The 72089-nt window shown below is 44.8% G+C and overlaps 1 pseudogene; it reads left to right on the top strand.

The window, feature by feature from the left end:
- Positions 1 to 12861: 12861 nt before the first annotated feature.
- On the top strand, positions 12862 to 70190 carry LOC132360183 (cyclin-dependent kinase 1-like; annotated as a pseudogene).
- Positions 70191 to 72089: the final 1899 nt, after the last annotated feature.

Raw genomic sequence — 72089 nt, 5'->3', positions numbered from 1 at the left:
GATGGGAAATAAAAACATGCACACAACTTCTATCAGAGAAATAATATTGAATGCCATATCAATTCTGGAGGCAAAGGCAGCATTTTGAGGCAAAGGTCAAGTTGCTTGCTATAGGGGACACCTGTTCCCATTTTGCCTTTCCCAACGTCACCCTGAATTTTCCAACCAAGTGATTTGCCTGAAACTGACCCCACTCCCAGCAAGAGGAATTGAGTCCTGACTGGCCTAAGCCATCCTGTGTTGCCCCTCTATCCTGGCCACAGTGATTGGTTGAGGAAAAGGCACATATTATGGAATGAATGTGTCCCTCCAAAATTCATATGTTGAAATCTAATCCCAATGTAATAGTATTTGGAGGTAGGGCCTTTGGGAGTTAATTGGGTCTTGAGAGTGGAGTCCTCATGAACAGGATTAGCCTTTTTTATAAGAAGAGAGCAGAGATCTACCTAGCTCTTTCTGCCATGTGAGGATACAACCTGGTAGAGAGCACTCACCAAAACCCGATCGTGCCTGATTTCAGACCTCCAGCCCCCAGAACTGTGATAAATAAATTTCTGTGGCTTATAAGCTACCCAATCTATGTACTTTCTTATAGCAGTCTCAACTGACCAAAATAGCACGTGATCAACATCAGGCCAATCAAGGGCCAGTAAGACTCAACTTCTGGTTAAAACCACCAAAGAAGCAAAGTTTCTCTTTCTCATGGATATGAATGAGGACACTGCCAGGGAGACGTTCACAATCATCTTCAGAAACAAGGGACAGCCTGCTTGATAATAGGACCAATGTCAAAGAGTAAGAGGCAAGAAATGGGGAGAGAAGCCACGTTCTGGTCACTTCACTTGAGTCCTAATTCAGGCCTTACCCAAACCATTTAGTTACAAAGCAAATAGATTCCCCCTTTCCGTTTTAGCCAACTTAGGTTGAGTTTTCCATTCTTTGAAACCAAAAACTTCCTAACTAAAGCACTTTGCTGACTGTTGGGATGGGGATATTGAGTCAAATGAGGGTGCATGCCAGAACCAGTCATGATTCAGGAGACAAAATTACCCAAAGCAAATAAGTTAGCAGAAAAGAACTAGCAGAGCAGGCCTCGTAGAAAGGGATCTGACATAATTCCACTACAAGTAGCTGGTTCGCGTCTACATTTAAAAGATCAGGCACACACCATCCTACTGGGGTCACAGGAGGTCTTATGTGGGAGAAGTAAAAGCAGGAGGCTTCTGAGACTCTACATCTGTCAAAATGTGCAGCAACTCCACTGAGGGTCACGTTGAGACTCAGTGTTCTGCTGAGAGAAAATCAGAAAAGGTAAAAAGGAAGGCAGGACTTAGGAGATGAAAATCATAAACCATTGCCCAAAAGGCCTGGAAAAGCACAATATGACTTAAGGCAGCCTCAGTATCTACAGTGTCCAGCACAACGGGGGAAGTGCCTCTAGGCCACAGCAGTACGTGCAGTCAGACAAATGGTTGGATGTGGTTCCAGGTAAGTAACCCCGGGACACGACCCAGGCAAGGTGAGAGGTACAGGCGAAAAGGTCCCACCTCTTGGGGCGGAAGTTGAGATTGGCAAGAAGTAAGCAGGAGATGCTCCCCTTTCATCTCAAGTGTGGTTTCTCCTTATTTACTCCCATCCCTAACACTTCAATAACTTTGTAATTCAATATTGTATTTTATAAAAGAACTAGGCAGAGACACTGGAATATTCTTGAATCTAAGTTCCATAAAGGAGGTAATTTGCATCTTTTTGTTTACTGCTCTATCCCCAGCATCCAGCACAGTGTCTGACACATAAAAGTTGTTCAATAAACACTTGTCCAATGAATGGGGTACTTGGCAGGCTATCAGGTTGCAGGACACAAAAAGGGGCTTCAGCTGCAATGGGAAAAGTGAAGCATCCCACAGGAAAGACTGGGTTACTGCACGTGGAAAGGGAAAGGTTAATGGGCACGTAGGTACAGCCACTTCATCATCTGCAATAGAGTAAACGCTATACCCCATTTTCTGGGGAGGGGATTGATGGGAAAGTCAGAGCTGACATTTGGCCAATACACATTAATTCAGCTATACTGGTTGTTTACAGCTGAATCGTCAGTGCCATTGCTACACCAGTTGTTAAATATTTAGAATACCACCCGAGGGAGAATGGGTACTGTACTTTGGAAAGTACTCTCTGGTCTGGACAGCATGGCTCCTGGGCCTGGGAAGGGCTAAGCATGCAGATGAAATCCATCAGGGCCAAGGGATGAATCAAGATGACAAAGGCTGATAAGGCAGGAGCCAGGTTCTGTAGCTGATGCCAGGATACTTTTTCAGTAGCCGTAATGCTTTGGGGTCCTGGGATTAAATCCAATAAAGGCCAAGAGTAGTCTGAATCTTTTGGAAATTTTATTTATGTCATATAGTTCCCTTTGCACCATGGAGATCAAGATATGCATGCTTGCACCTGCCCCCAAAATAGACATTCTGAAGAAGACGTATATGACAAAAAATACCCTTCCTCCACTTTGCCACTGAGTTCTCCATTCTTACTTTGTGGATGTTTATCCTGGATAGTCCCCTCCTACTTGAATCTCCAGATTCAAGATCATTCACTTATTCATCCATTCATTCAAATGATGCACTTTGAGCTTATCCATTGGAGTTACAATAGTGAACCAAAGATAACACATCCCTTCATTTATAGAGTGTAATGAGAAAGAAAGACAATAAGTAAATAAATAAATAAGGAAGATGAGGTCATTTAGACAGTGATAAGTCCTTTAAAGAAAATAAAACAGGGTAATGGGGTAGAGAGTATCTGTGGGAGAGGGAGATGCATTAGGTAGAGTGGCAGGGAGGTGCATTTTGAGCCTAAACCAGGATGAGAGAAGGCAGCAAGCCCAGCAGATATTTGAGGAAAGAGGGTTTGGGAATTAACGACAAGCAAGTGCAAAGGCCCCAAGGAAGAAACTGAAAGAGGACCAGTGTGGCTGGACCATAGCAAGGAAGGAAGGAGATGAGGTAGCAGAGAAGGTGCTGGATTATGCCTGGATTGGAAGTCAGGCTTAGGAATTAGGACATTAATTAAGGTTTAATGAAGAGCCTGGGGATTTTAAGTAAATGAGTGGAAATATCTGACTTATTTTAAAAGATCAAGCCTGTGTGGCTAACAGACAACAGGGGACAAGTGTGGAACCTGGGAGAACAGTCAGGAGGCTGTTGCAGGACTCTGGGCAAGAGATACTGGTGGCTTAGGTGGTAAGGGTGGCAGTGGACATGAGAGAAGAGGAAAAATTCTCCTCGGGACCCCTTAGCACCTTGTAATAGTTTTAGTCCCTTCCTTATAGCCACATCAAAGAATAACAATAGGGACTTCCCTGTGGTCCAGTGGTTAAGAATCCGCCTGCCGATGCAGGGGACATGGGTTCGAGCCCTGGTCCGGGAAGATCCCACATGCCACGGAGCAACTAAGCCCGTGCGCCACAGCTACTGAGCCTGCGCTCTAGAGCCCATGAGCCACAACTACTGAAGCCTGCATGCTACAACTAATGAAGCCTGCATACCTAGAACCCTTGCTCTGCAACAAGAGAAGCCACCACAATGAGAAGCCCGTGCACCGAAACAAAGAGTAGCCCCCGCTCGCTGCAACTATAGAAAGCCCGCGTGCAGCAACGAAGACCCAACACAGCCAAAAATAAAATTAATTAATTAATTAATTTTTAAAAATAACAATAGCTCTGAGAATTAACTGTATCCTGGGCACTGTTGTTCTAAGTATGTACTTTTCATATGCAAGCTCATTTCATCCTCTCAACAAACTCATGAGGAAGGTTGTTCTGGGCTAAACTGTGTTCTGCAAAATTCACATGTTGAAGCCCTAACCCCCAATGTGTCGCATTTGAAAATAGGGCCTTTAATTAAGGTTACATGAGGTCACAGGATGGGGCCCTAACCCAATAAAACTAGTGTCCTTATAAGAAGAGAGAGAACCAGGGATGCTCACACACAAAGGAAAGACCATGTGAAGACACAGTGAGAAAACGGCCATCCAAGTAGAGAGGCCTCAGGAGAAACCAAACCTGCCAACACCTTGATCTTGGACTTCCAGCCTCCCGAACCAAGAGAAATAAATTTATGCTTTTAAAGCCACCCCATCTGTGGTATTTTGTTATGACAAACTGAGCAGACTAATACAAAGGCACTAGCATAAGGTAGTGTGGCCTCAGAGCTACACTTCCTGGGTTCAAATCCTGGCTTCACACTTACTAACTTACCTGTCTCCTTGGCTTCTTAACCATTATGCTCTACTGCCCACCAGAGAAACAGCAATGACTCCAGTGAATGTAAATTTACATCAAAATTACATAAACCCTACATATCCCCCAGTGGAAAATGAAGATGAAAAATCTTCAGCCTAAAAAGGAGGCAATCTGTCAGTGAGTGGTTCTGTTTAATAGAAATGTAATGGGTGGGTGGGAAGAGAACATTGTTTAATACTGGAGTTCAGTGGGAAAAAAGAAGATGTGCCCCCAATGTTTTGACTCCAGACACCTGGCACCTAAATTAAAAATGCATAAAATCCCTCCCCACTGATTGAAGCTACCCTCAACACATGCAATTGGGTCACAAAATCTCAGGTTAGCCCACAGAAAAACAATGGAGTTTCTATCTTTTCCAGACCCTTATGTTTACAAGTAAGGAGACTGAGGCCCAAAATGGCCAAGTAAGTTGGAGTTTCATACAGTTAGTGGGACCCTGCTGTGGAATTGGCCAACTGTAGCTCTAACGGATCCATTTTTTTAATCTCCCTGAAAGCCTATATATTTTAGCAGAAAAGTATGTCCCATCTCAGACACGGCTGAAGTTCAGACTGATCTAATGACCAAAAGAGCTCAAAGAAAGTCTCCTGTGGCTGCTTCTTGCCATTATTTTAATCCTCTTTTCAAGTACACGCAGCTAAAACCACAGCCAGGTGGGTGGGAGCAACTCATCCACTGGAAGGGATGGGGCACTGTACTCACAGCAGATTTCTTTTTTTTTTCAAATAAATGCTCGTTTCCTTCCACATTTTGCAATAGGACCACTTGATGACACAAATTTTTTTCCCATTCACATTCAGCTGCATGTACTTCATTACTTTCTACAGATGCTTCCAGACTCAGATCACGCCAGCTCTTTGTCACTGATATACTCCTGCCATTGAGCTGAAGTTAGCAGGAGAAGGGAGGTGGCATTTTTCCTTTGAATGGCTGAGAAACTCCCTCGCCCCCACATCTAATCAGCCACCAAAGTCTGTTATTTCTTCCTTCCCAATGTCTCTCACATCTGCTTCTCCCTCTCTACTCCCACTGTCACTACTCTGGTTCAGGACGCAATTGCCTCCTGCCTGGGCTGCTGCTGCTGCAACACCCTCCTCCTGCTTTTCCTACCTCTGGCTTCTTCCTCTTCATTCACCCCAAGTACCACCAGTCTTCTCACTATTTTTATCACTTCCCTGCTCAAAAACCTCTAGGGGCTCCCCATTGCCTAAGGAATAAAGTCCAACCTAAGCTCAGCATTCAAACCCTGGGTGCTGGCCCCAGCCTACCTTCCTAACTAGGTCTCCCACCCTGCCCCCAAATGAGCCCTGTGCTCTAACCAACAGGTTCACCCAAAGTATCCCAAAGATGTCATGCATCAGTTCCCTCCTGTTGTTGCCCTTGTCATTTATGACTTCCTGACTGTCTTCCACCAAAGCCCTACCGATTCTCTAAGAACCAGCTCTTCATTCCTTCATTCTTCCCTCATTCAACAAGGAATTACTGACAAGCACAGTGCCTCTCCCAAGGCATTAGAGAGGCAATGAGTGAACAAGACAGACACAATCATTCCTTTATGGCATTTACAGGCTAGTGGGGAAGAGAGATAAATAAATATATAAATAATATAACTACAGTAATATCCACAAATGTGATAGCCAGTAGGGTTCTTTGAAATAAGGGGAGTGGGAGGTCAGGGAATCCATCTCCGGAGTAGTGAAATCGGAGCTGAGAGCTGAAGAATGCGTTGGCTTGCCGAGACAAAATCATGAAGGCTCCAAGGAGCTGAGAGGAGTGGTGAGGAAAGCTGAGGTAGGTGCACCCTCCTGAGAGATGAGTGTATAAAAAGACAAAGCAGCAGCCACTCCCCAAAGTGAAGATGTCACACACTTGGAGTCCTCATTTACCTGCCCCTTCTGCAAGGATAAGGAGACGTGTTATGTGAAAATGGACTACTTGTCCATCACAGATGTGACTGAGCCAGTGGATGGTGCAGCCATTGGATAAATACCTGGAGCCAATTAGCAGTGACCACAGGGGTGCGTGGCAGCCCTGCCTGTTGATTCTCCCAGACCTGCTGGGAACGCAACCTGAGACACCCCCAAAGTTCCTGAGCATGTTTCCTATGCTGTCCCAACCATGTGTATGTTATATATGCTCACCTGTATATACACATACTTACACACACACATGCACAAATGGGTATTTGTATGAGTATAGATGTAAGGAGATAGAGGTGTGTGTGCTAGTGGGTACTAGGGGATACAAAGATGCTCTGATTAGCCTCTTTTAATCACCAACCATTCTTCATTCTCTGCCCCTGCCTCTTAACCGCAGACTATTCCTAGACTTACTGGCCACCGTGTAAGTGGGGCCAAATGGCACCTGAATCTGACCAACCCTTGAGACACCTCTGATTCCTTAGGGAGAGCTCAGTTGGCCTCTACTTCCCCACCCTTCCCAAGACTGTGCCAGTTTTAAGTGGACTCAATGTCCTCCTTCTCCATCACCACCCCCAAATTCTATGCCCAGGAACAGAAGTGAAAGCCACAAGAATCCCCTGGGACACATCCTTGCAAGGGCTGGAGGACCCATGTCATTGTGCCTTCGGTTACTTTTGAAGGGGCTGGGAATGAGAAGAGGTAGAGGGAACTCAGGGTCATCAGCTTTTTCATAAAACATATCTTATGGGAAAAGGGGTGGGAAGAGGTCTCCAGGCAAAGGAACAGACTTGGGAAGCCCCTTAGGAGGAAAAGCCTTGGCATCTCTAAACAGCCATGTTCTTCAAAGTTTGACTAGAACAAAATGAGTGAGAGAAACAAAGGCTCAAGGGGGATTGTGGATGCTGGCAGGGGCCAGGTAACTCAGACCATTCTAAGTGTGAGGGAAAGCCACTGATGGATTTAAGTCAGACATAGTACCCTCTTCCAACTGGGACCTTCCACACAATTTATCCCAAACCCTGTTCTTTCAGCCTCTTGCCATGAGCTGCATGGTGAGGTCTTCTCCATTGGTGTCCACTGATCTCACGCTCATATTCAACATGCCAGAGTTGAATTTGGCCCCTAGAGACCCCATGAACTTTTTAGGTGGAAACCTCCTAACCTAACTCCACCATGTGACAAGTCAGCTTGCCTGGCTTTCTGCCCTGGCTCTTCCTTTCTACTCTAGTTCACCCATTGGGACTGAAGCCCAGGCCTGAAGTCCAGCGACAACCGACCATCCTGTTGTCCTGTGACCATTGGCACTGACTGCTCCCAATACCAAGAATGAACCTTGCTAGAATATCCCTGTCCCACCTGAGAAGTTCAGCCCCCTAATGTTCTGATGCTTCCATCATCAGAGACTGAGCCACAGGTTCTCAAATTGGTCCATGAACCATCCACATCAGAATCACCAGATATGCTTGTTACATGCAGCTCCCCAGGCTAGTCTCACCCCCAGACCCTTTCAAGGTGGCATCTAGACACCTGCATTTTTAACAAATGTCCCAGATAATGTTTTCTGACATCAAAGTTTGAGAGCCAACTTTCTAAACCTTGGAATCTTGACAATTAAATTCTGTTTGCACCCCTCTTCCCTAAGCCAATCTTGGCTCACACTGGTCTTTCTGCCAAACACACCCAGGATACTGGGGAATCCAGACCATGCAACTCACAACACAGCCCTGAGAAGAGTGGCTTGAACATAGCTGATACTTCACAAATATGTTCCAAATCATTGTAAATGACCTGAATCTAGGCTAGTAGCCTGCCAGGGCCACTCTAAGCATGCTTGCTTCTGTGTACCATTCGACGTGGGTGAGAGCCATCATTCTAGGACATAAAGTCAGGTGGCAACCTAGATTTTCATGCTAGCTACACATCTTCTCTGCCAACACAAGCAGCTCCCTGAAACTTAGCTGATCCCTTGGGCATTAGATCCTGCAAACCACCTCTGTCACAACCAGCCATGGAACACAATGGAGAGTAGGATGCTGATATCCTCCTCACATAAAGCACGGTGTATTTTAGAGTCATTATTATTACTTTTCTCATGGTAAAATTAGCTTGATTCTGCCCATATATGTTTCCATTTGGGCCAGTAAGAACAACAAAATCAGTTGCTTAATTGATTGCTATAACGGAGAGTTACCTGTAGCAACTCTCATTCCTGTCTATAGCACAGGGGCACTGGGGGGCATCTCAGTGTAGCAGAGCAGAAGGGGACCTTGTGGAAAGGGTGTGGCTTTGGCATCAGGCAGATCCAGGTTTAATCCAGCTAGCGCTCACTAGCTGAGTGACCTTGAATAAGATTTCGGGATCTCAGTTGCTTCACCCCCACCTGGAACCTCAGTTTCCTCATCTGTGACGTGGAAATACGGTTCCCAGTTGGCATGGATATAGTAAATCATAGTCCTTCTCTCCCTTCCTGGTGACTCATACGAGGCTGGGAAGAAGGAGCCAGGCCGCCCCGCAGTCCTGCCTCTGCTTGCACTTGAGGCTTATGAAATCGGCATCTGCTGTAGGCCCCTCCAAGGCCCCTGGGCCTCCCCATCCTCACAGACAGACCTGGGTAAATAATGAAACACAAGCCACCCTGGATAAGCATGTGACAGTAAACCAGATTTTCCATAGCTCAGGTCTTCTGCCTGGGTCAGGACACTCATTAGTCTTAAGTCATTTAAAAGTCAGAGTAACTTTATACTTTGTGCAAGAATCACTTGCAAAAAAATTTCGTAACTCTGTATGGTGATGGTTGTTAACTAGACTGATTGAGGTGATCATTTTGAAACATAGACAAATATTGAATCATAATGTTGTACACCTGAAACTAAAATGTCAATTATGCCTCAATTAAAAAAAGAAAAGAATAACTTGAAACAAGAGTAACTTTGCATTTCGCCTGACCTCTGAGAGCAGCAGCACCCCTGCCACCTTCTCCGCTGGGACTGAGCAGAGCGCCAGGTCTGGGGTAAATGCAGCGAGAGCCGGGCCAGAGGTGCCACATTTCCATACAGCAGAGCGACACCCACCGCCTCTCTCTCTCTGCCCCCACCTCCCTGCTCCTCTCTTCAAAAGGAGCGACTTATCAGACCAGTGAAGGTGGGAGAAGGAACTGAATATTCTTCATTCCACCCCTCTCTCCCTCATTTGCAGGGAGCCCTGACCTCTAGACAGTTTCTTCTCTGCTTGTTCACACAGTAAGTTTACCAGGTTCAGCTCCAGTAATAACAACAACAATAATAACAACAACCAATGCCTAGTGAGCACTTACAATATGCCACGCACTGATTCAGTATTTTATAGGCATTAATTCGTCTAATCCTCACAACAATACCCCATAAGGCATATTATTATCTCCATTTTACAGATTAAGAAACCAAGGTTCAGAGAGATTAACTAACTTGCCTAAGGTCACAGAGCTACCAAATGGCAGAGCTGAGATTCAGACTCAGGCAGTCTGATTCCAGTGTCCTTGCTGGGCCCACTCTGCTATACTGCCTCTTGTTATACTACAAGGGGGAGGAGTCAATTTGAGGGGTAACTTCAATTCAGGGGGCATGTTTTAGAGAGCCACATTATGGCTATATGTCAAGCATGTTCTCATATTCAGCCATGACCTCCTGGAGGTTAAGTAATGATTTTCAATAGCCCTCTGAAGCCAGGAGAGACAAGGTGCCAGGTGAAAAAAATCACACAAGTGTGTACCCAAAGCTACCTGCTAGATCCACCTGGGAAGAGAGCCCAGGTGTTTGCCAGACACATTCAGCCAACATCCTAATCCATCCATTCAACACCAGAGCCAGCAGGGTATGGGAAGAACAGCATGGGCAGCTATGAAGAGCACATGCAGTATGACTTGGGAGGGAAGGAAGGAAAATTTTAACGGTAATAGCAAGCGTTTACATACTACCAGATACTGTTCTAAGGTCTTATGTATATTATCTCATTTAATTCACACCACAATCCTAGAGGGAAGGATTGTTATTCAACTTTATAAATGGGAGACTGAGACAGAAGCTAAGTAACATGCCTAAAGCCATGCAGCTGATAATCAGGAGGTTAAGATTTGAAGCCAAGCAGCCTGGCCCAAGGCTATGTTCTTGACCATTACACTCCACGGGAAGGGGGAAAAAAAAAAAAAAAAGTGAAAGCAAGCAAGCGAGCTCAGGCTTTGGAGACAGACAGAACTGAGTTCAAATTCTGGTTCTACCACTCATTAGCAGAGTAAGTAGCAGGTTGTGCAAAATCTCTGAGCCTCAGTTTGCTCCTGTGTAGAAGAGATAGCCCCCCAGCAGGACTATGGGGAGGACAAAGTAACATACCAAGTGCCAAGTGTCCAAGAGCCTGGTAGGAAGTCAACCAGCATGCTTCACCTCCTCCCATCATCACGCTGCCAGGCCCTGTATTGGCCCTGGAGATGCAAACTTGCCTAAGTATCATCCCTGCCCTCAAGTATCTCCCTCCCTTGCACAGCGGGGTGGAGATAGATAGAGAAACAGGATAATAACATAAAGTGACACATACAGTGAGAGAGGCATGAGCCTAGTGCTACAGAGGACAGAGGAGAGAGTGATTTCTTCTGCCCGGGAGGATCAGGCCATTGGATCTGGATTTGTTGGTTAAATGGGAGTTAGCCAGGTGAGGGAAAAGAGTGAATATTTCCACCTAACTTGAAAACCTTTTACTGCCACCATTGTCAAGGTCAACGCAGCATTTAGATTCCATCTTCTCTTCCTGCAACACTACAGGGAGGTTAAGAATATCTGTTTCACTAACTTTCTTCGAAGGACATCACAGGCCAATAGCAAGAGAGCTGACCCCATCCGGAGGGCTGCCTGTGGGTTGCATTTTAAACTGTTATTGTTTTCTCATAACACAACAGGGAACCCAAGGGGCTGTTTTATATTCCGAATACCTAAAGATTATAATCCGTTATAGGGGTGTATTTGTTCCCAGAACTGAGATAATGCTGGGCAAAGCTGCAGAATTAATTGCCCTGAAGCTATAAATCTCCTATTTATTTCTTGATGAGTTTACAATGACAACTTGTAAACTCCCCCTCATATATCTACCTATACACACACACACACACAGACACACACACACACACACACACACACACACACACACACACGCTGCCTGGTAGGGAAGGTCAGCCAGGGAGTTGATTTTATCAGTGACAACAACATAATAATGGCAATAACGACAGAACAATTCAGTGAGTACTTCCTGCATGTGAGGCTCTACACCAAGTGCCAAAGCTACATGAGCTCCCTCAGTCCTCATAGCAACCCTGGGAGGTAGGTTCTATTGCCCTAATTTCCAATAAGGAGGCAGACTGAGGCTTTGAGCAGCTCAAAGAAGTAAGGTAACTTGCTTAAGATACAGAGCTAGTAAGCAAAGTCAGAACTCAAGACACAGAGCTAGTAAGCAAAGTCAGAACTCAAGACACAGAGCTAGTAAGCAAAGTCAGAACTCAAACCCGAAGCCACAGATAGCAGGTGCATGTCCATACCTATAAGCTGTCAAGAGACCCTCGGGACAAGAGTCAGGGTCCCCAGTGAGTGCTAATATCAGTCAGATCTGTTCTTTGCTTTGCCCACAAGGACCAACGCGATCCCAAGCAAAGACATCTAGGGAATCAGTATGTGGATTCCCCAGACCTAGGGAGGAGCTCATCATGCACACTGCCACTGGGGCTGGAAGAGTGCAAACTAGTAGCTTGCAGGGTCAGTAGTTTGAAAACCAAGTAAAACAGGCACCTGTTCCAGTTCCCAGTCCAAGAGGCTGGGTAGTGGATGGGGTGGAGGGACAGCTTGGAGGTGCTCAGAAGATGATAAATGGAGACGTGCAGGAAGAAAAGGGAAAGGGAGGGTGAAAGGAGGAGACTGTCATAATTGAGAGTAAGAGGGAAATAAGGCAAATTAGCAAGTTTTCAGAAAATAGAAGCTCAGGAAGCAGTTGCTAGGGCAATGTAATAAATTCTGCCCAATGACGTATTCCTCACTCAGGGGTCCTTGAGACAAGCCGAGCAAACACAATACCAATTCCTATTTTATGACATCTTAAAGGCGCTGTCTAATTCAGGGTACAATCTGTAGTGTCCCCAAAATAAGCCTGAGCCCTTTGTGCTCGATACCTCTGACCCAAGCCTTATAATAAGATTATATAAGATTATATAACAAGGTTATGTGAAATTCATTCACTCAACAAATATTTACACCACAGTGCCGGGCAGTGTGCTGAGAGCTGATGATATAGTAACGAACAAAACACTCCCAGGCCTTAACACCTAGGAGAGGAGACAAACAAATAGGTAAAATATAAAGTATGCTATAGGGCCATGGGTGCCATGGAGAGAAATAAAGTATGACTTAGGGAGTATCAGGTGGGAGATGGGAACAGGGTGTGACTTTCAATAGAAAGTCAGAGAAGGCCTCACATAAAGGTGAAAATGAGCTGAGATACAGAGGAGGTAAGGGAACAATGGGGGAAAAGGTTTTCAAGCAGTGAGAACAGCAAGTGCAAAAGCCCTGAGGCATAAACATGCCTGGCATAGTCAAAGAGCACCAAGGCCAGCATGTCTGGGTCGTAATGCGCAAGGAGGAAAGAGATAAGGTCAGAGAGGTCAAGGAGTGGGGAGGTCTGAGCCCATTAGGGAACTTCAGCTTTTATATGAGTCAGATGGGGAACCACTGAAGGCTTCTGAGCAGAGGGGTGACAGGAAGAAGCTTATGTCTGTCTGACCAGCATCCTTCTGGATGTTAAGCTGAGAATAGACTTGAGTGGTGTAATGGAGGAAGCAGGGAGACCAGCCAGAAATTCAGGTGAAATACAATGGGGGGACCCAGGTCAGGGTGGTGGCAGCGGAGGTATTGAGTGGCTAAACCACCATCGGCCAAAGCACTGGATATGGAGGGTGAGGGCAAGAGGAGTCGAGGTCAACTCCAAGGTTATTCACACCCAACTCTTGAGCTCTAAGCTCAATTCCCACAAAGCTCTCAAGTCTAAGCTCCCTTGAATAAAATGTGAAGACATTTTATTCTTCATTTTGTTTCATTTCCTTATGGTAAGTATGAATTGGGGTAGTTGTAGGGATTACGATGTACAGGGGAAAATGAATCCCTTCACATTTAAATCCTTCACATTAATTACGCACTCTTCACAGATCTCATTTAATCCTTCCCACACCTCAGGGAGGTAAGCACCACAATCACCACTTCATATACTAAGGTTCAGAGAGATGAAGAGCTTGTCCAGGGTCACACAGCATTTAGTCCTAGAGCCCAGATCTCCTGACTGCATATTTCATGAGCTTTCTATTACCTCAATGGTTTTGATTTTGTCAAAGTTCATTCAACAAATATTTATTGAGCAACTCTAGGGTAAATACCAGGCACTGTGTTTATCTTTGGTATGTAGCAGGAAAGTCATGATCCTGGCACTGAAAGAGCTCTCAGTCCTGGCTCAGGAGGGGGACAGACCCAGCCCCCCTCCGTTGTCCACGCTGGGAAGTGCATTCCTCTGTGCTTGGGGAGAGAAGGGGCGAAGCATCCTCTGTTCTTCCCCCTTCTCCCTCTTCACTTCCTCTCATTCATAAGCAGGCATGAAGGAAAACTACTAGAATTCAGCTCTAGACCCACTGGCTTGGAACTGGCATGCTGACCCGGTGCAAATGAAGTCACTGTTGCCCAGACCCCCGCTGGGTGTGGCAGAATTGGCTGCAAGCACAGAAACAATAAAGAAATCTCTAACATGTGCCAAGGGAGGGATTATCACATGGGCTCTTGCTTTTTATGAAACAGGAAAAGTGGATTTTTCTAGTTGACTGCATTTGATCGTTTTTCCTCCATTTGTTTTAAAGTTGAACATCTGATCTGGCAGGGACTTCTCGCATTCAGCTGAAAAAAGATGTCTTTTGAGCTCCTCTCCCAACCTCCCATCAAAGAGGATGGGGGTGGCAGGGCTTAGAGCATCATTCCACCACCACCCCTAACACATCACAGCCCTCGGCATAAATCTGCTTAAATTCCTTCTAATTTTGTCCGTGCTTACCCACCCAAGCACCTTTTCCTTCCAGGTTTAATAAAAAAATCTCTTTATATTTTCCCCACGGTCTCACTATATTTTCTCTCTGTTACCTCTGAATTCTTTTATAGAGCGCCCTGCTGCAGGTTACTACTGCCACCTGGAAGCGAAAAACAGGACATTCCAATAGGACCAAGAGGCCCAGAAATCTTCCCTATCCAAATCCAAACTTAGCACAATTGCTGTCACTGCCTAGGAAGGCTCTGAAGGAGAGACAGCAGCATGGAGCAGGGCAGGGCATCTCAGTTCTCAGTGTGCACACCCGTCACCTGGATCTTCTTAACAGGCAGATTCTGATTCGGTAGGTCTACAGTGGGCCCGAGATTCTGCATCTCTAAGGAGCTCCCAGGTGATGCCCACGCTGCTGGTCCGTGGGTCACACTTTGAGTAGCAAGGACAAAGTAGAAAGCCCATGGGTTAGGAAACCATGGCTCTACTATTAATTCATAAGTCTTGCAAGTGGACAAGATTAATGTTTCCAGAATGTGGTTTGCAGAATATAAACCCCTTATGATGCTGTTAAGAAAAAAAAATTATGGTCAAGCTCAAGTAGGTTTGGGAAATACTACATACTTTATAGGTACACCACACCAGCTATCAAAGTCTCTGTAAAGTCCTGTTTCAATATTGTTCAATCTGCTTACCCTAGTGGGATGTACCTTCAAGGTCAGGAGACAGTTAACCCCGGGCTTGCTCTAAGCACAGATCCATTTAAGGGAGAGCTCCAAGGTTTCTGAGGTAACCTACTGACAGGAGTCAGGGAACCCTTCAACCTCTAAACACTCATGTTAAAGGTCCTCAACACAAAGAGCCTTGGATAATTTAGCCACTTGTCCTCCAGGGGAAAAAACCCAATGCCTTAGCCCTCCCATAGCCTCTACTCCTTTGCACCCAGAATATCCCCAGAAGCACCCCAGAAATTCATAGGCTGGCATCCCCCACCAATACCAGCCTTCACCAAATATCTGAAGAGGATCCAGGGAGCAGTTATAAACCCAGCAACAAGAAACCCTGTCTGCCTGGCATATCCGTGTGGATGCCTGTCACAGAGACTATACACCAGACTGTTGGGAGTTAATATTCTCTCCTGTTCCCAGCATGATTTGTAAGTTTTCAGCCACTAAAACGCCAGCCATAGGCCATCCTTGTGACAATAATTCTGTTTCTATCCAGGAAGGGACCTATTCCTTGGGACCTGTTATCACTTAGGCATAAATCTTCCTTCTTAAGTACCTCTCTTCCTCCCTCCTTTCCAAGTAAGCAAGGGAGAGGCTGCCAGGGTATTCTCCCCTCAGATCCAAGATCTGGAGGCAGACCAAACAGCAGGGCCTCAGTTCTAGAGTGAGGTCTCAAGGAGGCATAGTTCCAGGAAAAGAATCCTGGTTCCATAGAAACTCGAAAAGCGCTGTCTCCCATGGGACCTAATCCTTGCTTTGCAAATAGAAGGAGATCCGTAAGGTTGGATGATAGTCTGTGGATTTAGGCAGCAAAACCAGGAATTCTGATTGGCTAAGTTGAGGAAATCCTTTCTCTTTCAGAAATCTCTTCCTAATCCTAAACTTGGAAGCTTTCTATACCAACAAGACTTGAGAGAGAGCAGGCAAAACCCAACTTTAGTTCTCCACTTCTCCTGTACAAGTCATATGGTCAAAGAGCTTACAGCTAGTACTGAGAACTGGACCTCACAGCCTCTAAGGGTGAGCTCTCTGGTCAAAGAGAGCTGCAGAAACTCTGTTCTCAAGGCTTCCCAGGAACTCAAGAGCGAATGTACCAATAAAATAGTTATATAGCCCTCTGTTCTGAAAAACACTTTGTAACTTGAAGCTATAGCATCAGCAGTACTAACCTCTGGGACACAAGGTGGGGTAGGGGAAAGAGAGACCAGTGGCCAAGACCCAATAAAATCATTTCATTTTTTAAATAATTTTTGTAAATGTTCAAGCACAAAATACACTAATGGAATTGATTGTCCTATTAAAACTTTCACTACATGTAGCTCAGTGAAATTACAAATTAATAAATGCAATGAACTGCATAAACTCTTCATTTAGTAAATGATTACCTGGTTCCACTGGGGCTGGGCAGAGCTGGGGCAGCAGGGGGGCAGGAGGACAGGGAGGAGGAACAGATGCTGAGACTGATCAAGCTCTCTGGGGTCATCATCAAGGGGCCTTTATTTATGGTTCTATCTATAAAAATGATGTGACCTCTGCCCTCCCTCTTTTAGTTGCACTGAAGTGGCCATTCAGTGTGAAAGTATGCTAGGAATGCAGAGAAAGAAAATGAAGACAAGTCCCAGGGTCAGGCTCAAGGTCAGCTCTGCACAGTCTTTCTCAGCTGTCTCATTGGCAAATAGGAAAGTTCCTTAAGCCATGGAGAAAGGGGACTGAGGATAAAGACAGAATCTGTCCCAGAGGTCCTGGGCCAGTAAGTTCCAAGAGCAGACACCGCCCAAAAAAACTCGGAGAACCCAAAAAGCCAAGTCTGTTAATGGGAGAGGAAGCAGAGAGGAATGCAACTCTATCGCCTCCCAGAAGGCCCCTATATTAGTCTGCCGTAACAAAGTACCATAGACTTGGTGACTTAAACATTTATTTTCTCACAATTCTGGAGGCTGGATGTCTAAGATCAAGGTGTTAGTAGAGTTGGTTTCTTCTAGCCATTCTCCTTGACTTGCGGATGACCATCTTCTCCCTGTGTCTTCATGTGGTCTTCCCTTGGGATGTCTGTGTCCTAATAAGGACACCAGTCATATTGGCTTGTGGCCCACTCATATGACCTAATTTTAATTAAATTCCCTCTGTAAAAATCCTAACTCCAAATACAGTCATATTCTGAGGTACTGAGGGTTAGGACTTCAACATGAATTTAGGGGGAACACAGTTCAGCCCAGAACAATTCATTTTCCCCCTCCTCCTTTTACCCTCTCCCATAAATTTTCAGCTGCTGAAAGATCCAGAATCCCAGCCAGTTCTTATCACCCTCACAGATCAGGTCAGAGGGAAGCAGAGCTGCTCTCATACACACCATCTTCCACTCTGTCCAAAGCCCAAAAAGCCATTTCTCCCTCAATTCATCTAGGGATTCCTAGCCCCTATTACCAGAGGTTTCCATACACGTGGGACCCTATGAGTAGGACCCTGAGCCCCAAGCTGACCTTCCCTCTCCCTTCACATACCAGTTAAGCACTCCTCCCTCCCTCTCCCCTGCCCTGTTCATTTCAGGATTACCACATTCAGAGAGCCTACATGACCTATTTAGGCTCTGACCCACTTACAACAGAAATACCAATCACAAAACTATCCAGAAGGAAAAAAAAAAAAAAATAGATGACCACAAATTTAACTGATTATAAATAAGAGGGAATGATGGAGAAGAAGCCCTCACTGATTTACCTACTGCTGATGCTACTGCAGATGTCCTGAAGGTGAGCTATTAAGGAAATTCGGGCAATACCCAGGTAGCCCCTTTGGCATCAAAGCACTCTGTGGGTTTTCCAGCCTTATAAGTGGCCTGGAAATCAATGAAATAGGTCTGTTTACCTTGTTTGGTTCAAAGATGGGATGAGCATCTCTAAGTGTCTGGAGGAAATTATTTCCTGCCAAGGGATGGGAAAACCCATTACACAAGTGTGAAAATTAGGGAATCAAGATGGATACTGGATCAGCCTTTCCCATCCACCTCGAACCAAGAATGAGTGGGATTATTCTAGCGGCCTTTGAAACAGGTTTTTGTAGTAAAGATATATCGGGGTAGCTGCTTGACTCACAACAGTAGTTTATTTCCTTTTCTCTGGTCCGTTTCGCAAGGGTAGCTGTGTCTTTGCTATGTGACTCTGAACCTCCTGTCACAGCTTATCAGTTCCAGGAAAGACACCTGATCCAAGCCTGAGACAATCAGATTCTCTCACACAGGAATTTGAGACTTCAGGAGTTTTGAGGTTGGAGATCCTTGCTATTCCTCAGGCTTCTGGTAAGGTAGCAACTGGGGACTCTAAGCAGGCTTGGTTCCTGCTCTTCCTGAGGCCTGGCTAGTCTCTTCTGCAGATTCTGACACCATCCCTATATCCTTCGAATTAATTGCCCATTTGGCTTCCATTAGCCAGGGTTGGTTTCTGTTAACTGCAATCAAAAGAATCACAAATGATAAAATTTATTTGTCTTCATCTTTTAGTCCCAGTACCTACCATAAAATTTAACATATGGTAGATTTTCAATAACTTTGTTTTAAATTTATGAAAGCCCAATTTCCCCCTGCCACTCTACATGAGATAAGATTAAGAAGAATGACAGAACGTCCTGTGGTGGACGGGAAAAGATTCTCTGGTGCCAACCTTTCCTGACACAACAAATTATAGAAAGACTCTGCTTCTGATTTTCCCTGAAAGGGGAAGACAGGCTAAAATTTTCTAGTAGAAACAATTACCTGGTGCCAGATGCCCAGGAGGTCAGAGGAGGGAAATACTGGTTCCTAACATCTCTTGTGGAATTCTCAGTGTTGCCAAGAGCAGGCTGAAGTCAACAGACATTTCTCTGTCTTGCTGAGATCTGTTTACCCTAGGTGAAACGTTATGCACGTGTATCCTTACTGGGGCTCCTCACATTTATACATTCTCCCCACGCAACTTCCATCCATTTGCATGGCCTGGTCTAAGACTTGGGATATTCACCCAGACATCGCTCCACCCATATCCATCCACCCACTCACCCAACAACTCACGCTGTGACATTCACTGAGCCCCTGGCTGGGCCTTGGACCCTACATCTAGGTGACTGTGCCAGTCTGAGCAACACGGTGAGTAGGACAACCCTCTAAGTTCACTCCAGGCCCTCCACTGACCCCTAGACTTCTCAAACACCCTTCTAAATAATCTTTCAGGCCCCAAACTCTTCCTTCTCTAGTCCAACTTCACTACACCAATACTAGATTCTCAAGATGCCAACTCAGCTTAACCATGTTACTTTTCTACTCAAAACCTTCAATAAAGCCTAAACCTTTAGCTTCGCATTCAAAAACACCCACAACCTGGACCCAATCTATTTTTTAAATTTTATCTTGAATCTTCCAAATTTAACTCCTGCATGAAACCTCTACTCTCACACAAGCAGCCTGCCCACCCGCCTCACTGCTGGCAGATGGGTGCAAGCCTGGAGTTTCTAGAAGCCATGTTGCCAACATGTGTGGGGAAAGAAGCCAACACAGAGAAAGCAGGACCAAGAGATGGAGAGAAAGATTGCTGATGACATCACTTGAGAACCAAGATCGGCCTCAAGCTATATCTACGTCTGGAGGTTTTGGCTATAACATCTTTTTGTTTGTTTGTTTGTTTTTGCTTGAACTTTTTTTTCCCTCACAACCAAAAGATAATATATCCCCCTACCCCTCATGGCCCATTTTTAGTCCCTGACTCCTTTTCAAAGACCTCCAGGATGTGGCCATGGCTCTTATCTATCATTTCCTATAACATTATGTCTATCACTCATGGGAACCTTTCTGTATACAGCCTAGCGACAGCTATTTCTTGATCCGTTATACAGGTGAAGGGCTCTCACTATCACCAGTCGCCTCCCATGCCCCCCTTCCAGCCCAGCTTGCTAAAACCAACACCTGGTTCAGCAGTCAGGGGCACAGGCTAGGGCAGCCTCAGGAACCCAGGGGGGGCAAATGCTGTTCAGCCTTCCAAAGCTACTTACCCAACTCCCCATTCAGAAGCCACTCCGGCTGAGCCTTGGATTCCAGCAGCCAATACAGTCAAGTTGTCTGCCCACAGTGACCAGCCGGGGGAAGAATGTGAAAGAAGGTTTCAGAGGAGGTGGGGGAAGAGAGAAAGGAGAGGTCAAAGTTAGAGGAAGAGAAAGCCCCAGGCTGAGACTATCTGCTGATGCGCAGGGCCATGAGCTGAAGCCAAGGAAGACGCAGACCCGGAGTGTGAACTGCAGGCCAGCTGGGACCCGGGCCACCTGAGCATGTTCTGTGCCTTCTGCCTGTGCTGCCCCTTTCTCCACTTAACCCTGAATTGCTTCTGAGACCAACCTGCGAGGGAGCTCTCAGAGGGCACACCTTCCTGTAGGGGCGGGTGCAACTGCGGAAGCTACCCGCTGTCAGCACAAGTCTGCTCCATACCCCCTGGGCTTCCCCTCCGCCAGCAAGGCCCAGAGTCTCACTGCCCTTCGAGGTGGTGTGACTTGATGCAGCCACTGAACGGCACATCAGGAGCCCAGAGACGGACTCCTGGGAGGCACAGCATTGCCCACTTTTCTCCCAGGCCTGTGTTTCTCCACCACTACTGCCACTCAGAGCCCATTCAAGGACAGAACAATTTTTCCAACAGTGAGAGAATTTGTAGTGCAAACAAGCTGCCTTGGATGAGAGCCACAGGTAGCTAGGCTCCCTTCCTCAGTTAGCTTGGCAAGGATTTCAACAGTGTTTCCTGACGGCCATCCAAAGAGCCCCAGAGCTGCAGAGAGTTACCTCAGGGCCTCCACAGAGGGTGGAAAGGAGACGGAAAGTCAGAGCTCAGGCACCCTGTCCCACCGCAACCTCAGCAGCTCCACCAACAGCTGTCTCTCTTTGTTTCCAAGTTTTTGGGTTTTTTGTCAATGTTGTTGGGTTGTTTTTGCTTCGTTTGTTACCATTTTATCATTTTTAAGTGTACAGTTCAGTGGAATTAAGTACATTCACATTTGTGCAACCATCACTACCTTCCACCCCCAGAAGTTTTCACCTTGCAAAACTAAAACTCTGTCCTGTTAAACAATAATGACCCATTCCCCTCTCCCCCCAGCTCCTGGCAACCAACATTCTACTTTCTGTCTCTAATAATTTGATGACTCAAGGTACCTCCTATAAGTGGAATCATACCGTATTTGTATTCTTGTGACTGGCTTATTCTACTTAGCATGATGTCCTCAAGGTTCATCCATGTTGCAGCAAGTGTCAGAATTTCCTCCCTTTTTAAGAACGAATAATATTCCATTGTATGTATACACCACATTTTGTTTATCCAGTCATCCATCGATGGTCGCTCGGGTTGCTTCCACCATTTAGCCATTGTGAAGAATGTTGCTATGAACGTGTGTGTACAGGTATTTGTGTCCCTGCTTTCAATTCTTTGGGATATATACCCAGAAGTGGAATTGCTGGATCATATGGTAGTTCTATGTTTAATTTCTTGAGGAACTGACATACCGTTTTTATAGCAGTTATACCATTTTACATTCCCACCAACAGTGTACAAGTGTTCCAATTTCTCCACATCTTTACCAACATGTCATTTTCTTTGTTTTTTTATAGTAGCCACTCTAATGGATGTGCTTTGAAAAAAAACCAGAGCTGATAAAGTTTAGAGATGACTAAAGAACTCAGCCCCCACCTCTGGGGGCTCAGCGTCCCCTCGGAAGTGACTGCGAGTTAAGCTCCCCACCGACACCCTGTCCCCTGGTCTCGCTCCCGCCAGGGCCGCTTTGTGCGGTAGGCCCTTCCTTGTGTTGGGGCCGGGCAGCGGCAGGTCAATGGAGCGGAGTCGGCCTGGGTCTCCAGTGGACTCTTATCTTCCAGAGCCCCTTGTGGTTCCGTTCACCCTCCAGCCACTCTTTGACCCACTAGGCCCAGGCTGAGTGAGCTCTTCTTCCGCAGCGCCCACCCTCCACAGCCTGGGTGTATCATGGCAGGGCCCCAGCTCCACACCAGCCAAACTCTGGGTCCAACCTACCCACCTCATGCTCCAAGGCCCCAGCTGGCAGGCCACTTGGGGAATATACCCTCAAGAAGCTCCATACAGTGGCTTCAGTAGGTCCTACAGCCTTGCTGGGCTAGGGATTCTCTGAGTGGGAAGGTGGTAACCTGGTACAGGAGCCACTCCTCTGAGAGGAAACCTCAGACGTTTGAGGAAGAGGAGTCTTCCTGGCCAGGTGCCTGCAGGGCAGTCGCCAGGTCATCTCAAGAGCCAAGGCAGCAGCAGGACATGAAAAGAGCATTTGCAGCCAGAAATCTCTTGCTCAAAACCAGTCCATGCTGCTAACCAGCTATGTGACCTCGGGACTTGTGGATGGAAGGCTGAATATTGTGTCCCCACCTCCCCCAAAGAGGTCCACACCCTAACTCCCAGAACCTGTGAATGTGTTACCTTGCGTGGTAAAAGGGACTTTGCAAGTAAGTAAAGGATCTTGAGATGGGAGATTTTTCTGCATTATCCAGGTGGGCCTGATGTAATCACAAGATGCCTATGAGAGGGAGGCAGGAGCTCAGAAAGAGAAGACAACGTGACGATAGAAGCAGAGATTGCTGTGGTGCGGTCACAAGCCAAAGAATGTGGATGGCCTCTAGAAACTGAAAGAGGCGAGGAACAGGTCCTCCCCTGGAACCTGTGGACACCTCGATTTTATCTCTGAAAGACTTATTTCGGACTTCTGACATCCAGACCTCTAAGAGGATAAATGTGTGTTATTTTAAGCCACGTGTGTCGTGGTCATTTGTTACAGTGGCAATAGGAAACTAATACAGAATTGTCATCTGTAAAATGAAGGGCTCTGGACTAAATACTTTTTAACTTGCCCTTCCAGCTCTCCTGATGAAAAGAGATACTCAAATGCTTGTTACCTAACAGAACCTGTTCTAAGTCCTTTACACGTATTACTTCTTTAAAACAAAACTGTAAGGTATTGTTGGGGAGGAAAAATTTTCCTCTACCCTTAATGGTTCTTCTGGCTGGTCTAATAATTAAATTCACGTGAGACAGATTAACAGGAGAAAATCAAATCTAATGTCATATGTACAGGGCTCCGTAAGACTATGAGGCCTAAAGGACAGTCAGGCAATTGAGGCTTATATGCTATTCTGAGCTAAGGAGAAGCAGGTAGGGGTCTGGGACTTCAAAGGGGGAGGAAAGCAATTCACAGGAAGATGGGAAGAGCAAATGTTTGGTAAACAAATGTTTGCCTTGCCAATCTGAGAAGTCTTCCTTATGTAAAACAAAGTTATCTTTGGTGATAGCTCTCTTTCTGGTGCAGGCTCCCTATCTAAATTCTTTTAGGCAGTTAAGGGGGAGGTATAAAGAAAAACTTCCTGAGTCTTGTGTTTCTTAAAAATAATCAGCCTAAAATAATCCTCACGCCAGAGGGAAACATTTCAGGGCGGCAAATTTTGCTCCCCTTCAGTGGTAAGATTCTGGTCCCCCGTGACAATGTGTGGGATCTTTCCCCACATCAAGTAAGTAATTGTGAGGGCAGCTGGGTGCCCTCACATTCAACTCAATTCTGACACTATCTACCAGGAGATAGTGTCAGGTCCCACAGGTTAAGTGCTCCATCCTACAAAACTGCTCCCTCCTCCCCCAATTTCAGACACCAGTTGCAAGCCCAGGTGTCACCTGCGTTTCTGACCAACCTGTTATGGATTCGAAGTTCCCACTGCCTCCTCCTTCATTTTGATTAACTTTCTAGAGTGGCTCACAGAACTCAGAGAAACATTTTACTTATTAGGTTATCAGTTTATTATGAAAGGATACAACTCAGGAACAGTCAGACAGAAGAGATGCTTAGGACAAGGTGCGGGGAAAGGGCACAGAGCTCCCATGTGTCTCCAGGCACGCCATGCTCCCAGCCCCTCCATGTGGTCACCAACCCAGAAACTCTCCAAACTCCATACTTTGGAGTTTTTATGGAGGCTTCATTACATAGGCATGGTTAATTAAATCATTGGCCATTGATGATTAACTCGACCTCTAGCCCCTCTCCCCTCCCAGAGGTCAGGAAGTAAGATTGAAAGTTCACACCTCCAATCACGTGGCTGGGTCTCCTGGCAACAGCCCCCATCCTTAGGTTACCTAGGGGCTTTCCAGAAGTCACCCCATTAACATAACAAAAGACACCTTTTTAGCTCTTGTCACATAGGAATTTCCAAGGGTTTTAGGAGTTCTCTGTCAGAAATGGGACAAAGATCAAATACATACTTCTTGTTATAAATCACAGTATCACAGGTCTGTAGTATTAGCATCTTCTCACAGATCAAGGAGGAAACCAGAACCTAGAGAGGTAAAGTAACTTGCCCAGGTCACACAGTTATAAGTGGGAGAGCCAGAGCCAGGATTTAAGTCCCAAAGTCTGGCTCTAGAGAATCTGTGCTCTTAAGCATCAAGCTAGGCGGATATTAATGTCCCATTTACAGATGAGGAAGCCCAAGACCCATGTCACAGTGACATGACTAGATAGCAGCAAATCTAGGTCTTCTAAAGCCAGGCTATTCTCACCATCCCATCTGACTGCCAAAGTCCCAAAGTATATTTGAACAAAAATGAGGACAATGGGGTCCAACTGCTTTCTTATTCCTAGAATCCAACTCTCACTCGTATACCCTATCTCTGCCCTCCACTCTCCAGTCTTAAGTCCTCTGCTCTTTAAACGGAGTGAAATAAATTAACTACAGTGATGGGTTTTTTCCCTCTCCTTCTCCCAGCCTCACCAACTCGGTCTTCAGTCTGCCACCATAAATCACTGGCAATTCAAAAAGTGGTTTCTGAGAAAATGGGCCTTTGTGTCTTGATGGATGTGTAAATTTCCATCTCCTCCATACATGTCTCACATTTCAGAGGGAAAAAAATCTTTATTGGCGTTAGCACATTCATGAGTTTAAATAAAAACAAATACATCTCTATTGACTGTAGTTATTATGCTCGGTTTCATGCAACGTAAGTGCTTCAAATAAAAATAGATTGGTCGGAGTGAGTGTGCATCAGTTCCAATAACGATGCAGCCAGTTTCCGTAGCATATGCGTTTCAGTTAATGTTCCCCCGGCTTGCAGGAGGGGAAGCACATTACTGCATGGAGCTTTTAGGCTCCATTTTCTGTCTAAATGCTCCAGGTAGGTGTGAATGTTTATTAGTGTCATGAAATGCATCTGTCAGGCAAAGCCTGGCCTTTGCAGAAGAGACCAAAGTGCAATTGCCGGAGATGGGCCAGACTGGGCAGAAAGTGCAAATCCTGTGGCATGTGAGCCCAGCATCAACCCATCAAACGTGTATGCAGTACCTACTGCATGCCTGTCACCTGAGCAAGGGCCAACCTAGGACTGAATATTTAGAATTACTTATTTAGGCTCGTCTCCTGAATGGGGTAGTAGCTCATGAAAGGAAGGGCATCTCTCTGTTTTGATCATCACGAATTCTCTAAGTCAGGTTGAAGGCATGGGCCTGGGCATCAGACTACCTGGATTCAAATCCCAGCTCCATCATTTAAACAGTAAGCAAACATTTATGGAGCACCAACTGTATACCAGAACTTTTTCTAGGTGCTGAGGCGACAGCACTGAGCTAAGTCTCTGTTCCTATGAAGCTTACATTCTAGAGCAGGGAAGGTTTAACTCTAAGTAAGAAACATCTCTTGAACTTCAGATTCTCCATCAGTAAGATGGGGATAATAGCAGCTGCTTCATGGTGTTGTTGTGAAATTTAAATAAGAAAATTCCTCTGATGTATTTGGCACAGGGTCTGGCACACAGGAAGGGCTGAATGTCAGCTCCCAGCATATTCATTGTCAGTAAGGACACCTCGTATGCAGCATTTCAAATTCTTTTGGCCTTTCTTCTTATTCTAGCGCCTATTGCAGCCAACAGCTCAGTGCCCGCTGATAGGCTCCTACAGGTACAGCCTGACAGTCCATTCACCTTAGGCCCACGTCTAAGACTTCTCACCTCCCATCCTAAGGCTCCTCTGCTCATGCCAAGCCTTGGACCCCATGTAAATGCAACCTGGAACTACAGTGGAGTTAGCATGTTGGGGAGAACCTCTAGCCAGGGTGTTGTGGGTTGAATTGCATACCACAAAAAGCTATATTGAGGTCCTAACCCCTGTGACCTAAGAAATACATATGCCCTGGTTTCCTGGCACACAGCTCCTAAAACCCTTGGAATCTTCGAAGTCCTAAGTGTCTTCTTATATGTTAATGAGATGACTGGTGGCTGGGGTCTCCTGGATAGCCTCAGGATGGGGGCTGGTTGTCAGGGGAACCAACTGTGTGATTACAGGGTTGGAACTTTCAGCCCCACCCACTCACCCCCAGACCTCCAGGGAGGGAGAGGGGCTAACGGTTGAGTTAATCACTGATGGCCAATGATTTAATCAATCATGCCTAAGTAATGAAGCCTCCATAAAAATCCCAAAAGTACTGGTGAACTCTTGGAGTTTCCTGGAGGGTGGCATGCCTGGAGAGGGCATGGAAACACTGCACCCCCTCCCCCATACCTTGCCTTGTGCATCTCTTCCATCTGGCTATTCCTGAGTAGTATTCTTTTATAGTAAACTGATAATCTAGTAAGTAATCTGTTTTCCTGAGTTCTTTGAGCCATTCTGGTTCATTATTGAGCCCAAGGAAGGAGTTGTAGGAACCTCCAATTTATAGCTGGCCAATCAGAAGTACAGGTGACAACCTGGACTTGTGATTGGCATCTGAAGAGGGAGTAGTCTTGTGGGACTGAACCCTTATGTGGGAGCCAATGCTATCTCCAGGTAGATAGTATGAGAGTTGAGTTAAATTATAGGACACCTAGCTAGTTTCGTACAATTGCTTGGTGTGAGAAAAAACACCCACACATTTGGTGTCAGAAGTGAAGTACTGAGAGTAGTACTGTGCGTCCAGGGAGAAACAGAATTTTTCCCTTTCACCCCAGTACCTATAAGTGTGATCTGATTTGAAATAGGGTCTTTGCAGATGTAATCAAGTTAGGTTAAGGACATACTTAATTAGAGTGGTTCCCATATTCAATGGCTAGTTTCCTTATAAGGAAAGAAGGATTTGGAGATACACAGACATAGAGAGACGGAAGAAGGCCATGTGAAATAGAAGCAGAAATTAGAATGATGCAGCTACAAGCCAAGGAAAGCTAAGGATGCCAGCAACCACTGGAAGCTAAGAAGAAACAAGAAAAGATGCTTCCCTAGAGCCTTCAGATGGAGAATTGCCCTTGCCAACAACTTGATTTCAGACTTTCAGCTTCAAAACTGTGAGAGAATAAATTTCTGTTTTTGTGGTATTTGTCATGGAAGTCCAAGAAAACTAATACACATGGGGTATAGAAGTGAATGGATAGATGCTTCTTCCTTACCCGCCCTGGACAGGTGGTCCTGGGATATGTTTCATATGGCCTCTCAGATGTCCCATGGTGTCTATCACCCAAACACCCATAGCCGTGGCCAACTCAGTAGTACACCCTTGTTGGGGCTCTCCCTCCTTCCTTGTTTTGCTTTTCCTGTTGCTCACTCCTGCCCCCTGGGATCACCCTTCAATAAAGGACTCCCACATACGCTATTTGTCTCAAGTTCTGCTTTCTGGGAAACCCAGGCTAAGACAGCTAGTACCTGGCAGGCACATGGTTGACATTCAATAAATGTGTATTGACTGACTGAATAAATGAATGAAGATATAAATGAACATCCAATCCTGTCCTCAAGAGGCTTTCAATTAAATTATCAAGACAAAACACACACACACACAAAATATATAAAGAAATAAATTGTAGAGGCATTGGGAGGACAAAGAAGAACTTGAAATTCCCAGCTGCCTGACTGAGCACGGGTGGTGGGTAGAGAAGCCATTTCTAACATTTTCTATGGCTTTGATCCCTGGCACCTCCACACACATATTAGTCAGGGTTCTTAATTGCAAACAACAGAATCCACTCTGATTAATTTAAGAAGAAAGATTTGGTAAAGGATACTAGAGAGCTCATAGAATTTCTAAGAGGACCAGTCTCTGAAGAACAGTATCTAATCATATCATAAGTGTTTCTCTGGGGAATAAAAAGCCATGAGAAAAATAACAGTCACAAAGCAGATTCTGCTGGCTGAGCAAACCAGTCCCTGGCTATAATCTGGAAAATCTGGGAAATCCACAGGGTGGCCTTGGCCTTGGGGAGATCACTCTAATCCAGAGGTGAGCCAAGAAGAGGGAAATGAACCACCCAAACCTCACCACCCTGGGGGCCTGTATTAAAACTCCAGGCCCTCAGGGTCAGCTGATTGCAATCTCTTTTCCAGGGCTTTCGATGTTACTAAAATGTTCAAGCTTTCCTATCTGTTAAGTAGCTAAACCAGGATTGCAGGCCAGGGTCCAGGTCCTTGATGCTCAAACCTTCATGTGGTTTGTGAACAAGCAGGGGAAGCACTGCTAAGCTTGTCAGAAATGCAGAATCTGGGACGTCAACCAAGAGTGGCTGAGTCAAAATCCAAGGCTTAGGGCTTCCCTGGTGGTGCAGTGGTTGAGAATCTGCCTGCCAAGGCAGGGGACACGGGTTCGAGCCCTGGTCTGGGAAGATCCCACATGCTGCGGAGCCACAACTAGGCCCGTGAGCCACAACTACTGAGCCTGCGCGTCTGGAGCCTGTGCTCCGCAACAAGAGAGGCCGCGATAGTGAGAGGCCCGCGCACCGTGATGAAGAGTGGCCCCCGCTCGCCGCAACTAGAGAAAGCCCTCGCACAGAAACGAAGACCCAACACAGTCAAAAATAAATAAATAAATTAATTAATTAATTTAAAAAAAAAAAAATCCAGGGCTTAGCAGGATCCCCCAGCCGATCTCTGTGCACATCAAAGTTTGAGATGCACTGGTCTGGTCCCTTTCCTTAATTCCAGTGGTTCCCAAATCTAGCTAATCATTAGGCACCACCCCCTCCCCAGAACTTTTTAAAATGTAGATTCCCAGGCTCCACCCCAGATGAGCCTATCAAATAGGCCTGGAGTGGGCCCAGGTCACTGTGTTTTTTAGTTTTAATTTCCTTGGAGGTTTTTCTGATCACCTAGGTTTGGGAACTGCCACCCTCCAGGACACAGCTCTTGTCGCTCAATAACCATCCTCTCAATCAGCAGGAAGGCCAGGAGACCAACATTCTTGGGAATCACCTGGCAAAGCTGACCAACATGCAGATTCCCGGTCCCACCCCAGAGATTCAGACTTCAAAGAGTCTGGACAGAGCCATCATAAGACTGTAGGAGGCCCCAGGCACTGTTACCATGGCGGCTCCAGCCCGCCTCATAAGACATATTAAAAGCCATTTTCTTCCCACTATAAATATAAATGATATGTAACTATGAGAGAGTGGATTGACTTGTGGTTGATGAGTTGACATAGCTACATTTTCTAGACATTTAATTAACTTTTTATTAATTTTGATTTTGCAATTTTCTTTTTATATATTGTGGTCAGTATTTTTTCCTCCTCAGGGTTCAAATGTTTACAAAGGCCGCTGAAGAGCTTATAAGCTTTTCCACCATGTACCGTGCCTGAAGCACTGAATGGATACCATGATGGTGTGTTTGGGAAGGGCTCAGGACTCCGCATTTTAACAAGAACCCCAAGGTGACCCTAGAGGTGGTCCTCGGACCACACCTTGACCACTGGCCTTCAGAGGAGTGAGGGAGATCTCCAGGGCGAGCCTGCATTACAACTAGCTGGGAAAGAAAAGCCATCTGGGCTGGTGGGGAGGAGGGATGGCAAGAGCTCTGCTGACCAGCGGGAACACCCCATGACTCCAGAGAAGCCCCCCGACCAGGGCATATCCCCATACAGATCACCTAATACAAAGCACATGGCATGCAGGAAATGCTGTAACCACCCATGCTATTCAGCATTGCTCAGACTGTCCCCAGGACCACAGCTAAGCCCCTACAACAAGAAAATCCAGCTGAACTTGAAAGGATCAGAAGAGTATAACAAAGTGCATAAGTGGACAGTTCTGGGAAACAGGATTATCTAGTTGGAAAAGAGGAGGCCAGATGACCCACGATAGTCTCTAAGCAAATGGTGAATGATCATGTGGGCATGAGGCCTCCCCGCCGGAGCCTGAGCATCTGGGCTTGGCATGGAGCCCAGAGGGGCAGGCCTGCCAGAGCCTCTTTGTGAGGTCTGAGGACCTTTCTGGGAGATCTTGCAATCCACAGAAGCCCAGGGTCAGGAAGGAGGGATGAATCTAGACAGGCTCTCAGACCTAGTCCCAGCCAGTCCTCAACGGGACCAGGTCTCAAGTCCGGCGGTGGTGGATGCTGGAAATGAAAAGTGAAGAGAGACATCTCAAGAGAAGGGCTGAGATCAGAGCAGATGCAGAATGGCTTTAGGACACTACCTCCCAGCTCAGTGTGACCCCAAGAGTACATTCAAAGAAATTCTCTGCCCTCACCCTACCCCCACCAAGGCATTCGTCAGCGCAGAATCAGGGACAACCTTGGCATCTCAAAGGCTTCAGAGAAAGGATGGACAGCCCTGCAGAGAGATCTTGGGAAGGGTGTGGTATCCACTGGCAAACAGCTGGGGACCCTGGCGGGGGAAAGAGACTGTGGACTCAGGGGAGCCAGAATAACAGCTGCAGAGCCCTGAGGCTGCAGACCAGCTCTGCCGTGATAGTTCAAGACCCCTGCCCCCAGGCACTCCCACATGTGTCAGGGATGGAGCGACTTTGCAGGGCTGAGGTCCTGGGTAAGCAGGTAAATTCAAGAAGCAGGAAGGGAAACAGGTCATGGCCATCCATGTGACCTGCTAGCCCTCTCATACCCTTAAGGCCTGGGAAATAGGCCGCCGGGGTTAACAGTGAGTGGTAGTGACCAGATGGCCATCACAGGATCAAACGGGGAGCTTAAAGGCACTGACCTTGATCCCTTCCTGAATGGCAGATGCCCTGGGTACCTCGAAGAGTGCAGTCACAGAGTCTATAGATGTGAACAAAACCAAGAGAGAAAGGAAGCAATCAACACTTACCCTACTGGCAGCTACAGTGCTGTAGCTGATGATTAATTGAACTAATCCTTCCCTGACCTCCAAAAACAGGCACTGTCATCCTCATTCTCAGGGATGGAAACAGGCACAGAGAAATTTTATCTCTTGCTCAAGGTCACATAGCCAGCACACACAGGAGCTTGTATTTGAACCCACTTCTGTTTAACTCCAGAGCACAGGTTCTTAACCCCTGTGCTATCTGTGCAGAACGGGTGGCAGAACTAATGAAAAGATGGAAGCAGGTCCTGCTGTGAACACCTGGTCTCTGAGGCTATAAGGAACAGTGTCCATAAAGCCCTCATAATATGGTAACAGGAGAAACCCATCCTCTATTACACTGCTGATGCTGAGTGGCACAGAGATCAGGAGACAAGCACATTCTATGCTCCGCTTTCTACCCACAGCCTATTGAGCTCCCAAAGAACCACTGCCTACATCCTTCTGCCAGACCCTGCCCCAGGGGACTCAGAGCCCCAACGACCAGTGGGTTGGTTGTGCCAGCTGCCCAGAGAGTAACAGGCAGTGCCCCCAATGACACCAGACACCCTGCCCTCCACTCTGCACCATTCTGCACCCCCTCTCCACACCCACGGCACACACTACCAGTGACCCCAAGTTTGGCTTCTGCATTCACTCTGGCTTCAGGACTGCAGGGCCCTGCAACCACGGGAACAGATGTTCCCCTCGGACGTGGCTGGACTTGGATCTCAGCAGTGATGGACAAGCATCATTGACCAGGCTGGATGGGCAGCTGGAGAGAATGAGGAGGCACCAGCTCCCACCCCTACCCCATCTCCATTTGCAGAACAGCTGCCACCTCCCTTCCCAGGCAAGAGAGGGCAAGGACATCTCAGACAGCTGTGCACGCCCGCCCTGCTCCCTCCCTGCCACTGTTCCCATTCTGAGCACCCAGAAAGCAACAGAGGCACAGCTGCCCACCCAGCACCTTGCATGGTCCTGTTGTTTCTCTCCCCTCCCTTCCCCCTCATCAAACATCCCTCAGTGCTTATTCTGCTGTGACGGAATGATCCTTCTATTACTGCACTGTCATTACTGTTGTGTGGATTTATACTTGTGGTTCAAGAAAGACACCGAGTGTGTTACCAAAAGGGCATGGAGAACGACGCAACAGAATGTGCGGTGGTCATCCCTGAATGGAAGGACTACACCTGATTTTTATTTTCTTTCTTTCTAAATGTACCTTATTTTCCTTGTACCACTTATATGTTTTTTTATTCATTTAAAGCTAATTGGCGGGACTTCCCTGCTGGCGCAGTGGTTAAGAATCCGTCTGCCAATGCAGGGGACACGGCTCCGAGCCCTGGTCCGGAAGATCCCACATGCGCGGAGCAACTAAGCCCGGGCGCCACAGCTACTGAGCCTGCGCTCTAGAGCCCGCGAACCACAACTACTGAGCCTGCGCACCTAGATCCCGTGCTCCGCAACAACAGAAGCCACCACAATGAGAAGTCCGTGCACTGCAATGAAGAGTAGCACCCGCTCACTGCAACTAGAGAAAGCCCGCGTGCAGCAACGAAGACCCAACGCAGCCAAAAATAATAATAATAATAATAATAAAAAGCTAATTGGCATGTCATGGCTGTGGGCCCTCCTTTGTATGTTGAGAATGAGGTTCTCCAGGTAGGTCATTCATAATGACAAACCCCACGTGCCACTGATTACCTAGGGATGGGGGTATCCCCGGGCCTGAAGCAAGACTTAATTAGAAAGTACCAGAAGAGAGTATAAAATAGGAGAGACTCTGAGACCCACGGAGACAAGCTGGCTGGGGTAGGATCAGAAATCTGTATGTGGTAAACTGGATGTATTTTTGTGTCATATGTATTTATCCCTTTGGTTTCCTCTGAATGCTCTGAAAAATCTCGAATCTCTGCATCTTTTGGCTGCATTAAAAAGGACTTAGGAAGATGTTTGCCTGCGCTGGGGCCTGACCTTTAAAGGGGGGAATAGCACATCCCTGGAATCACTGTTTCAGTGACCATAGGGAACCCTTCCCCCACCAAAGACAACTGAAACTCAGGGAGCCCTTGAGTCACACCATCCTTCCCTACCTGCAAGGCTCTCCTGACAATGCTGACATTTTTGCTTTTGTTTAAATAAGGATTATGAAACTAGGATAGTTTTAATAAGGAATGTGATTCATTTATACAAGTATACATATACATACTCCTACCCCACCCCTACCCCCAAACCTACACACGCACACACACATGGGCTTCGTTCAACACAGATGACGATTCTCTTCCCCTCAGAAGTACTCGTCAGTCATCGAAAAGCAGAGTTCACTCACTGCACCTCTCCGGGGGGCACCCTCCACCTGGATGTCTGTGAATGTCACCCCTTTGACTGCCACAGACCTGAGGTCAGCAATCTATAACCTGCCACCTGGTTTTGTTACTGGAACACAGCCACGTCCATTCATTTATGAGTGGCAGATTTCACACTACAGCAGCAGAGGTGGGTATTTGCAACAGAGATCATAATGCCTGCAAAGCCAAAAACAGTATCGGGCCTTTTACAAGCTTGTCATCTTTTGCCATGGACCAAGGTGTGGATGATGCTTCCTGGAGTCACGTGATGAGCAACCCTAAGGGAGAGCTAGGCAGGGGCTACCCAGGACAGAGCAGGGCTCAGATGGAGCACACACAGCTCAGGACCCCCAAAACCCCTCCCAGCACGTCTACCCACATGCTCAGCACCCTTATCCAGGGCTACCAGAAGGCCGTGATCTTGGCAGAGAACTTAAAACTCGGGAGTGTGGAGTCAGGCTGACTTGGGAATCACAAAGCAAGTCTTCTGGGATTATATTTCCTCATCTGCAAAATGGTGTTCATAATAGAATTTCTCTAATAGGAACATGGTGAGAATCAAATTAGGAATGGCAAGTTACATGTTTAGCATAGTACCTTCCACATAGCAAGCCTTCAACAAGTGTCAGCTCCTACCTAAGGCAGTGGTGGCAGAATCAGTAATGGTTTTATCATCAGCCTACAGAGTTTCACTCTAGTGAAAGCACCGTCCACTTCCTACCCTGCCAAAAATGTGGCAATGAAAGGCAAGACCCCAGAAGGATTTCGCTCACAGCCCAGCACCTGGAACCCACAGAGGGCTTGGAAGCTTCCTTTGGCTGCTGGTGCCTGCAGCAAGGTGTAAATTCTCTGGAACGATTTCAATAAGAGGTTCTCTCAGGAATATCAGGTCCCCTAATTGCACAGCACACATGTGTGCACACAGGCATACAAAACGAGAAAGGCTTAGGACATCTTCAAATTCTTTATGTGGTAGTTATGAATGGAGGGGCCAGAATTATACCACATTTTGCTATTTCCTAATGTCTTAGGAATTAGGCTCTAAATTGTTTTTTAATTTTGAGTGCATCTGTAGACTGGTCTGTGTGTGGGGAGCCAAGATACCCTGTCACCGATGAGCAAGCACCTCATCCTACAGACTCTGCTAGGGCCCCTAAGGCAGATAACCCCACGGGAGGAGAGGGGCTATTCTAAAGAGGCAGGCAGGGGAGTAGGATGCAACAAGAAACACAGGCTCTGGGGATGCCCAGATCAGAGAAGTCCCTAAGTAGTTTTTTCCATGTGAAGCTTTACACAGTTATCTCCTTTTCTGCAAACTTTCCCCTTTCTTCAATGCCACCTTAATTTTGTTCACTTAGCTGCTAATACACCTTTAACTCCTGCTAATCTCCCTTTTTAAAAAGGGGTTATTGGCCAAACAAATCTGCGTATCATTGCAGTCCCAGCTGAGGGTTGGGAAACAGAACTCTGAGAGCACATTTTTTCAGGTCTGAGAAACTCTTAGTTATAAAAGTCATCACTGATTTAATAACAGCTCTTGGTGGAGGAGAGGAGCAAAACACTATAAAGTGTACATGACTGCAAGACACGACATGACTTCAGATATATTTAAATGGCGGGGGGGGGGTCTTAGAACAGAGGAGAAACTAAGAAAAATTACAATAGCCACAACAGTTACCAATTATTGAGCAGCTACTATGTTCCAAGGACCATGCCAGATTCTTTTCCTGGGTTTTCTCATCGAGTCCCTACCCCTTTGTAAAATAGATATTGTTATCCCATTTTATAGAAAAAGAAACAAACTTAGGGAGCCTCAATTCTTAGACCAGCTGAGCCCCCAAATAACCAAATCTGGAGCAGCACACTTTTTTACCTCTCTCCACTCCAAGAATTGGCTCCAGGGTTCCACCAGAGACCTCAGCCAGAAACCAAATCCCTGAAGTGACACAAGCCCACTCCCTTCCTCCAGAAGGAAGAGGCCACAGAGCGCAGATACGGATACTTGCTGATGTCTCTGCTGTCCCTCCCCCTAAACACTCCAAAGTCCCCAGTTCAAGAAAACATTTTCAAAAATGCACTCGTATGATGATTAGTGAAACTAGGATGGAAAAGGATTGGGAGAAGCAGGTGTCAAAAAGTCACAGTAAGACGGTGGGGAAGGCGGTCATAGCTCCTTCCCTTACGTGTGAAGATGGAGGGGACATACACACACACACACACACACACAAACACACACACACACACACACAATCCCACTCCCAGAGGAGTGCACTCCCCCTTCTCTGCAAGCTCCCTCTCGTCTCTTGCCTTCCTCTAAGGAGACCTCCCCGACAATCCTCAGGAGCTAGGGCAGGTCGAGCTGGAAATTAGCTTCAGTTGGTCTCCTAATTGCAGATATCAAGCAGGAATCGGATCAATCCAGCCACAGGCAGGCAGAGACGGAATCAATTCCAGCCCGGCCAATGTCACTAGCTTTTTCTTTCTGCAGCCCACAGGCAGTGCCGTAAGACCTGTGGCAGCAGGGTAAGGCCAGTGCTTGAAGGAGGCTTATAGTTGCCCCCTGAGTAATTGAAACTTACCCTGTCTTCTTATTGACTGCCTCCTTTCCCCTGACAGCTCCAGGAAGGGAGGCATGACAAGGGGTGGGGCAATCCCACTGGCCCTTGACCCTATTTTTGTGCACATTATTGTCCTGATTTCCCAGATAAGGAGGAAGTCACCCGCTCAGGGTACACAGGAAGTGGCAGAGCTTAGACTCAAATCCAGGTCTGCCAAACACCTAGCCTCTTTCAGTTTAGTTTAAACATCACTTATTAAGCACCGACTTTGCGCTGCTATGCCCCAAGCCCTGGGTGAGGAGACGTGGGAACACAGAAATGGATCAAATATGGTACCTATCACTAAGAAACATCAGTCCACTACTCCACTAGTTCCCACGCCTGTCTGCACAATAGGAATCACTAGGAGAGATTTTTTTTTTCTTTAAACAGGGCAGACTTTTTAAAAATTTATTTATTTTATTTATTTTTATTTTTGGCTGTGTTGGGTCTTCGTTGCCGCGCGCAGGTGCTACTCTTCGTTGCGGTGCGTGGGCGTCTCATTGCAGTGGCTTCTCTTGTTGTGGAGCACGGGCTCTTGGCATCTGGGCTTCAGTAGTTGTGGCACGAGGGCTCAGTCGTTGTGGCTCGCAGGCTCTAGAGTGCAGGATCAGTAGTTGTGGCGCACGGGCTTCGTTGCTCCGCGGCATGCGGGATCTTCCTGGACCAGGGCTCGAACCCCTGTCCCCTGCATTGGCAGGCGGATTCTTAACCACTGCGCCACCACGGAAGTCCCAAGAATATTTTAAAATAAGGACTCCTGGCCCCCATTCCAGAAAATTCCATTTCTGTAGGTTTAGGGAGGGACCCAGGAAATCATTGCTTTTTAAAGACTCCCCAGGTTGGAAGTGGTTAAGTTGAGGGGGAAATTTTTGTTTCTTATTAATATACAGAAAGATATATCTAAATAATGAGATTGTCTGAGTGACATTTACTTTGGGGGGGTCAATAGTTATTAAATTAAAATTTTTCTAATTAAGCAAAAGCATCTCCTGGTGATTCTGAAAGTGCAGCCAGCTTTGGGAATCGACACCACACTGTGCTGCCTCCAGCATTTCTTTGGAATTGCTGCCCACTTTGATAAGACATGGCAGTGGAGCAGGGAGCAAGGTAGCTGACAAGTACATTCACACTAAGATTTTAGAGGCTTAATAAGATGCCACTCTCCCAAGGTACCACCACTGTAAAATAAAACCTTACAGAGAAAGCACTGTTTACCCTCAAAAAATAAATCCCTAATGGTAAAATACAGACACCAGTGGAGCTGTTTTGAGGCAGGAGAGTCTCTCGACTCCTTCAAATAGCACAGCAGCTGTATGCAAGAAATAATCAGGACCTAAATAAGTTCCATGAAGCCTTGTCCAGAGCTGAGGGAGGAGCCAGATGCTTCATCACTGACACAAGATGCTGTTTATGCTTCAGCTTTATCCAGCTGCAGGGAGGGTAAGGCCTAGCAATTTATAGGCCAACCACCTGGTGGCAGCTGGGCTGTCTGAGATTGCTAGCCAGCTCAGGACTGCCTCAACCAAAATACTAATTCATCCTCAAATCATCCAGCCGGCCCAGAGCCCTGCACCAGGAGAAGAGCGCCGCACTGGAAGAGCAAGGGCCCCTCGAGGTTCCCATTTGTCAATGAGGCTGAGCATCCAGGTTGCACCCAACCCAATGCCAGAACCTAGAGGTTGCAAAGAAAAAGCCACCACCCCTACTCTCAGGGGCCCTGTGATCTGGCTGGGAAGAGAAGACAAACCCGTGTGTTGAGGATGAAGGCAAGACAGGGGAGCGTGACCAGGCTGAGTGACTCCTGAAAACCATACCTTTCCAGGGAGAATGGAATAATGTAGCAACAGTTAGCCTAGACACCTACAGTAGCTAACACCTACAAAGATGCTATGTGCCAGGCATTGTTCTAAGCACTTCATATGGGTTGATTCATTTAATCCTCAAAGCAACTGTAGAAAGATGGGCATTGTGCAAAGACACTGAACCGCAGAGATGGTGACTGACTTGCCCAAGTCACATAGCTAGCAAGTGCTGCAGCTGAGATTAAACCCAAGTGGTGCAACTGCAGAGCAGTGGTGTGCTGGTAAGTACTTAACAGGTGGCTTTCCTGGGGGTGGAGCCCTGTTGTATTTGCTGATTTTCATGGTGTAAATACCCCCACCATGGCCAATTTCAAGCTACTAATGTGATGCCATTGAGCACAGAGCTGGGAAGAGATGGGCAGTAGCACACCATCGTATGGTATTTCTACCATACAAGTTCAATAGACGTAACTTCAAGAGCGTAGATAATAGTCAAACGTAGTAAAATAAAGTGATGAGTATTGAGTACTTATTACCTTTGGTTTTAATTTGTAAGTCATAGAATTTAATTTTTAATAATGACTTTTAATAATTGATTCACAAAACTCCTAAATTTTGGAAATTGGCTCTCACAAGCTGGTGCACACCGGCTCAAGCATACTACTGATCCAGAGTTACAACATTATACAAGACTGAGGAATGGAAGATGGCACAACTGCTATTCTGAGAGGATTTTACATGGAATAAGAATGCGTCATTTGTGGAAGACCAGATTTAAGGTTATTATAAGGAAACTTTTTAACAGACAAAACTGTCCAAAGATAGAATTGACTTCCTAGGTAGACACTGAGTTCCCGATCACCAGAGAAATCCCAGCAAAGACTAGACAACTACTTGACAACAGGATAGAGTGTAAGCTCCAGGTTACTGTTAGATTAGTACTTTCCAAACTGCAGTTTGAAACTTCATAGTGAGATACTAAGTCACAAAAATCAATTTAGTGAGTTGTAGGGTCAGCATTTTTAAATGAAATAAAATAGAAACTATAGGCATATTATGGGTAAATTTGGCTTTGTAAAACATTTGTTATACGTTTGTTTATTTAGTATGTATGTGCATATGTACAAATAATGTATATGCATGTATACTGTGTCATGTAAAAAAACATGTAAAATTTTTTATTGTTAGTCATGATCAAAGAAGTTTGAAAAGTATTGGAATAAATGATAAGGTCCCTCCTAACGTTGAGATTCTATGACTCCATACCTTATTAACTACCATTTGATAGGTACTTCCTTGTCCCAAAAGGACAAGAACGGGGGTGGGGACTGATCACCACATACATCTCCAGCCCCTGGCCCTCTACCTGGCCCACCGAATGTCCTTAAAGACACACTCAGTGAAGGGGACAGTGAGGGAAATGAGCATTAAAAACATTTCCCTCCAAGCGTAGGAACTCGGCACAGGCAATTCACCCAGGAAAAATTAAGCCTAAAATGATATTTTTCTCTGGCATCTCTTCCCGGAACTGTCCTTCAGGTGGTAAAAGTGCCCTGCAGAGCCCATCCTGACCAAGGGAAGCTCCCCCAGAATTCATGGGTGGAGACGGGCAGGGGAGTGACTCACAGGAGATTAACAAGAGCAGTGTGTGGAATGTTTGCCTGGAGCTTCTCAGAAAGAGGAATGGGAAGCCTCTGTTGCAGGAAGAAGGGTAAACTCACACCCAGCGCTGAGGAAAGAGGCTGGAGAGTGTAGCCAGATGTGACGAAGTAACATAGAAAGCTGAGGAGAGGATAAAGAAGCAGGAAAGATGACCGTGTTGTTTAGACAAGAAAAGCCACATGGTAACAGAAGACAGCAGTGCCCAGGATATAGGTACTTGCAACGAAATGCTTGCTTTATGTCTGTTTTCCCCTCGAAATTCTGAATTCCATGAGTACCAGACTCACTGGCTGGTCTGTCCCGGTCACCTCTTCAGAAAGCAATAAATATTTGTTCACTCAACAGACAGATGAGTTTATGAAGGTGGGATCTATTATAACAGTGAGTCCTACCACATATTCGGGGACTTCCCTGGTGGTCCAGCAGTTAAGACTCTGTGCTCCCAAGGCAGCGGGTCCGGATTCAATCCCTGGTCAGGGAACTAGATCCCGCATGCCACAGCTAAAAGATCCGTATGCTGCAACTAAAAAAACAAAACAAAACAAAAAAATTCCCACATGCAGCAATGAAGATCTCACACACAGCAACGAAGATCCCGCATGCCGCAACTAAGACCCAGCGCAGCCAAATAAGTAAGTAAATAAAATTTTTTTTTTAAAAAAAAGCAAAAAAAACCTACCACATATTCTAAACTGGACTGCCTCCCATTTTGAAAATCACTAACAGATTTCAGCCCCCAATAACACTGGTGCTGGGCAAGGACTAAAATCCATTCATTCAAAAAATATTTCTGAGACCCAACTATGTCCCAGTTGCGTTTCTAGGTGGCCAAGTATTACTAGCCAAGCCCAGGTCTTGGCAAGATGACCATGGGCTTCTCCTATATTCACAAAACTGAATCCAATAGGTCAGTTTGCCCAAACACAAAGGAGAATGCTCATCTCCCAACCTACTTAAAGAATTGGTTGTAGAACTTTGAGGGCAAGGGGGAGTATGTGTTTCACCTTACCCATTCCCAGCTCTCCCAGCTGTACCTAGGAAAATGCTGAATAAGACAGAAAACGCTGGCTATCAGGGCTAGAGCTGAGTTGAAGATACTTTGCAAAAAGGTGATACAAGGCAGATCTAGGAGCACCATGCACACACACACCCTGCCCTAAGAGAATTTTCAGAGGAGACTCGGGAGGCACCAGCTGCAGGAGGGAGAACAGAGCAGGCCGGCAGAGCACACCTCCCCAACCCAGGGCTCAGGAAGCTATGCAGCTCGGCAGGTAGAAGGCAGACTTGGAAGTCACAGAAGCTAGTTCTCGGCTTTTGACTTTGTCCTTCACTAACTGGGAAAGTTCCCGAACTTCCTTGAGGCTCAATTCCCTTGCCTGTAAAATAGAGATAACATCATCTACCATCCAGAGTCATTTTAAGGAGTCATGAATGAAAGTGCCAAACGCATAGCAGACATGCAATAGTAGTTGATGCAAATATTGAGAACTGGGTTGGCAACAGTGTTCTTTACTCCCAGCCACACCAACACTAAAGAGCCTTTCCCGGGCACGTCGCTGGCACCCCCTCACCTGGGCAACCAGGCTCAGTGACAGATACCCTACGTGCCTTTTTCTGAACACTTGCCTTCATGTCATCCCCCTCACTCTCCTTCTCTCACCTCCTTGGGCTTTTGTTTACACTCCCTCGGGAACTTACTTCATGGTGCTGGGTATTTCCCCTTTCTTGCTCTCTCTCCTTTACTCCTGTTTCTGCTCAAACCGGCTCTTCTAATTCCCTAAGTAAATGGATCCCTTTTCCTTTCTTCCCCAGATACCTGAGATTATTCCCCATCTTGCTCCATATCTCAGACTCAAAGCAAAAGTAAACTAATTTTAAAAAAGGTTGGCGGGGGGGGGGGGGGGATGTCTAGCCTCACCAGGTTTACACGCTTTTCAAATGTTCTGTCTACTTATATTAAAAATGGAAAAAACACTTATGGAGCCAAGCTTGGAGATCAGCAACAAGTAGAATTACGGAGAGAAAAAAAATACTTATCCCATGAAGAATTACCCAGAAGAAATGAGTTCAGCAAGACTGCAGGATACAAAATCAATACACAAAAATCAATTGTATTTCTATACACTTGCAATGAACAATCTAAAAATGAAATTAAGAAACAACTCCATTTACAATAGCAAAGAGAATTAAATACTTAGGAATAAACTTAAGAAGCGTAAGCTTGTATTCTGAAAACTACAAAACATTGCTGATATCAATTAAAGACTTAAAAAGTAGAAAGCCATCCCATGTTCATTGATCAGAAGACTTAATATTGTTAAGATGGCAGTACACCCCAAATGTATGTACAGATTCAATATATCAAAATCCCTACTGCCTTTTTGCAGAAATTGACATGCTGATCCTAAAATTCATATGGAAATTCAAGAGATCCAGAATAGTCAAAATAATCTTGAAAAAGAACAAATTTGCAGGACTTACACTTCCCAATTTCAAAAGTTACTTCAAAGCTACTGTAATCAACACAGGGTGGCACTGGCCTAAGGATAAATATATAGATCAATGAAATAAAACTTAGACTCCCAGAATTCAATTTTTTATGTCTCATATATATAGGTGTGCAATTAATGTTAGCTATTTAGAGGTCCTCTTCCCCATTCTCTTCTCACCATCACCCTTGGGTACTTAGCTCCTTATGTGTGACTATTCCAATGCACTTGGCCAGGACATTTTTTTGATTGAAAATGAAACTGAAACTCCCCCATCAATTCAAAGTGATTTTTTTTCTTCTTATAAAAGAGAAAAGTAGCAAGGAAATCAAATAGAGCAAAACACACAAGGAATAGGCATCCTGAGCCAATGCTATGAGGTGCCACGCTAACTTCACTCACACACAAAAAAAGTAAGGTGCAAGCCAACCCATTGGTCTGAATCATCCAACATTGTTTCTAGGACTCAGTTCAAAAAGTCTGGACCTCCTAAAGCCCAGAATACAGCCCCCAAGTTTATGCTTCTAAATCAGTTAGGATTATTTCAGCTGCAAGGAGTAGAAATATGACCAACAGTGACTTAAACTATAGAGACAGTTATTACTTACTAGACAAGAAGTAGAGGTAGGTGGTCCCAGGGTAAGTACCCCAGCTTGGCCTAGTTCCATCAATCCTCTGCCATCCTCCTTATATGACGTTCCCCTCACAGTCACATCATGGCTGCAATATTCCAACCATCACCATGGCTGCAATATTCCAACCATCATATAATCACACAACAGTATCCAAAACACTATTCAAAAAAGAGAGCAGCAGCATAAATAAACAGCTCACACAACTCAACATCAAAAAAAGAAACAGCCCAATTAAAAAATGGGCAGAAGAACGGAATAGACATTTTTCCAAAGAGGAAATGCAGATGACCAACAGACACATGAAAAGATGCTCAACATCGCTAATCATCAGGGAAATGCAATCAAAACCAAAATGAGATATCACCTCACACCTGTCAGAATGGCTATCATCAAAAAGAACACAAATAACAAATATTAGCAAGGATGAGGAAAAAAGGGAACCCTTGTACATTGTTGGTGGGAAGGTAAATTGGTGCAGTCATTATGGAAAACATTATGGAGGTTTCTCAAAAAACTAAAAATAGAACTACCATATGACCCAGCAATTCCACTCCTGGGTATATATTTTAAAAAAAAACAAAACACTGATTTGAAAAGATACATACACCCCAATGTTCATAGTAGCATTATTTACAGCTCCCAAGATACGGAAGCAACCTAAGTGTCCATCAACAGATGAATGGATAAAGAAGATGTGATTATATATATATATATATAAAATACACATTATATATAAAATACACATTATATATAATACACATTATATATAATACACATTACACACACACACACACACACACACACACACACAGACAATGGAATACTACTCAGCCATAAAAAAGAATGAAATTTTGCCATCTTCAGCAACATGGATGGACCTGGAGGGCATTATGCTAAGTGAAATAAGTCAGAGAAAGACAAATACTGTATGGTATCACTTATACATGGACTCTTAAAAACACAACAATCTAGTGAATATTACAAAAAAGAAGCAGACTCACAGATATAGAGAACAAACTAGTGGTAACCAGTGGGGAGAGGGAAAGGGGGAGGGGCAATATAGGGATAAGGGATTAAGAGGTACAAACTATTACTTATAAAACAAACTACAAGGATATATTGCATAACATAGGGAATATAGCCAATATTTTGAAATAACTATAAATGGACAGTAATCTTTAAAAATGCATAGAAAATAAACTTTTAAAAAAGAGAGAGCAGCAAAATGGCTTTTTCCTTTTATACTTCTTACTTACCAGGAAGGAAACATCTTTTCCAGAAGCCCCCAACAGTCTTATTGTTGCAGCTCATTGGCCAACACTCAGTCACCATAGACTGTCAAACAGAGAAGGAGAACTGGAGTTAACCTACCCTGATCCCATTTTAAGCACCTTCCCAGATTTACCTGGCCTGGCTTGCTCAAGGAAAAGGCTCTAACCACCACTATCTTCAACTCATCTCCTGACATGACCACACCGGCTCAGCCTCCCTGAAGGTGAGGGCTGAGCTTTGATGTGGACTTCACCACATCCACCAGCAGCCCTGGCTCCCAGGCCTGGCCCCGATGGGACCATGGAGACTGGTGCCACTGTTTTGTATTTGTGTACTGTGTGATAATATCAAAGGTTTCTCTTACTATGGGCCATGGGCAAAAAAAGGCTTGAAGCACCTGTACCTCTTCACCTTCCTCACCCAAACGCATGAGCTGTGGAGACATGTACTGAAAAAGGTTCCAGACCACCCACGGGTAGTACACGGTGAGAGAGACACACAGACAAACAGCTATGGGTCTCTCCCCACACATGTAAGTTCATGTAATTACACACTTCCTTCACAGAGCATTAAGTTCACTGAGAAAAACTGATCAGTTCTCTTGTTTCTTGCCTGTTTTTAAACCCTTTTGACTTGGCTCAGCAGATGGCCCCTGGCCCTTCCAGCCTCCATGGAGAAGTGTGGAGGGTACAAAGCCTGGCTGGCGGCCGAGGTTAAGCCCCACTTACAAATCACGCTCTGGCCAGGCTTGAGACAAATTTTCATCTGGTACTCAGGGAACCGAAGCCTTTAGATTAATCCCAGATCTGTCAGCTTCTATCATGTTCACGTGGGAAACATGGCAGCAGGGAGGGGGGCACCTAGAACCAGGTTCCAATTCAATTCACTCTTGCCCTTTCTCTGCCGAGACCCCCCGCTCGCTGCCCTGTATCAGCCTGGTTCCCACACACACCCTTCCTTTCTTGACTCTGAATGCTCTCCCTCACTTCTCTTGTCTCCTCTGGTCTCTCTAGCAATCTCCCTCTGCAATTCCCAAGTGGGTGAGAGCCTGAGCTCTGGGGTCTGACAGTTGGGGGTTCAAGCCCTGAGCCCACCACTGCTGGTTGGGTTTCCTGGACAAGTCGCTTGACCTCCCCGTGACTTGGCTTCCTTCTCTACAAATTGTGATGATCATGCCTCCCTCCCAGGGTTGCTGTGAGGAGCCCATGAAACATTAATGGGTAACGTGTTCCAAATACTTACAGAGGGCCAGTCACTGTTCTAGATTTACAGATTACCCCAACAGACATGGAAAAGGCTTAAAGCAGTACCTGGAATACGTAGGTGCACAATAAATGCTAGCTATGGTTATGACAGTATAATCAGAGGTCTTCTTCCCCTCACCCCATGGGCACTTGGGAATTCATTCAACAGTCGACTGCTGCCCTTCCACCCTTGGGGTGGCCCAGGGCTGAATAAGGGAGGCGCTGCACTGTACCAGAGTTTGCAGACTAGCCAAGGGCTTCCCTTCTCCTGTTGGGCTGATTGACAACTGTTAAGACCTAACCACAATTAAAGTGTGTTGATGGAGCTATATCATTACTCAGCGTGACAGTATTTTGATAACTGCATCTCCAAACAAGAACTAGCACAGGCCGCTCTCCACAGAGCTGGCAATAAACCCTGCTGGGGGCACCCCAAACCTGTGGGTGGCACAACATGGGAATCATCACACAGAACCTCTCTCCTATATCTCAAGTAGAGAAGGAGAAATGAAACCCATGGCGAAAGGTGGTCCTGGGCAGGACAGACAACACTGGGCTAGAAGGCAAAGGGCCCAAGAGTGAGAGCTCACTGCCACTTCCCTGTGGCTTCATAAGAGTCCTTCCGAGAGTCTCTGTTTGCTAATCCCTAAAACGGGTACAGCAATCTCCCCTACCTCTCTCCTGAAACACTGTGAATGTTAAATGAAACCTTAGGTAAAGAAAGGCTATGAAATACCCAATGTGCAGTGTCCGTGGAAGGGATGAGCCTTATTTGTGTTGCTTTTCAATACAAGGCAGGCGAGTTGAGAACAGAGGTTGCAGACCATGGCCCCATCCAGCCCGCAGCTGGGATGGGTTTGGCTGTGCTCTGTGTGGTGTGTTTTTTAAATGTGGATTTGTTGCCAGCATTTAAAATCCAGGACATTTCACATAAAAATCCAGATTTCTGGCTTGTCCTAAAAATCGGAAGATTTGGCAACAATTAGCCACAGCGGAACAGCGTCTGCCCCTTCAGCCAGGGTCAGGAGGGAGCGCCGTGCGCCAGAGGCAGCACTCCAAACACACACACACACACACACACACACACACACACACACACACACATGCAGCCCTGTTCACTCACTCACTCACCTTAGTGGCCTGGGCCCTGTGTTTGCGACTCCTGGTCCACTGGTAGGACCTTCAGCTTTGATGACAATCAGACCTGGACACTAATTTCAGCTCAGCTCCTTTATACCCCATGTGACCCCGAGAATTACTTCACCACTCTGAGCCTCAGTTTCCTATTCTATTAAATGAGCATTCATTTATTCAACAAATATTTCTCGAGCACCTATTCTAGGCCAGGCATTCAGCAAACAAGATAGACAAACCAGACACTAAAAACGCGTAAGAAATAAGACAACTGTCCGATTATGATCAGTGCTATGAAAGAAGTAAAAACATGGTGAGGTTCTAGAGAGTGGCCGCTGGGTTCGGGTGTAGGCGCGCCTTTAGCTAAGGTGGCCAGGAAAGGTCTTACCAAAGAGCTGGGGAAATAACTGTATTCACCACCTAGGGCAGTTTGGGGGATTAAAAGTGAGGCGCTTGACTCCTTGCGACCACGCTGCTAGTCAGCACCCGCCCCTGTGTCTGAGCGGGGTCTCCTAAGGAGGCCTAAGAAGAAGGAACGGAGGACGGGGGAGGGGCAGCTCCCAGAAGCAGGTGGGGCCCGGGCCTCTCCCCCGGCACCCCCCAGCCCCTCTCTTCCAGTGCCCTGCTTTCAAAGGCTCTGCAATTATCCCATCTATAAATACAGCCTGCCGGCAGAGAGGGGCAGAGACACAGGCAGGAGGAATTAACCCCCGAGTGTGGGCCTCCCCCAGCTCTCTTCCCTGCCAGTTTCCCCTCCCCCCTTCCTCCCCACTCCCTGCGATCGGCCCCTCCCCCTCCAGCCCAGAACACTTTCCCACCAGCTGCCGAATCGATGTTTGACTTGTGCAAACAGTCGCCTCACTGCAAGCGGGAAGGGATTCAGAGGAGGCAGTGGATAACAACCTGTTCCTGGTGGTGTTTGTTCTACAAGCCTGCGGCGCTCAGCGTCAACCCTCACACCAACCCCCTGCTCCTTGCAGACACCCAGCACAGGGCCTCTCTAGGGGCCTCTTTCAAAGGGCATGTCTGTCTCCAGCCGCACTCTCCCTAGGAAGGGGAACAATTGGCTGCAGGCCTAGGATTGAGTTACACTGAAAAAAAGTCTCTGTTTAAATAAAAGCCACGGTTAGAGTTCCCATTTGTCCACAGGGACCCACAAGATGCCCCTTCTCCCTGGCTCCCAGCTCACGTCTCTTCTCTGGGTTTCCAGAACATCACAGCTTCCTCCTGCCTCAGGGCACTTCTGTTCACAGTGTCAGCAAAGCAGGCCATGGTGTCCAGTGAACACCTTCCCCTCTTTCAGATCAAGGAAGCCCTCCCGGGTACCCCAAACTATAGCAAAGCACTGTCCCTTCCCCTCTACCCTGGCCAGTGAGTTATGTATCTGTTGCTATTCACTGTTGTATGCCTATACCAAGCACGGTGCCTAGAACCTGGTTGGTACAAATACTGGAGAATGAGTGAACAGGTGATTGAATGAATGAATAAATGAATGTTCGGTCGTGGGTTCACACCATGAGATGTGCAGCACCGCCATAAAACTCCTCTAGGATGTAAGCACGGGGGCGTCCAGGGTGGTGCCTGTCTGTTCAACACGGTCCTCAGCACTTGCCCATTGCCTGGCCCACGCTACACGCTCGGTGAGCACCTGGTCATGGAGGTGAGTGAGTGAGAGCTCCTGCTACCAAGAAGCCCCTATTTAGGTGCTACCAGCCCAGAGTAGGGCTTTTCAGCGATACTGCAGCACAGTTCAGAAACTTCTTTTTTTGCAGCAAAGCTACAATAATCATTACAAAGCAAGTTGTAAAGTTGTTATTAAAAAAAAAACCACCCAATTAATTTTAACCATTGGTAAGAAAGGAATCAACACCTGAAACTAACATGACATTGTAAATCAACTATACTCCAATAAAATTTTAAAAAAAGAAGGGACTCAACAGGTAAATTATGATCTGCACATGAAATGCGGTTCCCAAGCAGTAGATGGTGTGATGGAGGAAGAGGACTAGTGTCGACCAGAATAGTCAAGGTAGGACTAGCTGCGGGCCAGAGTTGTATGGGGGGTGAGGAGAGGGCTCCCCTCATTAATTTAGTCAACGAGTCTTAAAAACGCAAAAACACAGGGAAAGCTCCAAGAGCAGTGCCTGTCCCAAGGGAGGGCTCAATCAGACCTGAGGACCATTAGCTATTAACTTGTATGAAGACGCTGACAACTACGGGCATGCCACGGTAGAGGAGAAAAGATCCCAGCTCTCCTGGAAATCTCATTCTAGCAGAAGGACAAGTAAATAAATTAATTTCAGAAGAGGAAAAGTCCTATAAATAAAATGACTGCAGAGGCCAACTTTAAGCAGGGTGGTCAGGAAAGCCTCTGTGAGCAGGTGAGGAGAGAGTGGAGGCGAGAATGAGGCAGTCATTGAAGAACCAGGTGGGGATGTGAGTGAATGGGAGGGTGGGAGGTGGGGGGCTCTAGGACAAGGAACAAGCTAAGCAGCTCATGCAGAGGCACTACCTAGCTAGAACAGCTAGATGGACTCCAGAAACACAAAGACCAGAATGGCTGGACTAGTAGTGAGCATGACATAAAGAATGATCCACAGTCTCCTACTCACAATTCCTGTTACAGACTGAATGTCTGTGCCCTCCACCACTCCCCCGCTGGTTACCGTAGTGGGGCCTCCCATTTCCTGTGGCAGGGCAAACTGAGGAAAATAGGTAAAATTAAACAGCTTTCTTCATTGCAGGGTTTCTAAGAACTTTTAACATGCTAATGGCTCTTCAGGATAGGGATATAGATGCAGTGTTTCCCAAACTTACTTGACAAGGGAGGAAAAGCCCCTCACAGAACTGTGATCTAAGGAAATCACTTCTGGAAGAGCTGCACTAGACACTGGTATTACATCCTTCCTGGCCCTCCTGCAGAAGGCCAAGCTGCTCATGAGCTTCTGAACCAAAATCTGATACCCTCTGGGAGGGGTCAGACTTAGAAGGAAAGGAATAAAGGATGTCCTCAATAATCCTAGCTCCTCAGCCCATCCTTCCAGCACCCCGCTGACTCTCCATCTTTAACTGGGCTTACTCACCCTCACATTTAGAAAGAACCTCTGGTGTTCCAGGCCTGGGCAAGGCAACAGTCATGGGGCCTCAGTCCCTTCTTCCCACCTCCACTTTGGCCCCTTCCTTCCCTTGTGTGTTTACTTGGCTCCCCGGCCATTGAATTTTGCTTCCCCTTATACATCCCACACTCACCTCTGTGGCTTCCCCAATTTTACACACGCCCTTGCTCCTGCTTCCATCAGACATCCTTGGTAGCCACTACCCAGACTAAACAGCCCTAACCTTGAAACACTCTGAGGTCAGCACATAACAGCTGCTCCCTGTTGGAGGCAGGTAGTGGGTACTCAAGCCTACCAATGGGATACTCACATCAATTACGGAGACACCAACCAGCCTCCCTAAGGTCCGTTAGCAAAAGGGAGCTGTACTTCCACTAGGCAGAAAAAGCATCAATTTCAGCTGAAAAATCCTGGCAAGTCTTGGTCAAGTTAGTAGCTAAGCTATAGAACTCTGACTGCTTTATTGTCCAAGGAATCATTCACCACAACTACCAAGCATGTACTTTACTTGTCATTTACAATCCTTTGTGTCATTAGGGTTGAGTGGTACATTTAAACAAACAAAGGAACAAAATCAGAGGATTTTACTCCTGATCAAGAAGGAATAACAGGGCCTAGATTTACTCTCACACCTTAAACAACTTGGAAAAACCACAAAACAAAGGGACATAAGTTTTCAGAGATTAGATAACAGGCAACACAGGACCGTGACCACTGAGGAAAAGAAAAACAAGCCAGATGAGCCCTCCTATTACACCAGCTTACGTAGAGATAGTCTCTGGCTACAACAAAAGTAGGGGGGTGTACAAACAGAGCCTGGCAGTCTCTCTGAGTTGGGGAGCCAGAAATCAAAGCTCAAGGACCCCATGGTGGCTATAATTTGTGGGGCAGAGTACCAGAGAGGAGACACTGCAGAAAGCTCTTCTCGAGTAATTTGCTGAGCACCAATGTGCACATTTGTGAGAAGTAACTACCCAAGACATGCGGAAAGATCCTCTGAAAAGGAGTAGGCAAAGTAATCCCCAAAGGTCTGGAAAGAGTTCATGTTCCAACCAGCCAGAGTCCAAAATGACACTTCAGGTCTCCAAGTATCAATGTCAATTCTGACCCTGTGTCAACAGTCCGTCATGAGTTTAGGTCATTCTCCTCCTTTCCCCACCCCGTGAACAGTTACATGAGTAAATAGCCATGGGTGATCATCTTGCTGATCCTTTATGCAGATCGAGTGGCATCCTCTTCGGCTGCCCCTAGAGATGCCATGTTCAGTTAACCATCCCTTAACTCCACAGCTGAGGACCCCTCTGACTGCCCATGACCCTTCCGCTCACTACAACAAATTTATCCACCTGGCTTCTGAAGGGTTCTATTGCCTCAGGCTCCTACCTTCCCCATTGCTCTCATCGAGCCCTATTCTGTACAGGCATCTCCTGCCACCAGCCCTTGGTCTCTGGAGGAGAGCCACCTCACTGATGAGGGCATTCCTCTTACCAACAAATTCCTTACTGCTTCTATCCATCCTCAGGGTCTTCCATGGAACATCACCCTTTGTGGGTTTTCTGGCTTTAGTAGTATATCCACTCTACCATGCTCATTTCTCTCAACCTTTTGTCCCCTCCTCCTACCAAGCACCAGAGAAATCCGGGCATCTTTTAGTGTGGGCCAACACTTTTCCCAAGCTTCTAGGACCTATTGCAGCAGTGTGCCCCAGGCAGAGGACTCACTCCCAAATTGAAAAACTCTCCCTCAACCAACTCTACGTTCCATCCCACCTTGATCAAGCATCTCAAAACCCAGCCCCAAGCATGCTCTCTTGGCTCCTGCTGGAATATGTTGCTTGGGTCCTGCAGCTCTCAAAGGAGAGAGCTTATCAGGCCCAGTTTGTCCCTAGCCAGGTGTCGTGACCGTACCCTAATTTCTGGCCCAGTGGCCAGGAGGGGAGGTGCAGCATGCTTGGGGAGGCACACGCCGTCTTGCAGAGATCTTTGCGTGTCTCCAAGGAAAGGGGAACACCAGCCCTTAATAGGGAGGAAAAGGTCATTCCAGCAGGCTCAGAGAGTGTGGAAGAATCTGATGATTCAACATTTTCAGCTACATCAACCAGAAGTCCCCATTCCATGTGTCACGATCCCATTCTTTCCTAACCAGGGCCCTGACCTTGGTTAGATTCGACCTAAGCACTTGCTTATGTCGCTAATTTAACTTTCTTTGAAGTCACCTCTTCTTTCTAATGATTAAGCCCTGAGTCTGGGCCTCAGATTTCCCTGCTCTCCTTCTGCTGGTGATGAGAACCTCTTTACATGCCACAAGGAAGTCCTCTGGCCTTCACACTTAGCTTTATAGTTGTGATTGATCGCTCTCAACTCTGCAGTGTCTTCTTCCAAAGCATTATTTGAGCTTAGCAACATCTACCCAATTTCACTGTCCTCATGGCTACTATTTATCCCATATTTCTCAAATGCTGATACATTCCACCAGCTAATCCATTCTTTTCCACTGGTATACGTCCCAAATCACCACAAATTAAAGCTTGTACTACCCCACCTACCGTGAGTAACATGGCTCGCTGCCAGCCAGGCCACGGTGATCCAGCTCCCAAATCCCATCCTAGTATCCACTTTCCCAGACTGCATTAGGCAGCTACAGTCACAGGTCAGGTTCATTATGGAGGGTTCTAGGAATCAACAACACCCGTGGAGGGGAAGGGAAAGAAGCAGCAGGTGAGCCTCCACTGACCCCCAGAGGAGTTCTGAAGCTGGGATGACACCTCCAGGTTATCCCGAGCTGGGGGGAGGCGACAAGAGCTTTCTACCCTGACTTCCATCAGTCATTGGATGTAAACACCCCCGGAAGTGGGTGTGACCTTGAACTGGGTGGCTGTTTGTAACTGAGGCCACCCTGGGAGGGCTGACAGCCGAGAGCTCTCAGGCACAGCACTCCCAGCAGATGAGCAATCAGCCCTTCATTCCTAAAGGAAGATCTGATGGTGCATCCAGTGTCCACCACCCCTCCCAAGTAAACTACCTGCATCCAAGTCCTGGCTTCAGGCTTTGCTCTCAGGGAAACTGGAATGAAAACAACAGGGACCAACTGTGATGTTTAGTTCACTTATAAGGAAGGAGAGATTCTAATAGCCCACTAAATTGTTATTTAGGGGAAGAAGAAAAGGAGTGCTTGCCTAAGAGAAAAGGGGTCTTCCTAGTCTCTGGAAGTAACTTAAGTGAAGCTTCAGAGATGTTCTTCCCTATTTCTTTTCCAGGAAAGTCCTTTATTTCTCCCATATTGGACCTACGATTCACGGAGGACTAATGGGACTCCGAACTCTGAATATCATCAGTCTCCATGAATGAAACTCTGAGCATTCAGGAGCTGAATTGCCAAGGCCTGGTGGAGAGCTTTGTACTAAATGTGAGAACAGAGCAAGGCCAGGCTGGGTGTCCAGGCCCTGATAGAGGTCTAGGCTTGGAGTAGAGCCACATGCAGGAGGGCAAGTTCAACCCACTATGCCCAATATTTGCCTCCTTCCTCCTCTCCCTTCAACACATCTCTCCAGGGCGCAACCCAACTTGAAGCAGCACAAGAGCATAGGGAGAAATCTTAGAGCTTTAAGCAGCTGGTAGAAACTGGGAGAGGACTGGTTACACTGCAAGTCCAAGGTAGGCCTAGGAGGAAATCAGGCCTACGTGATATGATAAATGATCTAGGGGCAGGAGGAGGCGCATTCTCTCGGCTGCCCTCATTCATATCACCATCCTAGCCAGACCCCTGCTCCACTGGGCTGACTGGCTGCACCAGCCACACACAGCAACCTCAGCCAGGGCCGCCAGCAGCCATAGGTCAGCATCTACACGGGCCCATCCTCTCCCCTTCTCCGTGGCATGGACTCTAATCTTCCCTCCTTCCTTACTGAAGATGTTCTCTCTTTATTAAAGAACAGAAAGTTTGGATGAGTGAGGTGTGGTGTAAAACCCATTGCCCTTGGCATCAGACTGACAAAGGTTCAGTCTCTGCTCTACCACTTACCACTCCTGGCTCTTGGGCAACTTCTTCCGTATGCCTTGCTTTTCTCATTTGTAAATTGTGACTATTGCTTCCTAACTTATAAGGTGGCTGTGAGGATTAAATGAGAATATATTTGAACCTTGCCCAAGGTGCTTAATGAAATCTACTTCCTACCCCTCCCACCATCAGCTGATTTTGATTGCCCTAAACTATACTAAGAGCTACTGCGATACAACACATGACATTTATCAAAGAATTTATAATCTTTATGCCCCACAAAGGCAGGGATAATGCCTATTTTATTCACTAACATACACCCAGCCTCTAGCACAATGCCTAGCATATGTTGACACTCAGAAATATTTGTTGACTGAAAAATGAATGAACTGTATAAACCTGAATCTTAATATCTTAAGACCCTAAAAAAGCCTCTAGTCCAGGGATGGCAAATCATTTACTTGTTGCCCACCCCAACTGATATGTATCAATAGTTAATACCTACTTGGGACTTTCCTGGTGGTCCAGTGGTTAAGATTCCGCCTTCCAATGCAGGGGATGCAGGTTCAATTCCCTGGTCAGAGAACTAAGATTCCACATGCTGCAGGGCAACTAAGCCTGCGCGTTCTAGAGCCTGCGTGCCCCAACTAGAAACCCTGCACACTGCAACTACTGAGCCCGCACTCTAGAGCCAGCACGCCACAACTAGAGAGAAGCACGCCTGCCACAGTGAAGGTCCCTTGGGCCACAGCTAAGACCCGATGCAGCCAAATAAATAAATTAATTTTTTAAAAATAGTTAATACCTACAGCACTGTGTTGAGAAAGATTCTGAGGCCCCATCTGTCTCAGCAGGAGAGAATGGTGTGATCAGTTAGCAATATCTGCCAAAAGTATGAAAAGGGATCAAGCATCACTAGTGCCTATCTTACCCTTTTGGGTTCAAACTAACGCATCATTTTACAGATGAGGAAATGGGAGCTCAAAGATCACACAGACAGTTAACGGCAGAATTGAACACAAACGTTCAGCTTTGGATGTGAGCAGCAAAGGCCTGATGTGGAGGAAATGGCAGCAAGTTGGGAACAGAAGGCCAGAGAGACTCCGAGCAGCCACTGTCCCAGGATAAACATTTCTGCTCAACCCCCATTAGCAGAGGTATCAATACAAGCAGAAATCCAGAAGAAATGCTGATGGATAGCACAGACTGAGAAATTTCAATTAGGCCCAGTGTGGTTAATTCCCTCTTAACCACATCATTTCCCTTTAGGTCACTTCAGTTCTGCATCCACCTCCCCCCACTTCATTTTTGGTAAGTGGCCACCCCTCCCTGTTCCTCAGCCTCCCAGTTTCCTGAGTTGCAGCCCTCACTTAAGATAGATTGGTCTCATCTCTCTCAAGATCACTGCTTGGAAGAAGCAGAGAGAAGAGTAATTAGCAAATTCAGCATTCTGGTAACTCTTCTACAGGGAAGGATAATCATTTGTTAGTTTAAGTAAATCCCCACGCCTTGATTAGCTGTCTGATGTTGAGGAAAAAATGAGAATGGGCTCACTCACTGCACCTGGGGCTCTGCAAGAGACTTGGGAGACAAACAAGAGTCAAAATAAATTTTTTTCTTTTAAAACTAAAGACTCCTCCCAAGGAAGGGGAGCCTAACTTCCCACCCCATAAGTGTGGGCTGTACGTTGAGACTTCCTTCTAAAGAGTATGATATAAAAGGGGCAAAAACAATAATAACAACTTTATGCTGGAGAAGCCTGACAAATGCTGTCTTAGCCGGGTGGTCAAGGTCAGCATCATCAGTGAAAAGTCACATTGATACAATGTGATGAGAAGTGCACTTCACCTCTGTGGTCTCCCTCCCCAAAACCCATGACCCCAGTCTAATCATGAGAAACACATCATGAGAAACCCCAACTGAGAGACAGTCTACAAAATGCCTGACCAGTGCACCTCAAAACTGTCAGGGTCATCAAAACAAGGAAAGTCTGAGAAATTATCACAGCCAAGAGGAACCTAAATGTAATGTGATATTCTGGGTGGGATGCTGGAACAGAAAAAGAACATTAGGTAAAAACTAAGGAAATCTGAATAAAGTGTGGACTTTAGTTAATAATAATATATTAATGTTGGTTCATCAATTATAATAAATGTGCCATACTAATATAAAATGTTAATACTAGGGGAAACTGGATGGAGGGTATATGGGAATTCTCTGTATTATCTTCACAATTTTCCATACATCTAAAATTACTCTAAAATAAAACACTTCTTCATTGACAGCAGGGGTCTGAAGGGTCATCTCTAGAAGAGCCCAGGCAGGTGGCTCTGGTAGCACTTCTGGCAATAGGATTCATCCACATTCTCCCTCCCTCTGAAATGACTTTTTCTTATTGGGCAGCCAGCTGGCCTCTTCTCTTCCCACCCTACCCGTCTGAGTTCTGCCCTCTGAAACCCACAGAAAAAGTCTGGAGTCTAGACTCTCTTCTCCAACACAGCCCTCAAATGTCTCAGAGTTATGCTTTATCAAACAAAAAGAGACCTGCAAATATCTTCCAGCCCCAAATCTTCTTCTTTTTTTTTTTTTTTTTAATTTTTGGCCACACCGCATGGCATGTGGCATCTTGGTTCCCCAACCAGGGATGAACCCACACCCCCTGCAGTGGAAGCGCAGAGTCTTAACCACTGGACCACCAGGGAAGTCCCCCAAACCTTCATTTTTAAGACAAACTCAGGCCCAGGAGGCAGGAAACCCCCCACCCAGTCACACGGACACTGAAATCCAGGTTTGCTCATACAAGTCCAAAGCCCTTTTCTTTATAGTATGCTGCTCTTACGAAGAAGGTTAACATGTATCCCTGTATACATTGTCATTTCCTTCACCATCCACCATAATCTAAGATGTCCATCTGCACCAGAGCCCTCCCAGGAAGACCCTCATCAGCTTGTGAATGTTTCCCTTGCCCTCTCCACAATCCTTTCCAGAAGCAGTCGTGGCTAAGGATGTTAAAGAAACCAATATCCCCTCCCTCCTGAGAGGTGATGTCCCAAATTGAACAGAATGCTCCACATGAGAACTAACCAATGTTACTGTGGCACAAAATTATAAATAGATGAGCACACCTTCCTTAAGCAAGCCTCTGATGTACACTAGCTAACTGTCATACAGATAAAGCATGAAACCTCATGAAGCCTTTAGCCAACCAAAATATCAAAGTTACCATCACTATACGGCTCCAATCCCCTTCCTTCCTATCTCTTCCAAAAAGCTTTTACACACTGAGGAGGGATAAGGGAAGGAGCCAGGTGAGAACTAGCATTCACTGAGACTGTACAAGGTGCACTGTATCTATTATATACATTACCCATTGATTCATTTAGCATTTACCGAGGCCATGATAGGCCAGGAATGGGGGGAAGAACTCAGAATATAAAGATCATAAGATACCATCTAGGCCCTCAATGATTTCAGTTTAGTAGGAAAGACATTCATGTCAACAACAAAACATAGAAACATGACAACCAAGAAAGCATGAGATTAGGAGGTAACACCCAATACCTTGTGAGGAAGGATTATTTGCCTATATATAACTATATTTTCCAGATGAGGAAGCTGAGGCTTCAAAAAGTCAAGTACTTATCCCAAGAAATGACTTAGTGATGGAGGCAGAGATTTGAATTCTGGGTACAAATCTCCAAAGTCCATACTTTCCCAAACTAAGTTGTTGATACATGTTGTACAAAATGTGTCCCATGGTCAATTAAGTTTGAGAATATAGAATGCCACTTCTTTCTCTTGGAAATTCAAAACGCCCATATGAATAATAAAGACCCTAAGAAGTCTTACACTAAAACATCTGTTTAACCCTGTAGTGTGACCACTGAAATATTTTTTTCTTAACTCTTTTTTTTCAGAGAATACTTATTAATATAGAGAATTAATGTTACAGGGACTACACTTTGGAAAACTCACCTCTATATCTTGCTGTCATCCCTAAGGTAAACAAATGCAGCTATCACACCCCTGGGGTTGGGGGGGAAATCCTGACAGATTAGAAATGTGACAAAGCCAAAAAAGTCCCTTGGAATAAATACATAACCCATGAGGCTTAGTAGAATGACTTTTAGCCTAGATGACATGAAGGTAAAGATATATGTTGGGCCAAGACCACTGCATTCATCTCCAAATTCTATTCATTGCCCAAACAGCCTTCCAGAGTTCCCCAGGTAGCTCTGAGGTTCTTGACTTGCAGGAGGGCAGTAGAAGCTCTGAAGATATGAAACCAAAGGGGAGGTAATGAGAGGAGAGAAAGACACCTGCAACACAAGTCAGGAGAGAGACCCGTAAAGGTAGGGAAAAGGAAGTTCCTTGGAGAGAAGGAGAGAAGTAAATGCTACCCTGTAATAGTAGCTTTGGCTTCCAGGCACTTCTCATGATCATGAAATGCTATTGATAGCATCATATCTATTTCCTTTTTCATATTAATCCCCCTACATCAGAGTTTCTTTTTTCCTTTTTCTTTTCTTTTTTTTTTTTTTCGTCTGTGCTACACAGCTTGTGATATCTTAGTTCCCTGACCAAGGATGGAACCCCGGGCCCTCGGCAGTGAAAGCTCAGAGTCCTAACCATGGGACCGCCAGGGAATTCCCCAGAGTTTCTAACCTATAGTGCTGTTGACATTTGGGGCCAGCCGAGTCTTCGGTGGGGGAAGAGGACTGCCCTGTGCATTGTAAGGTATTTAGCAGCAGCCCTAGCCTCTACCATATGCCAGAACTACATGCCAGTAGCACCCTTCCCCCAGTTTTAAGAAAAAAAATGTCTCCAGATGTTGCCAAATGTCTCCTGGGGACAAAATCATTCCCAGTTTTGAACCACTGCCCTAAAGGTTCTTTGGTATCCATCACCAACCTATGCTACCATAAACTCCAAATAAGCAATTACCCTGCAAAACAAAGACATAACCTCCTCTGAATATTACTCCCTGGGCCTCAAGCTGCTTTCCAACAGAGCCCCACTGATTACTGCCAGGTTGTCTGACTTCTAATCATTCCTGAGGGCCCATCTCAATCTCACCATCTCCTGCTATGAAGTCTTCCTGCCAACTTGAGTCACCTGTGACTTACCCCTTCCTGCTCTATTCTACCACTCATGATACAGTATCATACAGTAGTGGTACATGATTGACTTCAATCGAAGGTCTACACATATTTGATCTCATACTGTCCTGTAATTCATTATGAGTGAGCAAACATTGATATAGCATGTATGAAGTGTCAGACATGTGCTGGTGCAGTGGGACGTAGGAGATATAAGGATATGATCTTCACCTTTAAGCAGAGTACAGTCTCATGGAGAAGGCAGACCCAGAGTTGCAGTCCTACATAGCTGCTTGTCTCGTCTCCTCTGTGGGATCCCTGAAGGTAAAGGCAAAACTCCAATCCTTCTTTTATGTCCACCACAGAGCTGAGCACACAGTGGGTGCCCAAGAGATTACACCGAATTTGAATCAGTAAGGAAGGAGAGCTTCTCTGAGAACTCATCTCCACAAAGGCAATTGCCATGCTTCTAGGACTCCACTGGGCAACTTCTTTTATGAAGTGATGGTAAAAGTAAATGGTATTTGTTATAGATAACTAATGAGAACCTACTGTATAGCACAGGGAACTCTACTCGGTGCTCTGTGGTGACCTAAATGGGAAGGAAATCCAAAAAAGAGGGCATATATGTATATGCATGGCTGATTCACTTTGCTGTACAGCAGAAACTGACACAGCAGTGTAAAGCAACTATACTCCAATAAAAAAATAAATAAATAAAATAAAATAAACATATCTAGGTTCTGAGTGGGGGAAAAAAAAGAACCTTATGGTTACAAGTGACAGAAACCTTCACTTAAACTGACTTAAAAAGTATAAAAAGACTTAGACTAAAAAGAAATTGATAGCTCGTGTCACTGAAGAGCCCAGGTGACCACAATGATGGAAGCCAACTGAAAGACCGCCCCCCCCACCCCGCAGTGCTCAGAGCTGGAATAGTCTGAGCAACAGAATAAATAAAGTAGCATTGGATTATATCCCATACTTATATAAATAAATGATTGAATACATATATGGGGGAGAAGAGAAATCTCCCATACAGAAGAATTCCAAATAATTTATGTAGATACTCCATCCTCAAAAAGAAGCAACATAAATCCCCACTCCTTAAGCATGGGCTGCACATACTGACTTCCTTCCAAAAAGAACAGTATGGAAAGGGTGATAAAAGAATAATTTGACAGAGTCCAGCCATTGTAAAGTAAGGCATCCTTAAGGTTTTTTGAAAGAGTGTTTAAAGAATAAATATAATCACTCCTTAAGTAAATAAATAAATAGCTTGACAGGGGAGAAACCTGACAGACCCCACCTCAGCCAGGTGATCAAGGTCAACATCAGCAGTGATGTCATGTTGACCGTAGGCACCCTTGGTATGTGATGAGAATGACACTTTGCTTCTGTGGTCTTCCTCCAAACACATACAACCGCAGCCTAATCATGAGAAAAACATCAGGCAAATTTCAATTAAGGGGCATTTTACAGAATACCTGACCAGTATTCACCAAAAGTGTCAAAGTCACCAAAAACAAGGAAAGTCTGAGAAACTGTCACAGCCAAGAGGAATCTACATGGAATGTGGTACCCAGGATGGGCCCCTGAAACAGAAAAGGGCATTAGGGGAAGACTAAGAAAACGTGAATAAAATATGGACTTCATTCAATAATAATGCACCAATATCAGTTCATTAACTGAGATAAATGTGCCACACTAATGTAAGATGTTAATAATAGGAGAAACTGGGTGTGACGTCTATGGGAATTCTCTGTACTGTTTTCACAATGTTTCTGTAATTCTAAAACTATTTTAAAATAAATAAGGTTATATTAAAAGTAAATGGTATTTGTTTTTATTTGAAAAAAATTTAAAAATGGCAACCCTACATAAGTTACCCTACCTTTCTTTTTTTTAACTTCTGCTCCATGAAATCCAAAAATCCATAACCCACTGCTTGAATAGTGAAAGTACAGGAAAAGAAAGAGGGAGGGGGCCAAGAAACACATTTAAACTATTAGGAAGTAATGAAGACTTTGCAACAATAATTATCGACAACAAATAGGCTAGGGAATACTTGGAAAATGTGAACACACACAAAATCAGTAAATCTTAAAAGTCTGCATTACTGAGTCTTTGGGTGGGAATATACTAAGGCTCTAACATTTTTGAAAAGTAATGAAGAACAGAAGGACAGGTGTGGGAAGACAGGTGGAGGTTTACACCCTCCTAAGCCAGAAAAAAACAAGAGCCCTAAATGGGCATGGTTTAAGAAGGCTAGCTTTAGCATTTCGAAGAAACAATGGAAGAGAGTTTAAAATGTTTAAACAACAAAGATGAATAGAGGTCCCCTGGACCACAAGATAACAAAGCAGAGACGCAGTTGCCAGTTTGAATCAGGAGGCAGAATCCACTGTATCATCACTCAGAAATGCTCAGTAAATAGTAGCAGCGGTTGTTAGTATCATTACTGACACACTGAGTTCCCCTGACCATGCAGACTTTTTCTTTCCTCTCCTTTGACTTGAACTAGTATTACATGTGGCATTTATACACAAGCCTTGAAAAGAACCAAGCTGATGGCTAGGAAAGTTTCCCAAGGATTCTGTCCTTACCATTCACACAAGAAGAGTGACCAAAGACGGGGGAGCACAATCCAGGGCAGCAAAAGGAGGTCAGGCCAGTGCATTTCAAAAGGGCACCTCGGTCTAGAGTCTATACAGTTCTAAACCCACATCAGGACACGCTCCACCCAGCCTCTCCTTCCAGCACCCTGCGGCCCACCCCACCCCATCGAACATCATTCTCCAGCAGCACACTTTCCTACTCACCCTTGCCAGCCATCAAAAAACTGAGGAGGGCTTCCCTGGTGGTAAAGTGGTTAAGAATCCGCCTGCCAATGCAGGGGACACGGCTTCGAGCCCTGGTCTGGGAAGATCTCACATGCCGCGGAGCAACAAAGCCCGTGCACCACAACTACTGAGCCTGTGCTCTAGAGCCCGTGAGCCACAACTACTGAAGCCCGCAAGCCTAGAGCCTGTGCTCTGCAACAAGAGAAGCCACCGCAATGAGAAGCCCGCGCACCGCAATGAAGAGCAGCCCCTACTCGCCGCAACTAGAGAAAGCCCGCGGGCAGCAACAAAGACCCAACTCAGCGAAAAATATATAAATAAATAAATTTATAAAATAAAAACAACTGAGGAATCTGGAAAAAAAAAAAAACAACTGAGGAATCTGGGCTAAATATAAGCATAAGTCTTTCCCAGTGTGGAAGGGGGCCCAGGAGCCAACAGTCCATTTTGGGAGGTAGAGTGGTAGCAACTTACCTCTGGTGAGCCAAGAAGCAGGGAAAGACCAAGACCATCGCCACAGCTGGTGCTGGTCAACCTTCGGCGAAAGTGTTAAAACTGAGACTAGAGTCTGCAAAGACAGCATTTCCTTAGCCAAGTTTGAACTTTGCCAAAGAGGCTCAAGGCCTTTGATGTAGTTACTTTTAGGTCACAGCTCTGGTCCACCCAGCCCTGAGGAAATCGGGGCTTCATGGAAGACTTCCATCCATGCGCCCTGGAAAGAGGCACAGACCTCAAGGCCAGCCACAGAATAGAGGAGATGATCTCTATTGACCTATATACAGGGCCCAAGAACTTGAAAATGAGAGGAATGAGGGTAATGAGTCTGTCTTCTAAAGACTGAGCAAAGATATGCAAAGGCTTCCTGGTGATATTAACATATCTATACATGGAATGTGTTCATTAAAGGGGAAATCTCTTAAGGCGGTAGTTTATCAAATTGTCCCGACTCCTTCATAGGTGGTAAAATCAACTAGTGAGTTACCAGCATTGTTTAAAAAATGAAATAACATAGAATAGAAAATATGAGTGCATCACATGTAATAATAGTAAGTATTGTTTACTGTTTTCATGAAGTGTGTGTGTACATGTGTACTGGTCTCAATTTAAAATGTATCTCTTTACTGTTAGTTTTTTTTTGACAGTGACTGCTTTCAAGTAAATATTGGTAGAGTCTAACAAAGTTTTAGTCAAACTAGTCATTCATTTATTCATTCATGCATAGCGCTTCTATTATGTGCCAGGCCTCCACTGGGCACTGAGAATACAACACTAATAGTCACAATAGTACAGTTCTTGTTATATATTTGGCACACCTCTAAGTTCCTTATATATGCAAATGTATTAGCCCTCGAAACAAGCCTATGAGATAGTTTCCATTATTATCAACATCTTGTTCAGATGAGTAACTTGCTCAACTCCTCATAGCTAGTAAGTGGCAGAGCTGGAATTTGAACCGTTCAGTCTAGCTGCAGAATCTCTTCTCTTATCCACCAAGCAATAGTACCCAAGGACTTGCCCTATTGCTCCCAACAATATCTTTGTTGCAGCAATGAATTGTATTAACCCGAGGCCACTACAGGTTGCACCTGTGTCACTAACTCCCCTGGTCTGAACTGCTGTGCTAGTAAGTCAAATGGAGACTTATACTTAGCCTTCCCAAGAAGTCTGCCATAAGAGACAGAATACACTGCCCAGAGTACCCTTTCCCCTGGGCATTTCTAGCCACACAAATCAATGGCCTGGCATTCTCTCGATACAAATTATGTGCATTCATGTCAATGAGCTTCATGGGCTGACAGATCAGTATTTGGGGCTGCAAGCCCAAGGGTCAGTCTAGGCCACAGAGACTTCAACAAAGGAAATGCCCCTGAATAGCTGTATGCCCTTGTCTAAGTTACCTTTCTGTGCCTCAGTTTCCTCAACTATGAGATAGGGATAATAACATTATCTACCTCATAAGATTGTTGTAAGAATTTAATGAAATAGTAAATGTAAGCAAATGCCTAGTATTTAGTAAGTGCTTATTAAATGTTTGCTAGCTGTTATTATTTATTGCACACTTTGCTAGTATCAAATTTATCAACCAATGCAAGAGAGAACGTGTAAGCAATACTGTGCCTATAGCATGCTATGCCGGGCTAGAGGAGTTCAGGGAAGAGGTACTTAAGTTAACCAGCAAATTTCAGAGAGAAGATATTATCTTGAGATGAGTCTTGAGGACTGAACCAACAGGTTAAGAATGAAGGAAAGGACGTTCCATCCAGACAGACAGAGTGAACAACTTGGCAGAGACACAGAGGACCTTCGTGTGCAAAGGATATACAAATAAATAAAAATATGTAAACACAATTTCCCCTGATGCAGGCATGCCCGTGTGCAATACCACCAAAAAAATCTCCAGCAAAAATTCCTGCAGCACAAGTTTTTCCAAAGTTGTTTCAGGCATTGAAATATATATGCAATGTGCATTTTATATATACTCACTTCAAGGCAAGTGAAAACCTCAGCCCTAAAAGAAACTTCTTAAGGGAAAAAGCATCAGTCCCTACATACATTAGAAACGGGAATCTCTCCCATGAAGCTGGACATGCTTTAGAGCAGTGGGCTCCCAGACCTGGGAACTTGTTAGAAATGCAGATTCTCGGCCTCCGCCAGACCTACAGAATCAGAAATTCTAGAGGTGGGGCCCAGCCATCTGGGTTCAGAGAAATTTGCCAAGAAGGAAACAGAGATAAAAGCAACAGCAGTCCAGGCAACAGCTCCTGTGAAGAGCTATGCTCCCTGTAACCAGAGCCAGGCACAATTTAACACAGTGGCTAAATAGCTCAGGCTCTGTAAACCCAGTGACCTGGGTTTGAACCCCAGTTTTGGTGCCTGATGCCTGCTACTTCCCTTAACCACTGCATTCTCATCTGCAAAATAGAGATAATGATTCCTCCCTCTTAAGATTGTTCTCAGGACTTGGTAAGATGGCACCTATAAGGCACTGCACAGAGCAGCTCATTGAGAGCCAGTATGCCTAAAGGGGAACTCAAGCAAATTCATCCTCTCCAAGAGTGATAACATCTCTATGAATTCTAACAGCTTTTGGAACAGCAGCCTTCAAGCCTTCAAGCCTACACATGCTCTTGGGGGTATAAGAGGACTTGGTTTGGGGACATGGATAGACTGATGAAGATCAATTTCCAAATCCTCATTTATCCTACAGACTCCCCTAAAATTGATCTGCCTGCAGCTGGGCCATCAGGCAAGTTCTCCTTCCGCATCTTCCCTATCTTCTCTTTCACAGTAGCCCTCCTCCCACTTACCAAAAGCAAGACATAGTGCTCACACATCCCAAATCTTACTATGTGTCCTGGAGGACAAACTTCCAGGGCTCCAAACAGGGAGTAAATAGAAATATTGAGGTTGTGAATGTCTCTAATGAGAGGGGAAAATCCATTTGCAAATGAACAACTCAAATGACTGGTTACAAGTTCTTTTCCAAGTCAGGTGTTTTCCACATAATCGAATGGGGACCTAATTTGAGCTGTCAGCTGATAGATCATTAAAAATAATTTTTGATGATAGACCACTATGTGATTTTTAATATACGACTTGGAAGCAGTTCAAATAATTCAAATGTAACAATTTTCCTTACATTTCCACTTACTTATGTGAACGTTTTCAGCACTTTAAACTTTTTTTTTAATTGAAATATGTTACACTAGTTTCAGGTGTACAATGTAATGATTCAATACTAGTATAGATTGCAAAATGATGACCACAATAAGTCTAGTTAACATCCGTCAGCATTTATGTCTTAATAAACAAAAAATTGGCTTGCAATTGATGCCAAACTGTATCAATCAAGCAATAAGTAATATTCACCCACAGATACATGACACAAGTTTTTAAAATGCCATCCATCTCATAGCAGATGCATTTCCAATGAATTTCACTTCTGTGTTTAATAATTCCATATCAAAATTATAATATATCTATGTTGCTTTTCTCTATTACATAGTATAATAATTTTAATGATAATTCAATCCAGAAGAAATGTTTTAATACTTAAAGCCTTTTAGTCACATGATATGTTTTAAAATGCTATTTCAATCTATATGTATGTTTTTGTTGCAGAGAAGCATGATACAGAAATCAATAAAAAACTTTCAAGCATAAAAATATATTACATTAGGATAAAATTCTGTGGGGAAAGTGGAATGAAAATGTGAGTTCAAGGAGAAAAAGGAATGATGTAAAAATTTCTGACTACTAAAGAAAAGCTCTTTTGTATATTTTTAAACAGAAGACAGTAGTATCAAATCATTATGGTATTTAGATTGGAAACTTTAAAAAGAGCAATGTAAAGGTTTATTTTAAAAATTTTAAATTTCAGTATTTACTATTTGCCAAAATTTACATTCTTTATAATTTTTATGTAAAGTCATAATAACTGTAGATACCAAGTTAAAAATGTACAAGGGGGTACACTGTCTCTCAAATTTTTTTCAGGGGATATGCAAGGAAAACATGCGAAGACCTCTGCTCTAGAAAATCTCCCCCTTATTATTCTCCTCTTTCTTCAGTAGGTGAATATATTAGACAGAAATGACATTCTCAGTGCTATGTGGCATGCTAAGAAGCATTCCAGAGGAGTAACCATCACTGTCTCTGTTTTCAAAAACTCACCACCTAGTTGAACCAACCAGAAAAAAATGATGCAAAGCAACTGAGGTACGTGGCAGACACTGGTCTTGCCCATGTGGTGCTCACGCTCTCCGGTATCCTTGCTAAGCAAATCCAGACTGTGTTTAGGACAGCAATATGCCAGGTAAATACTCATTTTTTCAGCCTCCCTTCCCCTGAGGGGTGAGCATGAGACAAAATTCTAGCTGGTGAAACATAAGTAAAGACCTGAGGGTTTCTGGGAAAGCTTTTGCTTTCCTAATAAAACCATATAGATGAGGCTAGCTCTGCCTGTCCTTTCTTCTTCCTAACTTGAATGCGAATGCAATGCCTGGAGCTACAGCATTTATGCCGAAACTATGAGGCAACAAGCATGAGGACAAAGGCAACATACTAAGGATGGCAATATGGACACATGGAAAGATCCTGGGTCCCTGATGGCATAGCTGAGCAGTGAACTAATGCCAACAAGGGCTTACCTCTAGATCTTCTACTACATTAAATACATGTATACACATATTTCAATTGCTGTAAACCAGTGCTAGTTGGATATCCCAGTTACTTGTACTGTGTAACAAGCTACTCTAAAACTTAGCGACATTAAAATAAGTCATTTTATTAAGCTCACAGATTCTGCAGGTCAGGAATTCAGACAGGGTCCATCTGGAATGGTTTGTCTCTACTGCATGATATCTGGAGCCTCTGTTGAGAAGACTCAACCAGTGACTCAAACACCCAGGAACTAGAATAGCTGGACCTGGAGAATCCATTTCCAAGAAAACTTCTTCACTCATGTGTCTGGTACCCAGGCTAGAATGATCAAAGACTGAGCTCAGATGGGACAGTTGACCAAGTGCCAACACATGTGGCCTCTCCATATGGCTTAGGCTTATTCACAGCACAATGGCTGAGTTCTGAGAGCAAGCATTCCAAGAGACCTAGAAGGAAGTTGCATGGATTTTTATGATCCAGGCTCATGCAGGAATCAGTGTCATTTCTACAGTACTCAGTTGGTCGACGCAGTCACCAGATTCAAGGAGAGGAGACACAGACGCCAGCTCTCAATTGGAGGTGTAAAAAGAACTTGCAACCATTTTTCTTTAAAACACCACATCGGTTGAGGTATTTTTCCTTGCAAATTAACACATTCCTAACTGATACAATGGATGATATAAGACAACATAAAGTACATGCGAAGTTGAACAGTACAAGTAGGCTATTGAACTCAAAGGAGGAAGAGATAATGAGAATCAAGAAAGCCTTCATTATAAACACTGATTGAGGGCCTGTAAGTGCACAGCCCAGAATAAAATGCCAAGAGGATTGCAAAAATACTGCAAGACTCCATATCTATCCCCCATACTAGATATGAGTTCAGATCTCAATCTGCTATTCTCAACCAACACGGCTTTGGAAAATCCTAGCTGAGCCTCAGTTTGTGTATCAGCAAAAAGGAGAGCATATGCCAAGGTTAGGGTGAGGTCTAAATAAAATAGAATGAGAAGGGCCCAGCATGGTGCACGTCACTCAGTAAGAGTTCAATAAATGCTATGCATGTGTTTATTTATTAAAAGAACTTACCCATGTGGGAAAATTGAATGAGTATCTACCATACAATTGACAGAGTTAGTATTCCCCAAACATAAGTCAGAGCCCCAAACCTACCTTATGGACTCAGCAAGGTTTACTGACATTTGTTTTGTACAGAGCTTAGAGGACTTAGACCAATTTTTCTGGAGGAAAACTAAAACAGACTTAAGAAGATCTTCTGATGTCTAGGCTGATGTCAAGCCTTTTCCCTGCAAAGCCCATCCCCACCACTGCTGCCAGTTTAGAAAAATCTATAGCATTTCTCACAAGAGGCCAACCATTCCAATCTGGGATAAGTTTTCTAAATATTAGATCTGAACTGATTTATTTTATCCCTAAATGCATTGGGCCACAATCTTCCTGAATGGATTAAGTCAGACCATCTATTTTTAGCAGCTGGCTCATTCAGTCCATTTCCTTACTATAAATACCTGAGTGCACTTGTTTTAAAGTAGAACTCTTTTGTCATCTGGTTGTCCCAGTCTAGATGAGAGGGGGATCGAGGAGAGAATGAAAAATGAGACAGAGGATAGTGTAGAAAGAGAGACTGCATTGCTCTACTCTGCTCAGCAGCTATTTTCACAGACTCATAGATCCATAGCCGCCAAAATACAGGAGAAAGCCAAGAGGGTCTAGCCCTTCTCAGTGTGTTAACCTTGAGAAGTTGGCAGCTATTTGGGACTCGATGGAGCCACCCAGACTCTTTCCTATCATTTCATCCACTGAAAGTTTCCTTTTCATAATCCCATGTCTCAGTCTCCCTACTCATAACACACTGACACTAACCCCAGCCCCCGAGGCAGGCCAAGAGAGGTTTCTCCTGGTCTTAATGCCCTTGAGTGAAAATAAATTATTATAATATTTCATACCCATCTCCCTGGAGTCTCGAAGAAGGGGACACTGAGCTTTCGACAAATACTGATCAAAGCATTAAGAGGAAATAGGCCAGAGTCAAATTAAGGAGTGGGTCTGCCGGGCAGCTGCATGGAGCACCACTACACAAGGAAAGATACGTTCAAACATCACTGGATGCTGGTGTGTCACTGGAAATTAAGGAGATAGAGGAAAAATGCAAGTTCGAAACTCTTCTCAGGAAAGTAGAATGTGTGGTTAAAGGAATACTGCAAAATGATCCTGAAGTTGTAGCTAAGACCTCTAAGGGCCATGATTTCAATAGTGAATATTTGTCATTTAAGGTAGCTAATATCTTAATATTCTCCCTATTTTGAGGTTTCTACCAGCAGTCCTCCTTCTCCATTCTTTTTTTCACTTTCCCAGTTTTCAACTCCTCCTCCAAATTAAAGCTGAACAAACATTTTGATTGAACAAATATATTGATTCAGGGGGGCAAGAAATTATCCACAGTCTACCAAGATTCCCACATGTCTCAGTCTGGACACTTCTCCCAAGGATCTCAAAGGGGTACAAAAACCCACTTATCCAAGTTTCAAGCACCAAGGAAGCACTGTGCTCCCAAAAGCAGCCAATGGGAGCAGAGTCTCCTGGCTTCTCTCAGATGAAATGCAAATGTGCCTCAAATAATAGAAAAGTATTCATCAAATATTTTCAAAAACAATTCATACATGATGATCCAGTGGGTTTTATCTCAGGAATGCAAGGCTGGTTTAACATTCAAATATCAATCAATGTAATTCAACATACTAACAGAACAAAAAAGAAAAAAACAATTATCTCAATAGACTCAGAAAGATTATTAGAAAATTATTCATAATAAAAGCTCTCAGGGCTCTTGGAAGTTGAGGAAGAGCAACACAGATATGGTAGCTGCATCACTGCCTCCACCACCCCTCTGACACCTCCAACCATATCCTCTACCATCACAGAATGATAATCCAGGATCTACCATTCCTATTTAGTAATTGTGGATGATTATTCCAAAATAGAGAAAGTTGGAGAAGTATCTATGGAATTATGTATAAGGGTAGACACAAAACTACAGGTCAAGTGGTAGCCATGATAAAATCAGACTAGAAAGTAATGAGGAAGTGTTCCTAGTGCCTCAACTCAGGAAATTTCTCTTTTAGAACTCTGTCATCCAAACATAGTCAATCTTCAAATGTGGTTATGCAGGAATCCAGGTTATATCTCATCTTTGAATTCCTTGGATCTCAAAAGTACTTGGATTCTACCCCTCCAGGTCTGTTCATGGATTCTTCACTTGTTAAGAGTTATTTGTACCAAACCCTACAAGGGATTGTGTTTTGTCAGCCTAGAAGATCTCTTCACAGAGATTTAAAACCTCAAAATCTACTGATAACAAAGGAACAATTAAACTAGTTGACTTTGGCTTTGCCAGAGCTTCTGGAATACCTATTAGAGTATACATACATGAGTTAGTAACACTCTGGTAGAGATCTCCAGAAGTACTGCTGGGGTCAGCTCACTACTCGACTCCAGTTGACATTTGGCATATAGACACCATATTTGCAGAATTAACAACAAAGAAGCCACTTTTCTATGGGAATTCAGAAGTTGATCAACTCTTTAAAATATTCAAAGCTTTGGGCCCCCCCAGTAATGAAACATGGCCAGAAGTGGCATCTTTACAGGACTATAAGAATACATTTCCCAAGTGAAAACCAGGAAGCCTAGCATCCCATGTCAAAAGCTTGGTTGAAAATGGCTTGGATTTGCTTTCAAAAACATTAGTTTATAATCCTGTCAAACAAATTGCTGACAAAATAAAACTGAGCTGCCCATATTTTAATGGTTTAGAAAATCATATTAAGAAGATGTAGCAGTCTGACAAAAAGTTTCCACATGTATCAAGAACAGATTGTTCTATTTTTACTGTCAACTCTATTTTTATCCCATGTATTTTTCTTTTCTTTGTTGTAAAGTTTAAGCCATACTTCATCTTCTAATTTCAGGTATAACTTAAAATGCAAATATTGTTCTATATGAATTTAAATGTAATTCTGTATATGTGTGTAGATCTCACTGTAACAACTATTTTTTACTATAATAAAACTATAAATCTAGTATTGATGACAAAAAAAAAATTGAGAAAAAAAAATTTAAACCTTTTAGTAAATTAAGAACAGAAGAAAACTTCCTCAGCCTGATAAAGGGCATCTTGGAAAAACCTACAACTAACATCATACTGACTGAATGGCTTTCCCCTTAAGATCAAGAACAAGGCAAGAATATCTGCTCTCACCATTTTTTTTAACATTATACTAAAAGTCCTACCAGGTTAATAAGGCAGTAGAATAAATAAAAAGCATCCAGATTTGAAAAGAAGCAAAACTGTCTTTGTCACAGATAACATGATTGCTTATGTAGAATATCCTAAAATATTTGCGAAAGCGCTGATTTTTAGCAAGGACAAAGGTACAAGGTCTATGTATATTTAAAAAAAAAAAAAGAATTTCTAAAGGGTAGAAACAAAGAGTTAGAAATTGAAATAAAATAGATACCATTAATTTTTTAAAATACTGTATTAGTTCTCAACTGCTACATAATGAATTACCAAGTTAGCAGCTTGAAACAACAAACATCTATTATCTCACACAGTTTCTACAAGTCTGGAATCTGGGAAAAGCTTCACCAGGTGGTCTGGCTCAGCATCTCTCAGGAGGTTGCAGTCAAGATGTCAGCCAGGGCTGCTGTCATCTGAAGGCTCGACTGGGTCTGGAGGATGCACTTTCAAGATCACTCATTCATGTATTGTTAGTGGAGGCCTCTGTTCCTCGTTTATGAGGGTATCTGTTCTTCACCACATTTGACCTTCCAGTAGAGCTGTTCTCATGTTTTCCAGAGCAAGCAATCCAACAGAGAGCAAGGAAGAAGCCATGATGCCTTTTACTGCCTACTCTCAGAAGTGGCATTCCATCACTTTGCCATATCCTATTGGTCACACAGACCTGGTACGATGTGTGTGCATTGCAGGGGGTACTGTACAAGGGCATGAATACCAGGAGGGAAGGAGCATTGAGGGCCAACCTGGAGGCTGGCTACTACAAATAACTTTTGTGACAGCACCAAAAGATATAAAACACTTGTGGATAAATTTAACAAAATACATGCTAAACCTCCACACTGAAAATGATAAAATAATCACTGAAAAAATTTTAAAAGACCTAAATAAAGGAAGATATATACAATGTTTATGGATTGTCAGACACAATATTAAGATATTAATATTTCCCAATGTATTGGGATTCAATGTAATCTCAATCACAATGCCACAGTTTTTTCTTAATAGAAATTGATGAGCCAATAATAAAATTTGTAGGTAAATGTTAAGGATTTAAAAGAGCCAAAACAACTTTGAAAAAGAAGAACAAAGTTGGAGGACTTAGACTACCTCCTACACTACATCCCAAAATAGTGTAAGACCTACACTATTTTAGGATCTACAATAAAGCTACAATAATACAGACGGTATGCTATTAACGTAGGAGAGACACATAGATCAGTGGAACAGAATAAAATGTCCAGATATAGACCCACTCATATGGCCAATTCATTTT

Source organism: Balaenoptera ricei, chromosome 2 (assembly GCF_028023285.1).
Source record: "Balaenoptera ricei isolate mBalRic1 chromosome 2, mBalRic1.hap2, whole genome shotgun sequence".
NCBI classification, from domain to species: domain Eukaryota; kingdom Metazoa; phylum Chordata; class Mammalia; order Artiodactyla; family Balaenopteridae; genus Balaenoptera; species Balaenoptera ricei.
The sequence above is the reverse complement of the archived record's forward strand: the minus strand, read 5'-3'. Positions and strand labels throughout refer to the sequence as shown.